This window comes from Lepidothrix coronata, unplaced genomic scaffold (assembly GCF_001604755.1).
Source record: "Lepidothrix coronata isolate B3197 unplaced genomic scaffold, Lepidothrix_coronata-1.0 Scaffold130, whole genome shotgun sequence".
Classification (NCBI taxonomy): Eukaryota; Metazoa; Chordata; class Aves; order Passeriformes; family Pipridae; genus Lepidothrix; species Lepidothrix coronata.
In genome coordinates this window covers 2,154,484-2,218,023 of record NW_016690310.1, presented here as the reverse complement: position 1 = coordinate 2,218,023, position 63,540 = coordinate 2,154,484, and the positions used below count along the sequence as shown (strand labels likewise).

General features: G+C 40.4%; 1 protein-coding gene across 2 annotated transcripts; it reads right to left on the bottom strand.

Annotated features, from left to right (window-relative positions):
- Window positions 1-3,603: 3,603 nt before the first annotated feature.
- On the bottom strand, window positions 3,604-58,720 carry ANO5 (anoctamin 5). 2 transcript variants are annotated; one of them, XM_017826794.1, is made up of 21 exons: window positions 58,591-58,720; window positions 46,069-46,139; window positions 39,464-39,511; window positions 32,762-32,875; window positions 25,831-25,899; window positions 24,563-24,847; window positions 24,095-24,208; window positions 23,271-23,386; window positions 22,401-22,535; window positions 21,080-21,185; window positions 20,930-20,990; window positions 19,323-19,474; window positions 16,432-16,506; window positions 15,817-16,039; window positions 13,292-13,461; window positions 12,583-12,680; window positions 12,054-12,184; window positions 10,248-10,453; window positions 9,286-9,467; window positions 8,138-8,243; window positions 3,604-7,340 (listed from the first exon to the last, which is right to left on the bottom strand). In XM_017826794.1, the coding sequence occupies exons 1-21, from the start codon at window positions 58,649-58,651 to the stop codon at window positions 7,119-7,121; spliced, it is 2,745 nt and encodes a 914-aa protein (XP_017682283.1). In that variant the 5' UTR covers window positions 58,652-58,720; the 3' UTR covers window positions 3,604-7,118. The 2 variants fall into 2 exon arrangements, with proteins under 2 accessions (XP_017682283.1, XP_017682285.1); XM_017826796.1 differs by lacking the exon at window positions 39,464-39,511.
- Between the last annotated feature and the right edge of the window lie 4,820 nt (window positions 58,721-63,540).

Here is a 63,540-nt window from a genome sequence, read left to right as displayed (position 1 = left end):
AAATACTAACAGTTCCTCTGCATGGTCTGGCTTTGAGCCCACCTGGTGCCTCAGTTTCTCTGTTTTCTCCAGTTCATGAGCCCTTACCTCTCTGTTTATTCACCTTTCTCCTTTTGAAGATAAAGTCATTAATAAGGACTTCACAATTCCTTCCTATATTCAGTTCCCTCCACACGTTCAGCATGTAACCCTAGTACTTTGAACTTAAGCAAAAGTATGAAGCAGGGTGTTTTCCTGCTTTGATTTCCTCTCCCCATATCACCTTTCTAACCACAGCACTGACCTCCATTAACTAGTTCATCAACCTTTTACCAATCCCAGCTGATGAAAAAGTTTAATGGCTTGTTGGTATGTGGTGACTTGGTATATTGTGGCATCTTCTAATAAAAACACGAGTCACTGTGATAGGCCAGTTGCAGCCACAGAATCATTTGTTATTTCCACATAAATGCACAGCAACAAAAATACAAAGGAAAAGCACTGAGGAGCTTATTGTTTACCATAAAACACATGGGATCTTGTTGTTCCCTCAAAATATGAGACTTTCCTTCCACACTGTCTCCTGTGCTGCTTCTGGGGAAGCTAAAAAGCTGTCACTGACACAGAGGCAATCCTATGTGAAAGGGGGAAACAGGGAATCCTTCCTGATTGCAATGCACTAGCAGCTTGCTTCAAAGCAGCATGACACCCTAAAATTAACAGATTGTCATTATGTGGTAAGGTGTATAGAAATCTCTTGGCCCAACTATTTCAGCTGTTTGGGGTTTTTTTAGCTGCATTTTTGTTACAGAGACGTTGAAATCTTGGCCACATCTGAAAATAATAGTACAGTTTCCATCAGTGCAGATGGAGCCAGAATTTTATTTGAAGAATAATATATAGATGCCACAACCAGAGAACAGGCTTACCTGTAGCATTACCATTTGTTGACACTCTAGTAATGGGCTAATGTCAGCAGAAATGTTTATGCAAGAGAATCTGACAGGAAAACTGTCTGTTGTGATGAGGTAACATGGCAGGGAACCCAGACTTCCTATCAGTTTTCCCTGCTAAAACCTTCTGTCCGGAGTATTTTTATTCCTCTTTGAAAAACCTATGAAAAGAGCCATCAAGCATGCAGTGCTGGAACATTCCAGCACTATTCCTACTACATTGCACCAAACACTAGCTGAGAAAAATAAGTAAAAGCCAAGGAACTAGAGGTCATCTGAGCTAGAGCTTTTCTGCCATTTCAGCTTTTCATTGCTGAGGATTGCTGGTGTGGGCCAGACAGACTCACAACATCAAGTGTTTCAAACCTACCGTGGTTATGGAAGGGACAACACAACAGTAAGGCTCGTTTATTTAATGTCTCTTGATGACAGAAGCAGTTGCTATGGCCTCTGCATCTTTCAGTACCAAAACCAAAATGCTGAATAGTGTTGGATGCTTAGAACACCCAAGGACAATGGTAGGTCAGTCCATAATTTAAACAAAAGTATTTCTGACAAGCCAACAGCACTGGTTTGTTGAGCAGTTGAAAAAATAACTCAAAAGAATCCTATCCTCGCTAAATGTTTCAGACTGACTCATTTCTGACTGAGAAAGCATAGTCACTAATTATGGCAGGGGAATGTGCGTGTGCACATTCCAAAAATTGAGATGGCTGCTGAATTTCACATCCTACTCATCTCCTGGCAGATTTCTTGGTACAAATACTTACATTTAAAAAAAAAAAAAGCCTTCCTCAGTTGCATCTGAATGATGTAAGTGTTGTGTGGAGACAACTGATTATTTAAAAGCAGACCGAGATTTAATTTAGCTATTCCTTTTTAAGGATGCCAAGCCAAGAGTTGTTGTGACCACCCTTAGCAAGGAAGAAGGCAAGAAATAATAGCTGTGGCTTAATGAGGTTACACAGCAATTCAGGTATTCTGGAAATCATTTTGTTATCCTTCATATGGTAATGATTATCCTTTTTTTTCCCCCTTTACCTCTTTCTATTTAGGGAAGGGAGTACTTTTAAATAAGTCCTTTGTGAGGGCTCCCTTTGCCCTCTCTTGGTACAATCTCTTTGCCACAGCAGATGTCAGGGAACCCCCGAGCCCTCCCTTGTGTCTCTCAGCAGTGGGTCCTAAACATTTAAGACGATGTTTTCAGGGCAAGATTTTATTTATTTCAGATCCTACACATCTCAAACAAATTGCAGACTTCAGAGGCCAGGATACTGTTTCTTCCACATATTGCTGTTCTTTCCCACTGATCCACTAGTGAGTGGGCTACATAGTTTTCTGCTCCTGTAAGACAACGTGTTTTACACCATTTCAGATGCAAATGCTAGAAAAATGGCTTCTATTTCAGTGCTCCCCACCATTTTTTGCACAGAATAAACACGGTCCTATTTTTAGAAAGATCCTTTTAATCTGGGTGGCTGAATTAGATGCCTTACCCATTTTTCTGATTCAAAAAGTACAACCACTGAATTTTGCCGCATCTCTTATTTACTGCACAAGACAAATGAAGAAATTACGACTTTTGATGGGTAGCTACAATTTCCAATCATGGGGAGAGCCAGGTATGTTCTAGAATTTGTGACTGTCTCACAAGCTACCATGCTACTCTTTTTTAATAAAATATAATGGGTTTTGGATGATACTCTACCCCCAATTAAACCTTAAATTACCCATTTACTACAGGCCTCAGTGGTGGCAAGGTTTAACCTCCAAAGAACAAAGCTTGAGTGCACCTGAGAACTCCCAACATGATACATAAATATCCCCTATATCCTGCACAGCAACAGCACTTTCCTTCATCCTTTCTCCCCCCGCCTTTCTCTTTCCTTTGCTATCACCTTCTTCTCCATTTTAATGCTCTAGTTTTCCTTTTGATAGCTAATTAAGTACCTTATCTCACCTCAGTAACAAGCACACCACAATACATAATACCTTGCTTATTTTGGCATTTTCCCCCCTCCTTTTTTAATAGAGAAGATTCTTTTATTCATCTCACACCTTTCTTTAATTTGATTACTGCTCTTGCATGTCTATTAATTTTAATCATTTCAAGGTTGCAAAGGAAATGACCCACCAAGTGTGGCAGGTGACTCTGTTCCCAGAGTTCTGATACTGTGGTACAACAGGAGAGGTGACGTGCTGGGATAAAACCATCTACTGAGAGCAAGTCATAAACTTCAACCCAGATTCCCCGTGGTTTAATCCAAAGCCCTTCACTGGTGCCAGAAATGAGTTTTAAGGAAAATATGTATAGTAAGACTTCACCAGTTGCTTGGGAAAGCTTCAGCTCTGCCATGTCTTCCAGTGTATGTGCTCAAGGCTATTTAAAGTGCATGTATGTGAACCACTTGTGCTGCGTGTGAAAACTGCATGTGGGACTGAGAACTCGAGAAGTCACCTCAGGTCCTGGCACTGCAAGAATAAAAACTGTGCTCAGAGAGTGCAGGCAAAAGCAGCCTGGCTGAAAATGGATCTGTGTTAATGTACCATACATGAGCTGCAGGAATCTGTATAAATACACTTCTCCAAGAGGCTCTCTAGGCATTTTGACTTTCAATAGTTCAGCTCCACTCAGAATTCGTGGAATTTGCACAAACAAGTTGACAGCACATTAAAAATAGACACAGCTTTATTGGCCAGATTTAAATCTTATTAAATGTGCATATTAAATGTTAGCTGAATGCAATGTTTAAAAAATTTATTCCAACATTAGTGTATCATATATATCAGCAACATACTTAGCAGACAAAAATGCCACTCGGATTACACGACAGTACAAGTCAAACAAGCAGTACATGTAAAAAGTCAGCAGTACAGTTAGAAAGTCCACCTATTTTCACTCCATTCTGTTGCCTCAAACTGACAGTATTGCATAAAAAAGTAAAAGCATAATAAGAACATTTTCTATAAAAAAATAGTATAGTGTCTCATAGTAGCACTCTTCTTTTGCAGTCCTTTGCTTAGAACATACCACACTAAATCTTTCCCAGGTAAAAAATGCCAAATTTTAATTGGAAAAAAAAAAAAAAGAAATCCCTGATTGTATTACACCTGGAAGGCAATTTTTGGGTTTCTAACTAATTCTAATGAGGCAATCTATTGTTGCTTAAATTACAGTAGTTCCAACTCAGAACTCTCTTTATTTTGGTTAAAGAACACTTTTAGGTACCGAAACACATCAAAATGAAATATTCCAATAGTAAGAATCAGCACATCTCCAAACTGATCAGGCCATTTTTCTGACTTTTGTCACTTTTTCAAGAGCTTCAGCAAATGTACGTGAACCATTATAAACCTAACCATACTGATATCTTTAGTTAGAATACTGCTTAATGACAGGTAAAGGCAAAGTATTATGTAAAGGCTTTTTTTGTTATGTGATGTTAGCTCTTAATATGACAATGAATTCTCTTTTCAACAGTTTCTGTATATGAAAAACTAATACCATGAAGCATCATGACATATTTTTAAGATATATATATATTTCTTTTTAAATAAGTTGATCCCAGATTTTGTCCACTTTCTATAATATGATACAACATATGCAAAACATCTGTTTGTATTGTATTACATAGCAAATGGTCTGAAAAAGATAAGTTTGAAAGAATCACAGAGTAGGAGTCAAAACATAATTCAGATTCAGGGTCTGCATTGCAGGGCTTCTGCATATCAATGCTGTGTCCCAAGGTATTTCCTTGCTTTCCTCCATCTTGCTTTTAAATAGCATTGCTCATTCACAACACACCTATTTTGCTGACATCTTTTCAAGTGTAGTATATTAGGACACTTTATTACCTGAAGAAACTAATGTTCCATAAGCAGAAACAGTGCATCTAATGCTGAATTTCCAGATTTGTTTGCAGCTTCAATCAGATTGTACGTTTTGCATAGAAACATCCTTTAGCATCTCATCACCTTTCTGTTTGAAGCAACTGTTTGCATTGCTAACAGTAGCAAAACCATGACATCTAAATCAAGCAGTTTAATTAACAGTATATGTGCAGGAAGCAGCACAGTGCTTTCCTTGTGCAAATCGTGGTGTTGGATATGTAATTATGGCGAATGATACTCTTCTTTGGCTTACACACTAAGCAGCAGAGCTAATTTATTTACACATGCATTCCTCTAATAAATCCACTACAAAGATATCTGAATATTCAAGAACATGGGTCAGTTCATGATGAACATGAATTGCCAATGTGCTTGATTGCTCAAGCAAACTTAGAGAACGAAGGTGAATAACTTAGAGGAACGGGAAATGTACATCTGCATCATCTCCTGGACTGGCAGCCAAACCATGGGATGTTTGCTCGAGGTAGGCACTTAATGTTAAACCTTTAACAGCTCCACTCAGGACATTGATTTAAAACTGTTACAACATTAAGGTTACTCACCAAGAACTCCAAGGTTTGCTTAAAACAACATACCTTAAGCTGTGGTGGTAGTAAACAGTACAGGATTCGGCTGACGTGGAATACAAACCTCAATTTTTTGTGTGCATACTTGCAAGGAAGTATAACTTTCAAAGTGCAAATAGAGTAAAATTTTCTTATCTTGTCTAGCTTGAGTACTTCAGCACGAGAGAACTCAGTTACATGTTACTTTAACCAAGCCATCTAGGCCTGAAGTGCTCTCTGGAACAGTTCACATGGCACTGAAGCAGGAGTGTGCCAAGGCAGGTGTGGTTTGGCTAACACTGAACAGCTCTGTCTGCAGGTTCACAGGTGCCTGCAAAGCACACTTTGGAAATAGGCACTGCCCAACAGAGATAATTTTCACACCTTTTGCCAGATGCAAAGAAACAAGGCACTAAGCATGGAAGCGTTGATATGTTTTAAATATACAGCAAAATCATAAAAATGCCTAAAATGCTTCAAATTAGAAAATGAGGGCACATTCATAAACAGCTGGAAGCTACTTTGCACAAGTAGTTATTATACATTTATAAATTCAGTAACTTTGTAGAAAAGCCCCATAACAAAACAGAAAAAAATACCCTTCTTAAAGATTAAAAATAAAAAAAAACAAAACAAAAAGAACAACCCCAAAACCCCAAGCTCCTATGTATAAGGACAATAACAGCATAAGCATTGATTATCCAGCCTGCTTAAAATCCTTTGGCTGCAAGTCCAAGAACAAACCATCCAGCCAGATCAATTAGTGTGGTGGCCCAGCTCCCAGCCCACTGCCCTGTGCAGTCACTCTCCACAGTGGGCACCGAGTACAGACACACAGCTTCAGCCCTTTGCTGGCATTCACAGAGAATCCAAACAAATAAATAAATAAAGGAGCAGCTTTGGCCAAAACTGTCAAACGTAATCTTCCAAAAATGGCAGGTTTTGAGACTGAGAAATAAAATAACTGTACTTCTCCAAACTGGACACATATTTTCAAAAGCCACTGCAATTAGATGATTCCACAATATTGACATTTAAAGAGCAAACTCTTTGGCAAATTATATCTTTATAAAAATAAATTATGGCTTTTTGTTTACTTCACTAGTGTGTATTAACTGAATTCTATGCCTATAAATAATTCCAAGTGGAATTAAGCCAATATAAATTTAAAAAATCAATTCCTTCTACAAAACATATAGAAGTTCAAAGCTGCAAACCAATGTTTCATAAGACATAGTGGATATAATTAAAAAAAGCCCCAAATCCTAACCCTTGTATCAGGAGTGTTCTCCTATTTAAATGGTCACATAACATAATAGTAATTCTCAGCATTTTCCACAGAGCAGTCCTCTATGATATCCCTTTCATTCAGCTGGGATACAGCCTGGAACTTTGCAGTTAGCAACAGAGGGCTTGGTGGTAATGACCTTATCATACCCTGTGAGCCCTTTGTGAGGGTAACAGTCCCTATACCAGGAGTCCAAATTCTAGGATTACAAGATTACAGTTATTAGTCAAAGTCACGGGTAAATAAAAACCAGTGCTGAAGTCAAACAGTTGATTTTCCTAAACCTTGAAAGCTCAGTAAAACTTTTAAAGAAAAGTCTAAAATCTTTGGACTGAAAGTGAAGGATTGAACCCTCCTACAGCTTTCAACGTGACACATACTGAGCAGACCACAGACAAAAAAAGCTAAAATGAGCTAAATCCCAAACAGTTGGTTTCATGGCTACATTGCTCGGGATAACTCCATTCTCCCTTCTGTGGCGATGAACTCTTTCTCTGTGGCTCGTTTATCACCTTGACACAGTCTCTCCTTCAGTTTTTCAAGTTCATACTCATGCAGGATTTTTTGTGTTAAATACTTTTCACGTTTTATCTTGGCTTTCACATCTGCAGGGACATCAGGAATCATCCACGCTACAAAGAATTTGACGATGAATACAACATGCTAAAAAAAAAAAGTAACAACTCATTACCAAATGAAACACCTCTTTTTTTATCTAACACCAAAAAGGTCACTTTCTCTTCACAAAGAGAAAACATTTCATGTGGCTGTCTCTGAACACTACATAATACCAAGCTAACGTGTATCTAAAATGTGCATGAAGATTAAAACACATCCTTTTATGCAGAAATTTTAATTCCCAACCATTAATGGGAAACTAGCAAACCCAAGAGGGAAGTGTCAGGGTCTGAATCTCAGCTCTGGCTTTCTAAGTCCCCTGTGTGGTTTGTTAGTTCACACAGCCATGTTGATAAGGCTCAGCTACTGAGAGCTGATAAAGCACAGCAGGAAAAGGGGTGAGAAGAGCACTTTAACTACTCCCTTTTCCCTTCATAACTTGCTCAACAGTGGCTTAACACTGAAGTGCCAGTTACCCCAACTATTGATTTAGCTATTTTTAGCCAATATACATCACTGCAAAATACTTTGTGAAAGTGAGACAAGTGCTAGTCCTGGTGGTTCACATCTCTTCCACCTGTATAAAGACCTTTTTTATTTTGCTGGTGATTTTGATTAACATTAGCAGTCTCCTCAGGTGTTTTCACTGCTCCTAGTCTGAGGTTAACTTGCTGAAGTTGAAAGGCCCAATAATAGTAATCATTTAGGACATGAGTACTTGGTATTACTTAGAGAAGAAATTGTTTCATACTCCCAGCAATCCTATTTTCTGTAACATTATTAAACTATCTAGAGAATCTATAAGGTACCAATTTCTGAAGGAAATTTTGCAGGCAACTTACCTCCATGATAATTATAAAGGCCAGTTTTGCAGCAAGAATGTGCCAGAACTGCATACTGTGTAAGTATTTCCTCTCATGATCTGGAGGATATCGATAGTCTCTGTACCTGTTGGAATGACAGACATGCAAAGGTGGAATGTCACAGTCAGCCTGGGACAGACTACAAGCTTAGTGACACTTACAAGCAAATACAGCTGTCACTTAAGGAACCTTTTCTTGTTTTAAATGGTCTGTTTCCTTTTGCAGAAAAAGGTTGCCTCTCAATTTGTTTCTATCTTTTGTTTGCCTAAACACCCTCACATCCACAGCAACAGAGCAGAGATGAGGATGTGTGACCTGTGAGACCTGGTACATGGGTTACTTGTTTTTCAGACAATGATCAAATAAAACAGGACAGTGATGGGATGTATCACATGGTAATGGACATGTATAACTGTGACAGGCTGTGGGCTGGACAGAAGCAGGGTTTCACGGAAGGACAGTTCTGAGTAAGTGTTCTACAACGTCACACAAATGTAGCTGCTTCTGAAAGTGCTGAGGTGGTTGGTTTGGGGTTTTTCAATTTGAGATTTTTTATCACCAAGTCAATACTTTTCTTTTACCATGGACTTCTCCAAAGCTCTTTCATGATTATTCTAGAATCTCCAGTGCTTCTCTTAGCGAGAAGGGACCGTTTTTAAAATGAAAGCAGGACAGGTCTGATCATTGGTGTTATCGAGCAAAACAAGGATTGACTTAAAAGACCATATCTTGTTTTCCACTTTGGAATCTAAAGATCTCCTTTATGCTGCTTCCTTGTCCACTGATGCAGCCTGGAAACCTTTGAAAATATAGGCTGAAGTTTGATACCTTAGGGACATAAATCTCCTTCATCACTCAAAAATCAACAGTTTAATTAAGTAAACAAAAAAAAAAGCAGGAAGTACACTAGCAGTGAGACTCTCAGCAGTGATTTTTTTTGAGGTGATTTTTTTTGTTACTGGCTTGAGCTCTTAACACCTCAAGCACTACCTTGTTCATAGCCTAAATATTACCTCTCACACTTTAGAATGATCAGAATGACATAATTTAATTTCTAATGGACTACTCAGATTTGCTCTGATTTTTTTTATGCTGTATTCTAAACAAAGTGATAAAATATCACCAACCTGCAGATGACAAAGTCTTCTGGATTCTCTTTAGGTTTGTTTCTGTCAGGAAAATCTGAGATTAGAAACACTGACAGACTGTTGTTTATGTATCCAGACATAGGTGAGTCTTCATTTTCGTAATAAGCATAGTAGTAAACTAAACGAGGGATCATATCTGATGTGAATGCCACAATAAAAGCCTGAAAAGAAATTGGAAAAAGAAATTAAGAAAGCGGCACAAAAAATTTGTGAGCAGATTCATAAAGGGGTTGTAGTTCTGTCACCCTGGCGTTACCATGAATATTTTAAGGAAGGGTAAGAAGCACGATTAGGGCACTTGGTAAGAGATGCTGAGTGCAGCTTCAGCACATTTTGACTCGAAACTTGAGATACTGAAAGGGCAGAGGGGTCTTGCTACTTAGGCAATACCTGCAAGTGGATTGGTTGCCTAAAACACACTAGAAAGAGGCATTTCTTTTGCTCAGCAGTCTCTTTACAGTATGCTTTAGATGAAACACTGGCATAGCATTTAATTTCCAATTTGTGAAGAGGAGCCACTGCTCCCACAGGGGCATCCAGAAGCACCTGAATGAGCAAAATTCCCACAGAACAGGCCTCATAGTGACCAGGACAAAAATGCATCTCACCCACAGAATTCATCCACCTTTCCTGTCCCCTATAGTCCCCTCTGGGCAATCAGTGTGGTTCATCAGACTAAGTCTCTGACTGGACTATGCCATTCCAAAAGGCTGGAAAACACAGACAACTGAATGAAAGATCATGGTCCAAGGAAATGTGGATTGGGAGCTGCCTGTTGTCCACACAAGGGGAAGCCAAACCACCCAAATGGTTTGATGATATTTCTGTAGGGCAACGTGATAGTGCTGATGAAGGAGAAAAAGCATCTGTTGATTTTTAAGTCTTCACATTTTGAGTACATGGAAGAATCAGCGTTGATGTAGCACAGTTAACATACTTACATTAGTGACAACAGACAGGATGGCCATTCCATTCAGGATTTCCTGCCAGACTCCTATGCTGTGTGCTTTCGCAGCCACAGGTCTCCTGTACTGGGTGGTTAATTTCCAGGAGTCTACTCGAATCTCCAGGATATTGTTCATCAGAGCAAGAAGGGGAGCCAAGGGAAAGGATGCCACGAAGAGAGTAATGAATCCAAACTGAATGACTGCAAGGGAGAAAAGGAAAGTGTCAAAATCTGCCCCTACAAAAGGGGCACCTCACCTCAGGGTGACGAGGGACTGCCACTCACAGACAAATGGCAAACTTCTGCCAGGCTGCACAACAAATGATGTCCAGCCCTGGCCTGAGCCAAGTGACAACCAGCCCCAGCCCCAAGCCTTCTGCAGTCTCTTCAGGCTGCCATTCAGCAGCAGCCACAGGAACAGGCATTTGGGTCCTGTGAAATGCTGCTGCCAGCAGTGCTGGGTACCAATTCTTCCATGGTGCTGCAGTTCTTGCATGAGTGGTGTGTAACTGTTGGGCAACTGGGATGAACCCATACATCAAATTTCTGAATTATGAGAGACCAACAAGGTAGTTTTCTTCTCCTGCAGTTTGTACAGAGCAATCCTGTTCTCCTTTTACTTATTAACTATACTCCTAACTGGAAAAGAAGAAATACTTTTACTTTTATCACAACCTTACCTCCACCTATTGGTACTGATTTAGTCAAAACTTTCATACCAATTCAGTATGCAATAGTTCCACTGGAGAGTCTTTACATTGGTTTAAGAACTGCAAATAAAATACACAAATGATCCTTTCGGATATTACCAAAATTAAATATCTTAGTGCAGAGCCAATAGTGCCACTATATTTCAAAAACGGGAAATAGAATATTTTTTCTGGTTTAGCCAGTGGATAAAAATAAATTCCCATACACCAGCCATCAGCTCTTCCATGATTTCAGTGATGAGTTCTTCACCTTGGACAAGCAACAAAATTCCTATTAGCTTAGCAGCCCCAGGACAACACTGGAGCACACTGGTTCAGTTGATTCTGGAAGAGCAAGGGCATGGCTGACAACACTGACTGTTCTGAGTGTATTAATTTCACAAGATCACAGCCTTGTATGAAATTAATTGTTAAGTGACAATAATAACGCTAAACATCTCTAGAACATTTATTTCTGTAGAAATCAAATAATACAAAGGTCCACTTTTCAACAAAATGTGTCCTCATAATAGACAAATATTAATTTTTTTAAAGTGCCGATTTGGCTTGGCTTCAGTTTTAGTTTTAGTTTCTCAGGTTTAGTAAAGTGACGTTATATGCTGACGTGTTCCCCTCACCTTTGGGAAGCACTGCTCCATCACCCAGGCTCCCTCTGCTGGACTGTAGGGAAGCACTGATCAGTGCAAAGCTAAAGCTGAAGGGATTCTCCCTGAGCCAGTTCACAGATCTCACGTCTGCAGTACCCATCCTTACAGCATATCTGGCACTCATCCCATACTTAAAATTTCCACTGCATCAGCTAAGAGTATGCTTTGGAACAAGAACAGGACACGGAGGCAGCTGGCTGCACTGAGAACAATGTTCCCTGTTCAAATGAGGGAAACAAACAGTCTTTGCAGTGTTTCTGTGAAATTCCCTGCAGTTCAAGATGCAAAGACAGCTTTTTTTTTTAATTAGGCTGACCTATTTAATGATTTCCAGCAGTTAAGCAGATGAATCAACCCATAACAATGAATCGAGAAGCTGTTTTTTTGAAAGTGTCAGTACAAGGTGTCTTGTCCTCAATTCCAAATGTGTAATTTTAAACTTACCCATTTCTAAATATTCATAGAACAGGCCTAAGGCTCCAAATGTCTGCAGATCATGGTCTTGCTCCCAGCGACTGTATAAATTTTCAGGATTATTTCTGGCTTTCCGACGACCCCACCAGTTACAAATCCAGCTGCATATGCAGAGAAAAGTTAACAATGAGTGAGGCAGATCAGATTAGCTCAGTTGGTTAGAGCATGGGGTTAATAACACTGAGTTTGTGGGTTTGATCCCTGTATGGGCCATTCACTCAAGAGCTGGGCATCGATGATCCATGTGGGTCCCTTCCAGCTCAGAATATTCTGTGAAATCTGTGAAGTCTTCCCTTTCTCTAAGCAAGCAATGTGCTTTTACAAGCATAGCTTTCACAGGAATAGGCCAAAAGCCTCTATGAAATTAGTCTACTTGTCAGAATCTGTGTCTGATTTACAGAATTCTTAGTTTCTTCATATGGCAATACTTGTTATCACTCCTTCCAAGAACTTCCTCTGGCTATATAAGATGAGCATCTCAGTGGAAGAGAGAACTTACGGTACAAAGGCCTCTTGGATATTCCCCCAGATCTGTTTGCCAGCCATGACTATGGTGAGCTGTGTCGTCAGTTCTATCAAGCAGCCCGCAGGGTCACACTGGGGGAGACAACCCGGGGGTTAATGGACACCAATAATGGGCATTACCCAGATAAACCATATTCTGCTACTGCATAAATGAATGAAAGGAGTTCTCAAACTTGTTAGGACAACACTTAATTTCCAGCTGGGCTGGCAGCTGAGCTACCCTCCCAGGAAGGCTGTTACAGAAGGGCTTTCAGTGCTCAAAGCGTGTGATAAAACACCCACCAAAACACAACCACCATCTGAAGACAGAGTAATTCAGAGATGCTTCAGCAGCAGGATCTGCATGTGGTCCCCACCCCTCAGCCCCAGCAAGGCAAATCTGTGGCTCTCACTGAGCTCTCAGCACCAGACTTTTTTTTTTAAGAGCTAAGGAGAGAGACCCAGTGATATTTCAGGAGAACTGGGGCCAAGGAAAGCTTTTTGATTTTTCACTCTTGTGACTGACAGATTTTCACAGCTTCTGTTTCCCTGACTAGCAACAAAAGGAAGAGTCCTTGGAAGCCCCACCATCAGCCTCAGGATGGCCAGCTGAGGTCCAGCTCAGTTCAGACCAACCCTGCAGTTGGAAATTTATGATTGCACGGGTTGAAGGGAACAATCCAGCTTAATCAAGGAAGTCTTACCTCTTCATTTCTCCAGCGATTAAACATGTATGTGTAGGCACCTGGGTAACCAACAAACTTCCCTTTGAAGAAGGCCACGTAGAAGCAGGATGAATAGTAGTTGACAAACTGGAACAAAAACATTTTCATAGTGAGCCTGTTCTCATACTCCATATGAGTTCTGGGGATCTCTGTGAAACCAGAAAACAGGAATGTTATTCTCCTTTATTCCCTTTAAAAGGATACAGATTCATAAATATTCATAATGCACCAGTGATGTGAAAGGAAAAAAAAAAAAAAGGAAAAGAAAAACACCTACAAGTATTTCATCAGATGAAGTTCCTGCTCTCAGACACTCTACCCTTAATTTACAATGCAATGTTTGGAGCAAGCAGGTAAAGGAAATTCATTTTTTAAATTTTTATAAGCTTTAATTTCCACTTCTTTGTACTGTCCACTAGCACTTGTCCCTTCCCAAATATTACAATATTTTAGGAGATCCAACATGAATTTCAAACAGTAACGACCAGGGTCTCCTGCAGGATGAGAATTTCACTGTTAGCAACACACATGATTATTTTTTTTCCTTGTGGTAGAGAAGTATGTTACAGTATTTTTTTTTTTTTTTCCAAAATTCTGTATGTAACACTGAAATCAGCAGAAATTGGACGTGCCTCTGAAAGATGAGTCTCATAATGGGGGGAAGAACAGGGAAGGGTACAATCATCTTGATGGTATTGAACATCACCAAGCTTAGGTTTTTACTGCCCCTTGCTGCTCATTGTCCATCACATTTATATTTTTAAAGGTAGCAGTAAGCCCTAAGCACATTGCTGTTAAATGTTCAGTTAAATGATAACATATAACCAATTCAAGTTGGGAAACAGGGGAAGAAAATACACTACAAGCATTCAAATCCCTCTGAATTGGTCAGGACCTGGCAGACATGTTGAACTCACCTGCCTTATGGTAGAGTTATTTTCCATATCTGAATAAACTGATGGTTGCAAGCTTGGTTGCAAGCAAGGTTTGTATGCCATAAGAACATAAGGTACTTCCAGGGAACCTGGCATGGGAGTGTGTGGCAGAGGAGGCAGCACTCAGGGGAGGCAGTGTGCCTAGGCTGCAGCTCCTTAAGATATTTGTATTTTCACTGAGCTGTTCAAATTATTGATGTCAGGCATACAAAACGTTCAGAGCACCAGGGGCAGGTTGTACCTGCATGTCTGAACACCAAATCTGGCCTAACCTTTCCAAGAGTAGCAGAGTGAAGAAGGTCTGCCCAGAGGAGGGCAGCAGCCCCACACAAGTGAACTGCTATTTTCCCCCTGTAACCCAGGACCACGGCTAGTGCTGGCACTCAAGAAACTAATCCTCCACACTTGCAACCAGCAAAATAACACTGCTGAGCCTTCATGCCTATAATTCTTGCACCTCAGGAAAGAAAGATAAAAAAATTATGATTTTCCCTTTGTTTCTGTGTTTGTTATGGGCAATTTTATTTATTACTTGTTCTGTTTCTGCTTGGTCTAATTTGGCCAAGTGAGATAAGCAATACAGATCACAGAGACAAGAGATGGTCCATGATAAATCAAAAGAAACCAAATGAAACATCCCTTTAAGTTTCTACAAGAAACACCTTTCAGTTCTTAACTCCACTTGCAAGACCTCATTAAAAAAAAAATAATCACCCAATTGTTTTTATGACAGCTGTACAAACTACAAGCACCTAGTATTTTCAGCTCTCCCTCCCAGGCTGAATATTCTGCATTTTTTTTCTTTCTATAAAACATCTGCAGGGACTTGTACATCTAAATCATTAAGGAAAAATCAAATAAAATAAAATATGTAACGAGGGCTTCTAGGGAAGGGTATTTCCAGCATGCAAGCAAAAGTCAAATATAAAATCTCCTACAGAAGTAGTTGATCCTTCTGGGCCTGCCTGCCTGCAGGCTCCTCCAGCTCTGCAGGACACGCTACCAATGGCTACAGTCACAATCTTAGGCACAGCTCCTCATCCTGCTCAACCTCTGCCTTCCACTGTGTAACTCCAATTCTGAACAGACAGAGCTAAGGGAAACAGCACTCAGGACAAAATGACAAATGTACTGTCCTATCCTATCCCCCACCCTCCTTTCTTTCCCCCCAAACTAAGAGTCATGATTATTTAGTCTTTTTTCCTTGGAAAGATGGCTGTGATCTGTTTTTAGAAATATATCTACAGGATTTCTAACTGAAATACTGGTAGATCAAGACAGTCTGAGATTGCTTTGGTGACTCTAATATAATACAAGATAATTATGTTCAGATTTGTGATTGTCTCTGTGGACTAGTTTTAATATAAGCAAACATTATACAAAGAGAAACCAGGTTATGAGAACTACTGAGATGGAGGGAAAATGTTCTGTGTGGCTGTGGATACACCCAAGTCATCGCTGCAAGATGCTTCTAGCTACAATGCTCCCACTGTGCCTGAGTTAAGAACAACGACGGGTTCTACCTTCAATGATTCCCTCAGAGTTTTGTCTTCAAGTACCTCTGCTTACCCATGTCAGTAATCCAGATGGCTATTCTCTCATAGAAGAAGTTCAGGATCATGATGATGACAAAATTGAGGCACGAGGCTGTGACTGAGGTCGCCAGCTGAGGGGTCAGCAACCCGCTGATGGGCTGCAAGGTCTGGGTGTTCTCCATGAGGCTGGCGAAGGCCGCGTACACCGCCAGGCGATACACGATCACGGCGATCATGCTGGCTATGATCAGAGACACCTGGGAGAGGGACAGAGAGCTCAGATACACCTGCAGCTTACCACAGCTGTAGGCACAGAACTCTGGGAATAAGATGCACACCATCCCGCTTTACATTTTTCAAATTGTATCCTTTGTGGGTGTGAGTTCAGTGGCGACGAAATGCAAAGTGCACAAGCAAAATCCTTTGTTGTGTTAGGCACGCTAAACCCGGCGAAATTATTTTGTAGGTACATTAAACCCAACGAAATTGTTTTGTCAGCACAGGAAAAGCAGACAAACTAATACTGATATTTGAAAAAAAAAATGCAGAAGAACACGGACTCGTAGAAATGGAGGTGGAAGGGACAAGTTAGATTAAACTGCCAGCAACTCTGACATATGTTAAAGCAACGATTCAAAAAGATGCTCACCCAGAACAACACTGTAGTTCCTGAGATGCAGAACCGCACAGCCTGGCTAGTTAAAGGCAAATAAGGCTCCATCTCCTGAAACAGTCAAGTAGAAAACAGTTCATCTTATTCCAACATCTTATTCCAACATCAAGCAGTACACCAAGAGCTGATCAAGAGCTGATCAAGAGCTCTGATCAGCTGTGTGAAAGTGCCCACATCCAAGGAAAACCACTCAGAACCCCCCTCACTCTCAAAAATGGCAGACAGGACATGATTTTAATGTGCTGGAGTAGGGGGCAAAAAGATTAGGACAGAAGTGGCCATAAAACTGCTAAAAGTAAAGACAGTACCTGGAAAGAATGGTTAAACCTTTGCAAAATCAATCAGCAGCTGAAGGAAAAAGACCAACTTCATGAACTATCACTGTAAGGCTAGGTCAGTCATACAGCTTTGGGTCCAAAACTCGGCTCAAGGTTTCTAAAGTCTTCATGCTGAGGATTCTTAAAATTGTCATTTGTATGTGCCAGTCAGAGAGTGGTTCCCTCCACTCTTTCAATTTTATTGTTTTTTTGGTTGAAGAATTGCCTATGAACGCAGCTGCCAAGCTCTGCTACAGCACCAGGCAACTGGGTCTTACCCATGCCAGTATCCCCATATAACACATGTGTAAAGTTTTTGCTATTCTAATTCCTAAAATATCAAACTACATGTGTTATGAAAGGATCATTTAAGAACTAATGCCAGTGGAAGAAGATTTTAGTAAAAAAATAATCTGAATTTGATAAATCTTTGGGACAAGGCACTGTGGAAAGCTCACACTCCTCTTAAGCAAAGTGGCATCGAGTGTTACAGACAAGCATCATGGTAATAGTTAAAGGCTCCATTAACAGAACTTTAGGAAACAGTTGAAGATAAGACACAAGCATCCATATTGGGTGACTTTACACAGGCTCATAACATTTTATATCTATTTTGTGTTAATAAAAGATACATATATTCTATACTAAGAGCAAATATTTCACATACTCTAGGCTATTCAACAAGTTTTATACTATAGAAATGTAATGTAGGCAGTAAAGTGCAACGACAGAGCCTAAGTTTGAATCGAATGCTTCATTATTTATGTCAATTAGAATTCTCTTGCAATCAGCAAAAACAGATCTTAGCTGTGATCTAGTTAGATAGTTTAGCATCATAAACAAATGAGCTGTTAATCAAAGCCTCCAGATGGGCAATTTTGGTTTCGGTGCACCTAGAACTTTGAATCACGGACAGGACTAATGAGGAAGTAATTTTCTGAGTGAAGCAAAGCCAGCTGTGGGACACAATAAAGTCATTGCCCCATATCCACAAAACCATATCAGTCTGCAGAATCAGCTTGAAAGCACTGCCATTCCATGTGCTCAGTATTGCACATGTTCTAATGAAAGGAAATTACACCACAGAGTGGCAACCTTGTGCAAGCTACCCTGTTACTGGGTACTGATAAGGATCACTGCTAAACCCTGCTGCAAAAAAGCTTCTGAAAAACCAACAAGACAATAAATTGATGTGTCATAGAATAAGACTTGTATAGCCATTGAATTTTTATGGTAATTGTTAATGCATACTTAGAAAGCGCAGAGCAGTATCTCACTCTGAGATCAGAAAAATATACTACAGTCCATTTCTATTTCCTAAATAAAGTTAACCCCACCCACCCCCAACTTTGGGATCTGGATGAATCTAGAAAACCAGCAACTAACACACAACAGGCAGGCACGTGTTTTCAATTAGTAGAACTAATAAAGAATTGATGTACCTGTAGCTGTTTTCCCGAGCATGCAGAAATGAACACCCTCAGCAGAGTTACGCTTAAAATCATGGTGCACAGTTATCAAAGAGCTCTGTGCAATGTGTGCACTGTGCTAGTTACAAGTACAACAGCAGAATTAACGCTGCACATGTGGAAGGGGAAAAACTCTCTCTCACAAGAAATAAGATTAGTGTATGTATTTCCTAATAATTAAGGAGAGAAACCCTGAAAGACAGGGCTATTGTTTATATGACAATGATTCTTCCCGTGTTCTGGTGAAGCTTTGATTTCTTTTCTGAAGACTTTGTTATTTAAGTATACTTAGGACTACTGCCAATAAGCAATTTACATGCAATTCTACAAAAGATGATTTTAAAATACATCGAATTGAGGTGGTAGGTGTCATATTGAAATGCAACCAGCTGATCCCTACATTTGTCAAATACTCCTACCTAAATTAAATATAAATGAAAACAATTACAGAATCACAGAATCAACTAGGTTGGAAAAGCCCTCTGAGGTCATTCAACCTATGACCCAACACCACTTTGTCTACAAGATCATGGCACTCGGTGCCACATCCAGTCTCTTCTTAAATACCTCCAGGGACAGTGACTCCAACACCTCCCTGGGCAGCACATTCCAATGTCTGATCACTCGCTCTGTAAAGAATTTCTTCCTAATGTCCAACCTAAACCTCCCCTGGCACACCTTAAGACTGTGAAGTATTTATATATAAGTTTAATAGTAGTGTGTTAAATAGTGTCATTAATCATATCTCAATTAGATTTCAGAGACAGGAGTTCAGCAATCTTCATCTCTCCAGTGTTCCCCAAACAAAGCTGTTATATATCAGAACCAAAACCACAGCTAACCCACTTATCTGTCTTTAGATCAAGGCAACTGCTTCTTCTTATGTTGTGCAGGGATGAGAAAGAGTGCTTTTAAAGGCAAGAAGATTTCAGAGACTGCTGCCCTGAAACATGAAGGATGCTGCAAAGATGGTGTCAAAGCCATAAACTTTGCCTTTGTTTTCCTGAGTTAACACATCAATTTGCACGTTATGAAACTCTCAGCGTGCAGCTGAACTTGCATGTGTGTCCACACTCCTTACCTGAGTTACAGGATTCCTCTTCTTCTGGGTACACTTTGCCTCGTACTCAGGCCTCAGCTGGAGTTGCTGCTGTTCCTCTTCAAAATCAACCAAATCCCACTCATATTTCAGTCTAGCTTGCCGTCTCTTCCAAAACTCCAAGAAAAGCGTAACTACGATTTGCAAATGTTAAAATATGGTTAAGGAAGAAATTAATAAGTTCATGAACCAAGTTCAACTTACTTCTGCACTGGCTTCTGTTCTGTGGTTTATCATTTATCCTCAGTGCAACCCATGTATTTTTACTGACTGCCTATGAGAGTTCCCAGCTAAGATCATAATACGAATCCAGTGATTTATTAGCTAATTGAATTGCAGAAGTGGATGACAAGGAAGATGCCAAGACATACAGGTACCTCCATGGTTATGAGAGCCATGTTCAATTACAGTTTAACTACTTTTCATATGCAAGAAACGACATGGAACTAACAAAAGAACCTGATGATACAAATAATTGCTTGTGTATAAACCTGCAACACATGAACAACAACTACAAATAAGCAGCATGCCTATTCAAGTTCAAAGATTTCTGTTGTATTTTGATGCTTATTTGATATCATGGTCATTTTAAAGACAGTGAATGTCTGGTGTTTTTCATATGATCAAGAGTTAGGCTGGTTTAAGAATTTTTTAAGACACTAGAGGGAACTGATTCCATATATAAACAACAATAAAGTTTATTATACTATATAACTCTTTAGGAACCCTCTATAAACTACTTTAAAATGTAAACATTTAGTAATCTGATTGTTCTTAGTTGAACTGGGAGGCTTCATGGTTAATACAAACACAGGAAAGCTTATCTTCTGCAGTTCTAAACCCTTTGGCCGGTACTTCCTGAATGACTAATCCATGTCACACAAATGCTAGTGCTTAAAAAACAAGAAAAGTTTAGTACAGCAGCCCTACAACATCATCTTATTAGACTTTTTTTAATAATTCTATATGAAAAAAGTTAGTGGTGAGATCCTTTGATAACAAATAAACAGATTTTCTGCTAGCACAGAGATCTTTGTGAGCTAATGAAATACCTATATTCAAACTGAACATTTAATTTAATTCACACAAACAGTATGAAACAAGAGATATATTTAAGGAAATGACAAAAATAACTATGCTATCCTGTATTTATAAACCTTCACAGAATTTAAAAAAAGAATATATATTTAACACAATATGATCTTAAAAGAAAAGACACAAAAGCTCTCCCACAATGACAGTGATAATTGGTAGGGCTTAGCAGAGAGGACTCTTTCATGGGCTGCATAATGTTGGACCTCTCTGGTTACAAAGGAAAAAAACAAATGTTAGCAGTTAAGAGTACACAATATTTGTAATATCCTTATGATATCCTAGATATCTGCTGGATTTTATTCAGGTTTTTCAATCCCTCTGTGTTTCTCTTAATTCCCCTCTAACTTAAACTTATTTTTAGTCTCTCATCACTTTTGTATCTGAGGCAGGATACTAAAGTGTAGCCATTATTCCCCTTCCTCCCACTTCCAGTGTCCCTCAGCAGCTTGGCCATGATCTTAATGCTTGACATAAAACTTACGAAACGTACTCACCCCATATGCCCATGAAAATGGCAAAAAAAAGAGTTGCCACGTTGTCAAACAAATGGGAATACTGCAACAGAATACCCAGGAACAGGTCAGTACCAAAACAGTTTTCAGGATGAATAAAAATAACAACTGGCTGCAGAACCAGACACAGACCTGTGAGGACTCACAGGTGGTGTTCAGTCTCCAGTAGTCGCACTCCTGGTCACAAAGTGGGCACATGATGATCTCTCCTCCAATTGCAGGGTCACAGATTTCTTTGCTGAGGAGGAAAACATTATAAAGTATCTGTTTCTGTAGCATCTTAAGAGCTGTTACACGAAATTCATTTGAAAATTAAATAAAATAAGAACTCCACTTTTTCAAAGCTCAGAATTTGCAGCTTTACGGCAAAGATGCCACATCTTGTTACATTCACTGGTGTTAACCTGTGGCTGGTCAGGGCAAGCCAAGAAATGAAGCAGCTGCTACAAGAAGTAAAATTAACAGTTCCCTCAGTATGGGCTTTCTGGTTCTATCAGCAAAGAATCAGGAGTGTCAGGAGCTATACGGCACAGGCACTGCTTTTGGGCGAGATATAAACCCTGTTATTTGTCAGCAGGTCAGCAGTGAGATCCAAACACCTTTTCTAAAAGCTGAGAGGTAACTTCAGCTTTGCTATCTGCAGAAAAATTTGCTACTTCAATTTAACTATGACAGTGGGTGAAGTTTACAATCCTGTGATAGTCCTTCAGTATCCAGAGAAATCTGAACACGTATAGCAGTATTCCCAGGTGAATTCTTAACCTAGCTAAAATACAAGTCTCAAAATGACATAATTCGATAGAATAGATGAGAATTTAAACCTCTTATTCATCTTTTATGGTTAAAACTCACAGTTTTCTGGAAGCCTCCTTATAAAAAACAGTAGGCAATGAAATGTCAACCCTCTTTTCCTCTCCCCACCTCCAGTCCCTGAACACAATGTCTTGGGTCCTCTAATGAAACAAATACAATGTTTATTTTAAAAAAAAGCAACCTATGGCTCTGAGACACTGGATCCCTCTTTGATGGGAGAACACTGCTGATCTGTTTTACTCATGCTTTTGGTATGAGTACAAATGATGACTTACACAAAAAGGTCAGACTGCTCTGCAAGATAGATTAAATAGACAAGCTTAAGGCAACAATAAACACTTAATTTTGAGAGATGTAAGTGGTACATAGGACTTCAGGTATTGCAGGTTCTCCAATATGAAAAGCTACTGCCAAATGGCAATAAAATATTGCTTTTCACCTACAAATTGATTCTTACAAATTAACAGTCAAAAGTTCTGCATCAGTGGCCCATCACCTTTTCAATCAATAAAGACAGATGAAGAACAAATTTTTCTAGTCTGACAAGCCTTAAAGCTTGTTATCTCTTGGGAGTTTTTTGCAAGAACTAAATTTTCACGTTGCTTAACTCTGCCCAGGAGAGTTTCAACGTTGCACTCACCTGCTCATATTTTCATCCATTGTAAACAAGCCATAAAGAAAACAGATTAAGCCAACAACTGCTGCAAGGAATAACATCTCAGTGTAAAATCCCAGCCAGGCAAAATAGATTCCAATCTTCTCACCATAGTACTTCCTGAATACCAAAAAAAAAAAAAAAAAAAAAAATGCAATTAACAGGAATAAAAAGCAAAATTTAAAACTGTAATAGAGCAATCTGGCCAGAGTAAAAATGAAACACTTGGCAAAATTCTCTTTTAACATAAGAGTAAATGCATTGCTGTACAGTGGAAAAATGATTTGAAGCTGGCCATGGGAAGTTACTCAAGCTGAATGAACCAGATGACTGAACGTCCCTTTTTTCCTCCTAGCAGAAGCTCCAGCTTTAAAATCACTCTTTCTCTTTCCCACAGGATAATGCAAATGAAGATTTATTTTCTGATTTTTCCTAGGAGTTACACAAATGAAACTGAGTACACCAATCCAGATCATATGCTTAGGAGAAATGGATAATCCACAGAAATACAACCACCTGCGTTACAAATGGAGAACTGTAACCTGTGAACTAAGTAATATTTTGTTGTCTAGGATGGGCTGAAAAAGAGATCTTGGGTGAGATGAGTTTAAATTTAGGCTTACAAACTAAGAGTCAAGCTTCCAAACTGCTTTTATCAGTGTTTTTTCAAGTCTGTGTTGAAATTTCAGTGTTTCAAATTGCTCTTTAAAAATTCCTGTAGGTATCGATTATAAAATCCAAGATATTCTCTGCATGTGTTTCTCTAAATCTGAATTATCTGTAAGCTACAAATGAATATCAGCTGTATTACAGTGAAAACCCAGGGAAACACAACAAACCAAGGCTGCATTTTACCTGATAAGGTCCAAAGGCTGCTCTTTGTAGAAGCGCAGGAAACGGGCCCACTCCATGTAGAGCGTGTACCTCTCGTTGTCACAGTTGGGATCGTTTGCCTTTTTCCAGTACTGGCACTGTGACCAAATCAAAGAAAAAGAAAAACAGGAAAATTAATTTCTAACTAGAAATCAGGAAGTTTAAACAACCTAAAGTCTGCATTTTGAAAATGTTTTATGAGGTTAAATAAGTATTTTCAGACGAAGATTCGTGAGTCTGTCTCACAAGTTTTGGAATTTTTTCACATGATTTTTTAGCATTTAAGCTTGGTTGTAGTTGTATAGGAGAGATTCTTGCTTTTTATTATCTGTGGTTTTGGTAGTCCCAACAGGATAAATTACTTCCCAGCCTAGACTAGTCTTCTACAGCATAGATCCTGATCAACTAAAATTTCCCACTGATAACCTAAGGAATGTCCATTCACTCATTTATTTTTATTTTCTAAGGAAAGAAAAAATATTTGCAAACATTTAAAAATATAAATCTATATAAAGTATCTAAAAATGCCTTATGGTAGAATTCAGAGATATAAGTCTCTAAAGAAATGATGTGACTGACACATGGGTATATCCTAAAAACTCCTCCACAGGAAGAAACATTTCAGCACATAAAAGACAAATAGCAGGGCTGGTAAATATGTTTCGTGTATTATTAAACAGAATCAATGGGACAAATGGAAGGGTTTGAGTACATTTTTGTATCTGCTGGAAACAGCAAATTCACAGCAGGTAAAAGATTGAAAACACTGGGAAATGCTCAGGGAAGTAGAAAGCTAAAATACTTACATCATGAAGAGGATATGCAGCTGTATAGGTGCCATTGTTTAGTAGTCTCTTAATCCCAAATTTCTTCTTCCCTTCTTCTGTTCCATAAGGGCAACGTGTAAGAATATAATTAACCTGGGATTCAAACACAGGAATTTCAGAACTTTCCTATTTTAAGGCCATTTAACAGAACCCTACAATGGTCGTGCACTGTGTGTAATCTGCTGGAACAATATGCAAAAGCAGGAGGTATTTCTTCAGAAGGCCTTACCCCATGTAAAAATACTGAGGGCACAACTGTCTTACAGACACTCAGAAGATCCAACAAGTATCACACCAGATTTCGAAGAAAGACACACAGGCACCCAGGCTTCCCTGTATCTACCACGGACACCAGAGCTTCTATGCTCCCTCCCTCCTTGCAGGAACATTCTGATGGGGTTGTGTAAAACTGCACGTGAACGCGAGCAGCCAAACTGATGTACGTACTATTCTGTTCCTCATGGACGGGGAGAAGAAAGTGCTCTCGTCGTTGATGAGGTACAGCTCCTGCTTGTCCTTGCTGAACGGGGCCGTGAAATAATCCGGCTCAGGGTGCATCACCTTCTCGGGCAGCCTGAGTGGGAAAAGCATGCAATCCAGGGGGTTCTCCACCGTGGAGGGAATGTCATTTTCCCTGATGGGAACTTTGATGTTCAGCACCTCCGCGTACGTGATCAGAACCTCCCACGGCGCGTGGATCTTCACAAAAAAGATCTTGCCATCTTCGGATTCCTGCCCCGGGGAAGTTAAACCAGTTAAATCAGATGTCAGACCAAACTGTGTTTTATTGCAAGATTTACGGGAATAGATTTTATACACAATTTATTCACTTTTACATATTTCTGAAAGGTTTAAAAAAAAAAGAAAGGAGGAGGGAATAGGGGAACTTTTTGTACATATATATATTTAATTGAAAAGCTTATCTGAGTCGTTATCCATTCATAAAAACAATCTTTGCACTACTAAAAGCTCACAAAGGCTTTTCAAACTATATTAATCTCATACACTGAGGCCTGAAAATTGTCATTACACTGAATGCACTGGAAACACAAGGAATATTCTTACCATAAACCTCACCCAACAGTGTACTTTCAGTATTCCTCTGCATACACAGCAGAAAATGGCAATCAGAAGGTACTTTTGACATATCGCTCAATGAATCCCCTATCCATGGATGTTACAAAGTCTGAACTTCACCAAGAGTTGCTTTACCCCACCCAGCCTCTGGCACACTGCCTGCATCAGTCAAAATCCCATGTTCTCCAGTTGTTAAACCAAACAGTAACACTAATCAAACATCCTCAAGTTGTTTCACCCTTTCCTCATAATTACGACATCCATTGGGCATAACTAATCCATTCACCAACCTTCCAAACTTATTACTCATTGTTAGGCAGGATTAAATGTAGCTGTGAGCATACTTCCCATTTAAGTGGATTTAAATCAAATCACAGCTATTTTGGAACGACTTTCATTTTGTTATGAAATCAAAAGCCATCACTTCCTCTTGAATCACAATTATTCTGCTTCCGCAATTCTTATGAATGTATCTAGAAAAAGGACTCAAACATATTAATCTTGTTTCACCTAAGTAAATCACACTCCACTGAAATCCACAAGCATAATTGATAATTTTTCCCAAAGAAACAAAGTGGTTTATTAATTTGCAAGTCTACTTCTCTCGTCCTAATTTTTCCTTTTTTTTTTTTTTTTACCTTCTTGTCTTCTGTTTCTAGTTCCAAACCTGCCTTTTGCAGATTGCTCTCAAATTCTTTTCGTCTTTCCTAGAGAGAAACAAACATACTTTAGTAAGTGACAAAGTTAGCAACTAACTGATCCCTTACTGATGACTCACTGAGTTTCAACTTCTCTCAGCTGCCCTGATGACAACCCCTTAATGCTATGTGACCTTCTCAAAGCAATCAGACAAAAACCAGCTGATGCATACCAGGCCACTTCCGAGTGCAGGTCGGTGTTGTGGTGGCAACACATCGGGAATTGCAACAGGAAACCTACCGGGTAGGAAAAGGCATGTTCTGGTTAATCAGAGAAGGAATTGATGTCTTGTGTTCTGAGCACTTCTGACTCTTCAGGAGGCTGGTATGTGGGGTGTGGAACTGTTCAAGTTCAGCTACATTGCTAAGAGAATGTCAATCAAAACTAGATGGAAGGAAAAATCCTGGAAGCACGTGGAAGACCGATTGCTCACAGTCCCATCTATTTACCTGTTTTACAATTATGCCTGATAGAGATGTTCAAGTACTGATTACAGACAATTCAAACAGTACTTCACAAACATCACTGTAAAACTAGATAAGACCAACAAATCACCACGTGTGATCTTCCATGTGCTTAGCTTGCATAAAGTCAGCGTGGACTTCAGCAGAGTTAAACAAACCTGCCTGTGGCAGTGAGCGGTGGCTGCGTGACCTCTCTGAGCTTGAGATTCTTCTGGAACTCTTTATTTTGCCAAGCAATTCCTAGGTGGTGCCTTTAGGGAAGAACATTTTCTTCCCCTCCTTCTCTGTGTAATTTTTGCTCCTACTGGGAGATTGCATTCATTTCCTTTCAATTATATAAAATTGGCAGAAGAACTGTCAGAATAACCATAAAGTAAGGCAAATATCGAGACCCAGCCTCTTTAAAATGCACAAGATAGACCACAAATTTATTTTTGGCTAAAACCCGCAATGCTGCCTGATGTTTTTTCTATTGAAAGGTCTTAAATGACATTTTTCAAACACACTTAAAAATGCAAAACACCATAGTTGTCAGCCAATTTCCTTTCCTTGCATGTCTGTGAGCAGCAGTCTGCCCTTTTTGCATTTCAGTTTGCATAAACTACTCAGACAAATGAATACAGACTGAAGAATAGCTTTCACAGCCCTCAAATGTACCTTAAGACGTATTGATGTATTTTCTTGTGTTAGCAGCCTTTCATTTTTACTTGTCCCATCTGATTTTGAGAAATATTATTAGATATTAAACTAGACACTTGACTATAGGAGTTGCAAATATGCTAAGTCCTCAATTCCAGCACATGCTGGGGGCAAATGCAATTCCATGCACTATTTTTGAATAATCGATCCCACTAAACTTCTTGCATGCACCTGTATAAACATCAGAGAGCTTGGTCTGCTGACCTGATAATCAAATAGAGAACAATACAACTAAAAGGTGATTTAGGAGTGTATGTTGAAGTGTTATAGAAAATCTGACATCTAAGCCTAGTATCCAAAGCTATGTGCTAGTCTGGATTACATTTTCTCCAAACAAAGCACAGTGGTGTGTGTTCTTTCCCCAGCAAACACTGGAGGAGAGCCAAGTGAGTCAGTTCAGAGGCTCCTCTGCCACCAGACACCAGCCAGCTCCTCTCCAGCTGTGCAGCTCAGGAACAGACAGTGCCAAAGGGTCTGGCCCATCACTTATCTTCCTTATTTTTCCTTACTATACACTTAGTGTGACAAACTACAGTGGTCTAATAGAAATTATGCTCTTTTTAGCACTTTGCTCTCCTCCCATAAGCCCCCTTCTCTGAAACCCATGCCAGGTACTGAACTTTCCAGTCACTGGAAACAACCATTTTTAAAAGGAAATCAGTCTGCTGCTATTGCAAAAACAAAAAACCCAAAATCAACATACCCTTGGACCAGTGCTGGTTGGTTTTAATGTGTACTTAGAATTTTAAGCTTCCTGCCTCAAACCTCAAAAGCTGTACCTGGTGCATGTATTTCTGACTCCGCTAGAGATGCCACTCTGCAGTCACAGAGGGAAGCTCTGTAAGTCATCCCATTAGTGAAGACCAGCCAGAGTAGGCTAATGCCCCTCCTCACATCTTAAGTATAGTTCTTAAGCCTCTCCTAAGCATCTGTAAAGCACTGAAACCACATTTTCTGAGACCACCGTGGCCTAGGTAGGAGAGAGGTCAGTAGAGCATTGACCTCTCCAAACACTGCTGTGGATATCTCACATGGTGGGGGATAAGCACAGAGTAACTTTATCATCTAACACATGCTAGGCTGTAAGGAACCATCCTGATAAGATTAACAAAGCAAGATCCAAAGTTCAGCAGTACTAAAAAGCCCAATGCAGATGTCACACTGCATGATCAGTGGAAGAGAGACAACTACCATAAACCTGTCTGTGGTGGTACGGCCTGTCACAACAGTCAAGGATCAGGAGATTAAAGTAATTTTAAATTTACAACATAATACTCCTTAATCAAACTCCTCTTCCTTGCTTTTCCTCTTCCTTTAGGCAGGAAGCACCAAGCTCACCAAAGCCTTTTATGTATCAGGATTCTTGGGCTTATTCTAACTGCAGTCAGTAGGATACTGGGAAGTAAATATGGCCTTGGGAAACATTTACATGCTACTAGTAAGGTGTACAAGAACCCTGCTCTTAGCTGTATCCTAGAGAACACAGTATGGGATCAGTCTGATCTTGGTCAGGTTGCCCACACAGCTCCCTTGGAAGAAAGTTTCAGATGAGATGGAGCCTGTTTAGGAAAGGCCTCTTGTCATCTCATCCACCCAGAGCCATGAGAGTAGGAGGCCAACAGCACAGATAACTGGCCCTCCTGCAGCCTGCAGGGACTGCCCACATGGCTGGGAGGGTGCTCCGTGTGCCCACCAAAGTGAGGGCAAACCCTCTCTGTTGACCAGTGACAGGACTCGAGGGAATGGCATGAAGCTGTTTCAGGGGAGGTTTAGGTTGGGTATTAGGAAGTAAAAGTTCAAGCAGTATTTGGACAATGCTCTCAGACACATGGTGGGATTATTGGGCTGTCCCGTGCAGGGCCAGAAGTTGGACTTTGATCCTGATAGGTCCTTTCCAACTCAGCATATTTAATGATTCTGCGGTTCTATGAACTCCTGAACTCCAGTGCCCGATCACCCTCGGGGTGAAAAACCTTTAGTTCCTAATACCCAACCTAAACCTCCCCCGACTCAGCTTCATGCCATTTCAACTCAGCTTCATGCCATTTCCTCAAGCCCTATCACAGGTCACAAGAGTGAAGAGATCAGATCAGTATCTGCCCCTCCTCTTCCCCTCATGAGCAAGCTGTAGACTGCAAAGAGGTCTCCCCTCAGTCTCCTCTTCTCCAGGCTGAACGGAACAAGTCCCTCAGCCCCTCCTGATACGTCTTCCCCTCCAGGCCCTTCACCCTTGTGGCCTCCTTTGGACACTCTCTAATAGCTTCATGTCTTTTTTATATTGTGGTGCCCAAAACTGCACACAATATTCCAGGTGAGGCCACCCCAGTGCAGAGCAGAGCGGGACAATCCCCTCCCTCGCCTGGCTGGCAATGCTTTGTCTGACAAACCCCAGGACACAGCTGATCCTCCTGGCTGCCAGGGCACTGCTGACTCATTGGACTTGATGATCCTCAGGATATTCTATGATTCCTTCTGCAAGTACCAGCCAAGCTGCTGTAAAGCAGCAGGGAGAAGTGCCTAGCTTGGATGGAGCCCAGCTTTCAGCTGTGCCTGCAGAGCTGGACATGCAGCTTCTCCCAGCCAGCAGCCTAACAGGGCTGACAGCACCAGCAACAAGCATCTGATACTTGCTGGCCCTGGCTCCCTAACTCTGGGCTATGTGGTGCCTCCAAGAAAGCAAAAGTTTCTGTTTGAGATGATGAAAACCGGAAAAGGGTTCGATAAAATGTCTTTCTGTATCTCCGTGCACCACTGGGGACAGGGGCACTTTGCTTCCAGTCAACACAGGAGCAAGTTACTTTGCACAGAAATCCCTGAGTCCTAATGCTCTGGAGTTCTTGTGAAGAAATATACTTAGGCACAATAAAGATCATGTCCTGGTTATTAATAATTTGTTAGATATTTTATAAATTCTATTTATTTTTTTGATGGTCACATACATCTCATATGTGAGTAAAATATTTCCACTTACGTGCTGGAGATTTTAAGGAAAAATATAAAAGTATTGTCTCACAAAAATATAATCCTAATTTTTGTTTAGAGGAGTTTGTGGTTTGGATTTAGAAGGCAAGTTCAAAAGAGTGTTGAAGATGGAATGTGTCTAGGAACATCAAAGAAGTTAATGCAGGAAACTAAGGGAGAAGATGAACAGACCATCTCTTACATCTGTATTAGGGCTATGTTGAAATACACAAAGAAGTTATTCATCCCATTCTTAGAAATGCAGAATAAAGCTGTTTCCTTGAGACAAGGAAACAAAACCCTTTGTCACAACTGTTATTCTCTTTGTATGAACATTCCTATTCTTAGCTGTTCCATTTCGCCGTATCACTGTGCCACAGCAAAAGAAATTCACATTTCTGTGATGACTGTACAATATCAAGTACAGTATATGTCAGATGAATTCCAGATGCTGCAGTGCACCAATCTTGCTCCCACAGAGACAACAGTAATTGTATGCTAAGAAGTCTGCACCAATTTACAGGCATACTAATTGCATAAAGGTCTATGCTGAACACAAATATAGGGCAAATGCAGATTCGCCAGGAACTGTGTAAAAACATTGATATCTCCATGCCTGCTTGTCCAGTGACTGCAGAGCTAATCTACAGGGCCACTGACCAAACCTCTTCCTCCATGGGGCCACAAACTCTTTTCCAATTAACAGACATACACAAGAATTAAACCTCACAAAACTTAACAGGGATGTTTTGGCCTTTTGCAAGACAGAGATGTTTCTTCCTAGCAAGTGCATTTTTACCTCAGAGAGGAAACACAGCATTAGCTACAAACTCTTGGGCTCCTCCTCACATGGATCCTTCAGTCAATAATGACACTCATGTTCATGGCCTCTGGTCTGGCAAAGATTCCTGCTACCCCCTAATGATCCATAAAGCAATGAGGAGGAAACTGCTGCACACAATATGAACAAGGGACTGAACATCTGGCTTATTTTCCTTCCCACTTGAAACATTACCTAAATAGTCTCAATTTCTTTCCTCATCTTAAATAATTTGAGTATGACTAATGGAAAAGTATATTTTAAGAGCTGCTTTGACAAATTCTTTTTTCTCTCTACACTGATTGGCCTCCTCTTCCTCCTTTTTTAAATGCATTTTGCTTTATAGGAGAAGAAGGAATGCAACTAGGATTACAGCCTGACAGAGGGTTTGAGTTTGAAACAGTTTTTTATGTCTGTATATAAACCTATGGTACCACAGCTATAAAATAACCCTGGTCTCCCAAGAAAATCTCTGAAATTGTGGCTAGCTGAGCAGAGCTGACTGAGGGTGCTTCACCTGGGAAAAGCGTCAAACAGAGACGATGATAGAAATTCCCGGACTTTTTAAGGTAACGAGTAAGATGAGGGGCTGTGCTCTACACTGGATCATATCTGGATGCAAGTTCAGGCAGCATAAATCCTTAATGAAAACAGTATTTCCTTCATAAAGGAATGAAAGCAATAGGCCATTTTTTTAACAGCTCAATCTTGCAGTTTTTGTTCAAAGGAAATCAGGATTTTTAATTATGAAAGAAATATGAAAAGATATAGATGAAAACTGTCCTTTACTTCACAGACCTTTAGTTTTGATCATGATTTTGTCATAAGCATTGGTATAATTAGTTTTTTTCAGATACCCTTATCTTTCAGAATAATATGATTGCATAAGAATGAAGTTTTTTGGTGTCTCTCTCTTTTCAATTTTTTTAAATCATGAATAAACTTTGGAGTTACATATCAGAGAGACCAGTTGGTAAATGTAACCTCTCCTGACTCGGAAAGAAGGCAGGAAATACAGAGGAAAAAAACCCCTTAGAATCCCTCTCTTTTTTTTTTTTTTTAAATATTGTGCTTTATGTGAAGTTTGTTGTTTGTCTTGACTGCATCTCATAGTATAGTTTTTTTTTTATATAGCTTGAATTTACATGTTTAGCCAAGTTAGGCCACAAGTGTCAGTGTGAGCATGGAACAAATAGATGTCATTCAGGCAACTGAAAGCTGGGAAGTTCAGGGATAGTCACTGGCATTTTAGAAAAAGCTTGTACTTTGTGCTCTGTTACATAAGAGAGCTCTTATCAAAGCCACTTTAAATATTCTTCTAGAACAATGAATACACATATGTAGAGAGTAAGTCAAACATAGGGAAAAGCTCAAAGAGGACATGCTGTGTTTGTGCTACTCAGAGTATATATTACAAAAAGAGTCTCAAAGGTATTAAAGGAAAATTGCATTGATTCTTGGATCTAAGAATCTATTTCTGCTCTAACTGCAGTCAGTGAATGGAAAAAAATAGTTATTGTTAAATCTTGTTTGAATGATGCTTTGCTTATATAGAAGAAACCTGCATTTAAAAGTATTTGAAGACAAAACTATTTACAGATATTTCTCCAAAGTCTCAGCTAGACTGTCAATGAAGAAGCAAAATAATTTGGGTTACTTTGCTCAACTATATTATATATTGCCCAGCCTAAACAATGGAGAGTGATCAATTCAATAAACACAGTCCCAAAAATCTAATAAAATTGGGTCCTGGCACACAACAGTAAATTACACAGAAATTTCTCTACATGGAATGGATTTTCACATAGCTATAAAATTTTTAGCTAAGCCCTATTCCAGTTGAATGTAGTGATCTGAAAGAATTAGTAACTGATATTCAGGTTATTGGAGATAAAAATTAAGAGAATTTCAAAAAGACAAACTTACCAATTTTTTTTCCAATTCCTTACTAAAATCATCCACATAAGAGAGAACAAAATCGATTCTCCTGACACCATCCCTGAAGAAAATAGAATCTTTGCTTTCATGTCTTTTATCAATCTGTAGAAGATAAAGGCATATGAATAAAAAAACAAGTATTGCTGTTTCTCTAAAATACAACAGAAGACAAAGAAGTTTCCCCACATTGTCACAACTCTTCAGTTTCTTCATAGTTGAAGACATACTTGGGCAAGATTTAACAGGGCTATATCCAGTTAAAATAATTTCAAAATTAACTGCATATGTCCACAAGCACTACATGTAAATAACTGGTGCAGGAAGAATAAATACATGTTAGTGTAGCAATACTTGTGAATACTTGAAGCAGGTGGCAAAATGTAAATTCCATGCATTTTCCTCTACATAACAAGACTCACTAAATCAACCACCACAGAGACATATGTCCCAGCAATGACTACATATAAAAATGGCACACAAACAACACAGGAATGACATTTCAAAACTGAGTATTTACTTTCACGGGGAAAAAAAAATACATCTAATAAAAGGTATCAATGCAACTGGGTAATTAGTATTCCAATTGATCTGTTAAAGGTCATATTTTAATTTATCAGCGGGCCAGAGTGTCACAGTAACAACATTTATCTTTTTCATCAATTAGGCCACAGTAATTAATGTTAGGCAAATAAAAGACTACAACCCCACTCTGCTAAGGAAGTTAATTCATTTAGGTAATATTATTTGCAATATTAGGTAACATTATTTGTTATCATATCAATATTCAGCTTTACCAAATTGTGTACAAGACATACAGCAAAGTGCTCTCCAGAAGCTAAACGCTGAGGAATTCCAGAGAGGAAATCTGGCCTCTCTGCTGAGGAAGGCTGGTGTTTTTAAACCACACCCATCAACAAAAGTATATTTTTATGGGGCTGAATTGGGTTTTCATTTTATTAGAGTAGGAACAAAACAGAATAATTCAGAGGGCTATGTCTCTGTTATCTCCGTCTCACATCATGCAAGGATACATGTGAAAAAGTTCCCTGAGAAAGCACAGGATATTTATTTATAACTGTGAACCTTTTTCCCAGTTAACAAAAGGCATCACACAGTGAAGCATGTTATTACTGCAGCCATCCAAGCCACTTGCAATACCATTCATCACTGGTTTACCCTGAGACGTCGTTTCAGGAACAGATTGTATCTCCTTCCACTCTGCTGGAATAACCAACAAGTAGTTAGCAGGCCCACTGCTTCCCTCCAAGGACCTAACCACCTGCTTGGAGCACACACACCCCAACTACAGTGAGCAAGAAATCCGTGCCCCTTAAAGCTGGGAAAAGTCCCCAACCATCAGAACAAGCACCCACAAATAATATGACTATCATGTCCTTTCTATTAAAGGCGAAGCTGTGCTGGAATCCATTCTGACAGCAAGTATATGTTTTAAAAGAATGACTCCTACAGTGCTAGTTGCCATCATTTGGATACTTAAGCAGATTTAGAAAAGAACATTAAGAAAGTGGGTCTGAGTGTAGTGCAAGGGTAATACAACAGGCACACGTTTCTGTTACACTCGTAACAGGCTGGACCCGCTGGGACACAAAAACACAAACGGTAACCATGTAATTCCAGAGCTGACAAAATTACAAGCAATAATATCCACATAGTCCAGGACACATGTTTATCTTCAGGTAGGCTGAAATGAAATACAAATAATTGAAAATTCCTATTGTTCCACGGTGTTGTACAACTTTATGCACCTCCATTAGACACACTGGTAACTGCTGGAACCAGACAGCAGCCTACCTGGAGCATCCACGCACTACAGAGAATTCCTGTGTTCCCTATCCTAGCCTTTGGGGAGCTCAAGACACTGTGCTGCAAAAGGTAAAAGAAATTATTTCCTGAAAATGCTGCCATCCTTTCTTTGCCTTCCCTCTTCAGCAATTTTGAGAGGGTTTTCTGAGGTTTTTCTTCTTGAGAAATATTTACAGCAGATTAATTGAAGTAGACTACTTTGTATGACTGAAATCTGCTACCTCAGAAAATACTTTTGCTTTCAAATGCAGTACATAATCTTGCATGATTAAGAGGCTCAGGAAAACCATGGAATCCAACAGATGAAAAGAAAAAGCATTTTTCTATCCTATTTTGAACTTACAGGTTTGGGTTTTTCTTTGTAAATGTAACCGTGACTACGTGCAAACTGCAACAGTTTAGATGTTGATTTAATCAAGTTAACATAGTGCACAGAACCACACTCACATCTGTAGAGAATCAACAGTAATGTAATTATTCAGCCTTACAGTAAGGGAACCCCAAAGTGCATTCTAACAACTTACAGTGCTGGGGAATTGCCCTAAAAAAGGCCACCCCAACCACTGGCTTACACTGTGTAAGCCACAGAATCATATACACAAAGAAGAAATAAATCAATACACAATATTTACTTCAAAAAATGCTCCTGCCAAAGGAGTATCCCAAATTGTCTGGGTTGCACAGCTATAATTAGATTATTCAATACAATTGAAGTAATACTTTATCTTTAGTGCCATCAACGTTCGCTCATTTTTTAAGATGCGTCAGAATCCTCAGTCATTAAAGGCCTGACTATCAATTTAAGAAGATGCAGTAGTCATTGCTGGATCTGCTTTGAGAAGGGGAATACTTATCACTTCCCTCTCCTTCTGTACATAGGATTATTTATCACGGATAGTGACAGGCCTGCTTATTAAACACATAAATTATTCCTTTCCATTTTGCTGCATTTGGATTTCACAAGGAGAACAAGATCAGTCTTGCATACTTATGCAGGTTTGTGCATACATGTGCACCTACAGGTTTAATATATATAAAAAGTTCGTAATTTGCATTGGTGCTATCAGTGAATCACTAAACATTACGGATTACTAGCAGCTCTTTCCAGAACTGTATTCAAATTAATTATCCTGGACAACCTGCAGTTATTAAATGAAGCTACACCTCATCACAGTAGATGCTTTATAATGTGCTTCTTCTGCAATACAAGTACCAAATTAAAACTTCCCAACACAGCACAGAAAGTGAGCTGAAGCTTTCAAATAATTAAATTATACCCAGTGAGGAATTACAGAAGAGATGGAGCCCCAGGCCATACAGTGAAGACTCCAGAAGTAACAGCCACAAGTCGCAACAAGAGAAATTTCTACTGGATGTGAGGGTGTGGTGGAGTGGGAATGGGTACAAAAGGTTACCCAGAGGGACTGCATAATCTCCATCCCCAAAAACCACATAGCCTGATCAAGCTAGGCCAGGACTGCACAACCTGACCCAAGTTTGAAGCCAGCCTTGCCTTGGGTAGGAGGCTGGCCAAGGAGACCCCCAGAGTCCAATTCAAGTTCACTGCAGGAGTCTATGAAATGGTGTTACTGCAAACATTCAGCATTTACCAACGCTTTCAAAAAGCTGAATAAATCCATCGGCTGCAAAGCAAGTTTACAAAAACCACCTGTTCAAATACTGCCCTCCTGTAGTAACTTTCCAGTCTCAATAGTCTAATTATCTAAGAACTAAGTGACCTCACAAGTTGCAGACAGATGTGCTAATTGAATGCTCTAATGATCTATCGCAAAGAGAGAAATTTTCTTTTCACATGGCTACAGAAGTGCAAACTTACAGGATTCATACAGAATTATATTAATATTTCCAATTACCCCATATTCGATAACTTTTGTCTAGACACCCAGCAGAGGTTGGGGCATTGGACCATGTCCAACCAACCAACCTTCCAAGTACCTACACTTGCAATCCTCACCTCAGACACGATCTAAAGCCCTGCAGTAGGAAACCCTGACTCAAAGAGGACAGGAGACAGGACAGACCAAGTTGTCAGTACGGAAACAAGCACAGCTCAAGATGAAGTAAGGCTGTAAGAGCCCATGGCCCTCTCTGCCCAGACTGGTTTGGGTACAGTGTGTAAATGCTGGCTGGTGGTCCCACACTCCATCCAGAACCACACAGACTCTCCAGCACTGCTGAACGCTCACTGAGGAGCCCTTGGCTGCCTCGCTCTGCAGGGACCTCAGAGACACTTCTGCAGGGCCAAGGCAAACAGTCAGACACGGTGAGCTGGAGAGGGGAAACCCAGCTGCTGGAAGTGGCACCAACCACTAACACTGGCACAGAAAGTGCTTCAGAGAAATGACTTTGGTTTGAAGCTGAGGGACGGGGACTGCGGTAAATGTCCCTGTGGCCCAACAGCCTCAGGCAGTGTGGGCAGCTCCCTCTCAGTGGTTTAAGGGAATCACAGTACCCAAAAAGCAAATATGTTTTGCAGGTTATACCTGAATGATTTAATCTCATGTTTTTACAGGACGCTGAGGGATTTCTGTTTCTGGTCATGCACCTAACAGGAATTTTAGGTCCTTACAGGTCACTTAGCACAGCTCACTCCTTATAGGCACGGAGCTTCCTCCAAATACACCCTGCTGCTAAATATCCCAGGCCTCTCCATGCCCATGCTTCAAAGACAGGGGAACGTCTCTTAAAGCAATACTTTTCAGATTGTTACTCAGTCAGAAGAGTGTAAGTTCCTTAAGGGCCTACATTCAGAAACACCCATCCCAAATTCAATGGCCTGGACTTCAAGGTTTCCCAAGAGTCCAAACCCACGGACATGGGACTGCACGTTCAGACCTCAGCACTGTTCCCCTTCTGCTTTTTGCATCTTGCACCTTTTTTGTGAGAAGGTGGTTTAGAGCAGCACTTACAGTAACAAAGCAGTAACCAACACTAATCTGGGGTGGAGGAAACCATTAGCTTCATTAGAGTTACAGCACAGGGAAGCACCTCTGGCTATGAGGTTACATTAATAACATGGAATGGTTGTTTGTATGATCCCCATCAGCACATCAAAGAGTTATACTGTCATAGTCCTATATTTCCAGGCAAAAAACCTGCCTGAAATTACAAAATGAAATTGGTTTGTAACATTTGCTTGCTTACAAGATAGTCTACAAACCAAATATTTATTTTATTGACTGCATATCTTTGATAATCACACAGGTATGTTAGATCTAAAATGGACAGGGTAAAAAAACCAAAAGAACTGCATTAAAAAGTAATCAGGTAATTTATAAATTTCCACTGCAGAAAAACTTTCAGAATAGAGAAATGGACAAAACCATAAGTGTTTAAAAGCTGAACCAAAATACAAGAGAAGCTTCCATAACTGAAGGGGTAGGAAACATTCATTCAATGGCTTAAAAACAAAGTTAACACCTTCACTCAGATCCCCAGTTTGCAAGGAATATTTATATATTCCTCCTGTTCACTGAATTAAACACACAGTTACAGGAAAAACATGCGGATCTAAGTGCTGCTGTGTCAAATACAACTTTATAAATATAAATATATATATTTATCTATATTTATATATATATAAATAAGTTTAGACATAATTTTATAAACACACATATATATATAATATAAACGTATTTCCAAAAGCAAAAAGTTCCTGTGAATGCATTTCCAGAACGTATGCAAATATACAGGCACTCTCATGAAAATCAAAAAGGCAAATTTCTGGTTTATGCACCATAAACTCAGTTCCCATTTTACCAGAGAACCCCTTTCCATGAAGTTCTCTTCATTATTCTTCCTTGGAGGAATCCATGCAACTGAAGAGTTACTCATTTTAAAGAAGTGTATTAACAACACTCTTAACACCACACATCCCAGTTTCCAGTTAGACTTCATGCAGGTTACAAGGTTGCATAAAAAAACATAATCTTTCCCATCCAAAGAAACACAAAAATCCCATGTATTTCTTGCAAGCTGCTTTTTTCACTCTCACTTGTGTTTCATTTCTGAACCACATTAAAATCTGAAAGCTTGAGAACATGCACTTCAAAGCCGTTTAAGACACCAAGATATTTGCACTGAAATTTAAACGCACATAAAAAGCCTCTCTGGATAAACAAGAACAGAACAAAGAAAAATAAAAAGTATGCTAAGAGAGCGTAGGTGTTAATGGAAGACACCAGAGCCCAATGTAAGCGAGCAGACAGGTTTAATACACCTCAGCATGTACTTCTTCAGTTATCTTAAGTGAATTTTTGTACTTTTTCTCCATAAAACAATAATTATTATTTTAAGTTTTCTGATATATTTGAGAATTTATACAGTTATCTTTTCTGTGAATTTCAGTAAGTGGCTACTTTGAGCCTTTCCTTATTATTTGCTACAATGAAAAAAAAAGAGGCAACATGTTTCAAATTACATCAGTGTTTGTTTCTTGCTCTTTAAAACTTTTTAAAGTATCATGCTGACTCACACAGCCCTCAGGCTATCATGGTAACAAGGGATCCCACATTTGTTAATAACACCAGAGTCAGAATGTACCCTATAGCCCATCAAACCAAAACAATGATAAAAAAAGCAAACTTTCCAGTTTTCTCCACCAATCTTAACTTTCCAATTTTGTCTATTATCTTTTTTATTTGCTTGAATTTTTTTTTAAATCATCACCAGGAAAAAAAAATGCAAACACCACATTCATAATTTATAAGCTAGAAAAGATTCTTTTTTGGAAGGATGGCATCCTTGAAACTGGAAAATTTTCTGGTGAGGGATGTTTTGGCATACTGTAATAGAAGACGCCACACAAATTCATGCAAGGAAGCATGAATATTGCTTACTGCTTACCACTTGATGTTCAGGGATGAGTAAAGTAGTCTCAGTGCTGCTTAGGCCCTGCCAGTGGCATCACGGGAAAAACATAATGTTGTTAGCGATGATGCAAAGGATGCTTTAAAAATAAAAGGCTAATTCAGAAGAAACAGCGAAGTTTCTGGCTTAAGTTGATAAAAGCTCTTCTGAGTAGATGGATTTTCAGTCTAGATAGTCAAAGTTTAAAGCAATCTCCCTCAGGCAAGCTTGGTCTCTAGCCTACGCCACCAACTTTTACATGGCCCCTATAAATTTTAAGTATTAACAATTACCATTTTTGGTAAGACCCATACAGTATTCCTCAGCATTTCCCTTAGAAAAAAAATAAAGTCTAAACAAGTTTGCAGGGATTACCGTTTACAAGCTGATGAAGGACAACTTTTAACAGTACTCTAATTTATTTTGATACCAAAGACAGAAAGTGTACATAGCATAGACGGCTGTGCTTGCATTCAGAACAGTGCAATGCCCCTTAAATGGCTATTTCTTGAAATACAAACTGAAATTATACAACGTGCACTGAACAGAAACAAATGCAAGGAAAGAAATCCTCAATCTCCCAGTGTAGACAAGGTAAATTGGTACCAGTAGTTGCAGTTGTTATTCTTAATGAGACTAGTGAGGGCATTCCAGCTTCCAGTTCTGATCCACAGCCAGTGAGGCTCTACCCTGATTTTAATTGTACAAGACCTGGTGCTATTTTCCTGTATGTGGGCCTGGGGGCTGCTGCAACATCCTCAGGCCAGACTACACAGAGGTGACAGGAACACCAAGAACAGAGAGCTCTGCAGAGCACAGCCATCCTACAACATAGCCATCCCCACTGTGGGATTGCAGCAGCGATGGATTTTGAGATCAGACTTTGCCATTGGAAAGAACAATGGTTTGCAATACCTCAGCTGTTCTGCGATATCTAATTCTGATAGCCAATAACATCACACTTTTCTTTTGTTTTGCTTCTGTACACAAACCACAGACAGGTTTAAACAGTGCAACTGAACAGTGCAAGGGCATTATGAAAATATAACAGTTCTCTATGGAATTCAATTAACTTTCAGTAGAAGCAGAATACTAACAGCATTTCGTTATTGGACCATCATTTATTGCTTTAGAATTGTAATATTTCAAAAGGTTTATTACCCTAAAACCAATTTTCATAAAGTACTGTTTATTATTTTTTAAATTAGAAAACAATATTTTTCACTTTTATTACCATTTTTCTTGAGAGAAACCACTGAATTTCATTCCTGTAATTTTGTGAAACAAACGTGTTGGTTTTGTCCTATTGACACGTCAAGTAATACATAAACACATTTTTTCATTCTTTTTATGATGTTATCTCTGGGTATTTGCTTATCTAAGTAAGACAAAAACGTCCCTTTCAGAACACAGTCAAATAAACACAGAAAGATCGATCCGGATTTTGGCAAGGAATCCACATGAGAACCAGTGCAAATATAAATAGCTGCACTATGCTCTTCCTGTGAGATACTCTGACCTGGGTTTAGAACTCTAATCCTCATGTCACTGATGCTACAGGAAAAACCTGCTCTGTTAGTAGAGAACGAAGGGCTGAGACGATTAAGCAGAGAGTTTTTCTCCAGTTATACACTGCAAGTACCTGCCATGTAAAGTACTGTACAAACTGAACCTCCATGAAAGCACAGCCTTGCTGTCAGTGCTGCCCCACAGCTCCTGATCTCTCCACTGCACACTGCCCTCCCCATCCATGCTGGGATTCTTCCATCTACTTTCATCCAGCCTCTCCATCCCACACATTCCTCCATGGCTGGATGGAAGTCCAGGTTTTAGCCACCCACTGGTGCTCACTGCCCACAGAGACAGAATTTTAATACATTTAGTGAAACACTCAGCTGTGAGGTGAAGATGCACAGTTGGCAGAGGCCTCTGTACATTCCTCTGCATTCTGTGAAATGCTTTCCTGTTAATCTAGGGAACCTACCCTACTCTCAGGACAACTGTCTGCAATTAATTAGCAATTAATTAGCTCGGGTCATTGGGGTTAACTATTGTAAAACTGGTGCTCCAACCCTCTCCTGCACATTTTAAGTACTCTTGTAGAAACGCACCACTTTTCCATTGTAGGCCAAAATCCATGTACAGCACAAAGGGGGTCCAATCTTGGTAACACATGACCCCCAAAACAGGACCCAACTCAAACAGTCCAACTCTGTTGAGAGGAAAACCAAGAAGGTTGGCAGTGGTGGCAGCAGTGGTGGGTTGGTCCTTCTTATTCTGGAATCCACTCTCATAAGCCTTTAATGTACTCTGGCTCTCCCCAAAATAGCCCTCAGATTGTGTTTTTGTTAGACTTGGAAGAAGTATTTTTGTGCTTCCATTTAGACTTTGAATCCAATTTGGTCTGCCTTCACAATACTGATAATTGTATTATATTTTTCTCTCTACTTGAAAATCCACCTTGTCTGAATTGAAAAATTAACAAGCATAAAAAGTAATGTATATTATGATGGTGTTTCTTCAGGAAAAAAAACCCAAACAATTAATTTGGAACACCTGCAGCTCTGAAAAAAATAATAATCTATGCGTCATACCCCTAATTTTGGTAAAATGCATTGCTTTAATAAATTTGATGGAGTTCTGTCAATTTACTTCTTACCTGGTTTAAATAAAGACAACTTGTTCTCAGATTTTCTCATGATCAAGTTCCATTATGGAAAATCCCAATTAACAATGAGTTAGTGAGCATTTTACTGGTGTGGAATTAACAGAAAAGTGAAAATTTCATGTATAACCATGCAAAAATAATTTTTAACTCCTCAGGGCTAGATTAGGGCACAATCCTGCAGCCTTCCTCAGAGTAGTGCAGTCACCTGCATACCAAGGGGTGCGCATGCATACCAAGTAAACATTTTAAAATACTTTGTACTTCTTAATTGGAACAGCAGAGGACAAATAGTCCTCTGTGTACACATCTTACAGATGCTGATGTACTAAAACCCAGGGATTCAATTTTGGACAAAATCTGTACTAATTTTACATTTATCCCTTCTGAATGGCCTGAACTTTTACTATTAGGGAATTTCATACAAATTCAAATTTTTAACCTTTCTTCCAGTCTTGAATTAATTGAGTAACCTTCTTTCCTCCTAAGTACAGGAACTCTATTTTGTCAGTGGGTTTCGTCCTCATTTACTCTGTAACTTGAACAACTAATTACAACCCCTGAACAGACTCACCACCACATACTTTTCTAGCACTCTCTCTGCGTAAAGCACAGAGGAAAAATGAATTCTCAGGTTTCACTGCATTCATTTTCCAATTTGCTTGAAAGGACTTTCAGAGGCATTTATGTATTTCTTGGAACAGGAACTCCATAAAGACTGATTCGGGTAGATTCTATGTAGAGATTCACTCAGGGCAGTTGCCCATCCCTAACAGAAGCAGCTGTCTGTGTATTAGTGATTTAACAAGGACATAATTGGAAGCAGTTCCCATTGCAGCACTTATTTGAAAATATCCTCATATCCTTTTTTTCCCCCTTCTCCCATCTCCTGTTTGCTGATAACGTCTCCTCGCTTCCCTGCATGACATCTAGAGATGATTTACTCTATAAGGGTTGGAATATGAAAAGCTGCAGAACTCCAAGTGATCTTATTTTTATTTTGTTCTTGTGGGAGATTAAATAATAAGAAAAATACAGAGGCTGAAGAAGAAGATTAAAAAAAAAAACAAAACAAAAAAAACCCCAGGGTGAAATAGGCAAAATCACAAAGGACCAAACGCACCACAGATTGGAGACTCAAATGTTCTTTGAGTCCTGGACTTCATCCAACTTTTGTATATATGTTGGCAGGCTTCACTACAGACTGTTTTTCACCTTTGCCTTTGTTTTACTTGCATCACCCCTTATGTCCAAATCACATATTCCTTTACAGATTACAAAAGAAAGAAAGAAAGAAAGAAAGAAAGAAAGAAAGAAAGAAAGAAAGAAACAATCACTGAATTATGGACAGGTAATGTTTCCTGCTCTCCATATTAAATCTAGATTTATTTTTTCCCTCCTCTAATCAATGGTAAGGCCTCAGCTTTTCTCTGAATAGAATTTCTCTGCACAGAATTTCTGCTGAGCAGAAACATATTGTTACTGTACGTTATGTTTTTTCTCTTCCAAAAGACAGCCCGAGCCTAATGAAGTTGTGACCTGCGTGTAAGTTCATTTAACTCTTTCCAATGTTTTATTTAATTCCGTTCCTGTTTCAAAATTACTTGCCTTCAATTGGTTTAAGACTTCCAAATGTTCATATTTTTCAACTGCAGAAACATTGTTAAGTGACAAGAAAATTACCAACCTACCACAGGAGTAAAATCATTAAATAGAGAAATGTGCTACTTGTCGAGACAAGAACAAAGCATATTGACCCCAGCTCAGAAGGGCTTGGTGAAAAGAGGAGAAACCACAGCTTGTCTTTCATGCTGGGATAGAAGACCCTGCTCAATTCCTACAGGAATGCATCAAGGATGTCAAAGGCAGCCTAGCAAAGAACTCAGGGAAAAGAAATTCTTCCAGTTTATACAGAAGACACCTGAAGTTGTGACAACACATGAAGACAAAAGATTAACATTTTATGAAAAAAATCCCATAAATATTAGGGGCTATCTTACTACTGGAATGAATTCATAGAAAAACTAAGTACAGACCTAACCTGAATATCTAGGACATTATTAATCAAGAACTAAGCCTGTCATGAGTGATAAGAGTGTGAAACCGGGCACGAAGATTAAGAATAACTCTCTAGCTTTATGTCTGGCTAATGCACAGAAAGCAAAAATCAGATAAAAGACAATGTATTACGGGACATGGTGTAGGATAAGGCAAAGCACAGAAAAGTAGTAATTTTAATGTAAGCAAATATCAGATGACCAGCTGATCTGCAGAAACAAACTATCTAAAGTCAACAAGTCCTCTCAGAGGGAGCAAGGAAAACAACAAAACAAAAAACCCAAGTTATCAAGTCAACTCAGACTGATATTGCTAATATGAAAATATTTTGAGATACTTAAGAACAAATTAAGAGGAAAAATACTTATGTAAGGAAACACAAGAAGAAACAAGCGACAAGGCTGCATAAAGTTATCAAGGAGAGATTTTTGAGAGGATAACCAGATATATTTTTCCCAGACAAGAGTGTGCTGAAGATCAGAGTGTCCTTTCTCATCCCATAATGAATCTTTCACCCTTCAAAAAAGGTTCAAATCCCATGTCTCTACATATATGACATATGCATTGCACTCCTTCTCCCATGTTCCCTGTCTTTTCATACATCCTAAGGCATGAAGTGAATTCTTTCAAGCTTTGGTGAAATAGGTCATCTCCATCCACTCAGAGACTCACAAGTAACTCAGAATCAGCTTATCATGGTATGATGATTCATACACTATAATTGGAGATCATGTCTGCCCATTGCTCATTGAACTATTTGATATAGCTGTTCACTGAAAATTTTCCTGGTGAAAAAGATGATTACAACTCATACAACAGATTCAGAAAGTGGCAGGGTGAACATACGAACAAGTTTTAAGATGGAACTGGTACATTTATAAAAACATTTGGATGATATGGTTGCATGCTCTAGGAAGATAAAGAACTGTGTAATTTAGGAAGCTCTTCTGAGTTCTGTCTTCATGTGATCATCTCCAGAATTGACCCTCAGAGGTAGGTGAGGACATGTTTTACTTTTAAGAAGTTCAGCAGAACAGTTGCAGTTTTTCAACACTCAACAGACATCACTTCTGATGAGTGCTCATTGCCAGTGTAAGACTCTACTTCGACAGAACAGTTGCTTCTTTTCCTATCTGAAACTCTTCCTATCTTCCTCTAAGCCTATACCAACAATAAAGAAATCAGACTATAGGAATGAAAATAAATAAAATACCGATTTCAAGAACGTGTATTTTCAATATTCTTTTTGTTTCTTAACTGAATACTAACCACACACTGCTACCACACGACATTGTGTACTGCACATATTAAGCAATGAAGTGCTGTGAAAAGACAAATAGCTGATGATGCTTTTCATATTGCACGTGTTGCAAGGAAGAGGTATTTTAGTAACTCAAACCGTCATTTGCTTTCTCGCGCGTCTTGCAGCGCTGTCACAACATTCCTAGAGCAGCAGAACACTCACATGCCTCCATCTCCCCAGCAGGCCAGCCATGGAATACCCAGCTTAAAACAAAGCATTTTCTTTGTGCAGAAACATTATGTTTTTCCAGTTGTCCAAACACTTAATGATTGTGTGATTCTAATTTCAAGACTAATACTGGAAACACCATTAAGTTCATACTGTTTTCTACCCCTACTGTTTTGTAGCACTGACATTGTTAAGTCTCTTACAAGACTCAGTGAGTATCAGTGTTACATCCACAGTTTTGCTCTTTCAAAACAACACAGGAAGGAAATGTTTACATGGATGAAAAGGAGGTAGAAGACAATCCAAAAGAAATATTAGTTTTAAAACTAACTGTGCAATTCACAGCAACCACTCTTCTTTCTTCCCACCAGCAGTACATTAGCTAACACCATCCATACTGTACCTTACCTCAGAGCTGCTTGGGATTTCTGATCCTGCAGTTGAAATGGTTTCACTTAAGGGTCCATTGCATTCTTCCCCTAAGGAACATTGAAAGAGAGATTCACATCAATACATTCCTTATTTTAAAATATTACTGTCTCTGAAAATGACATGGACCTTGAAGGCATTGAACTATGAACAAGGAAAAGGTGGAAAATAATCCTCAGTCAATCTCCAAGAACAGTTATTTAAAGGGGAAAAAACGCTGCAAGACAATACACTCAGTCTGTCCTACCTTGGTGTAACTCTGCACTCACAGAAACATATTTTTAACTGTGACAAGCAAAAATCTGTTGCCATCATGTATCCTTCTTGTTTCAAATACCTGCTAGGTTGCTGTATAAGAGGGTCTCACACCCAGAGCTTTGCTGCCTCTGTTATGAAAAGTCAATTACCCACGGGATTGCTTGCTAGACACTGAATTAGGGTGTGGTTTTTTGCTAAGGGGTTAATGATGCATAACCTCAAGATTACAGATGCCCACCTAATGGAGACATGACAACAGATCAAGAATAGTAATATGAACCTAACTAAGCTTCTTGCTGTTTAAAAAACAAAAACAACCCCAAAACAAGAACAACAACCCAAACCAAAAGAAACTACCTTCATTTTAACAGCAGTGAACTCCAACGTGACTTTCCCACAAATACAGTCACTTCACCAAGGACACTGTTACTTAAATGTTAATGTTAGGGAGGAAAACCATATTCAGTACCTTCAGAACCCTAAACCAGACATCAGCTGGTTTTGTGCTTCTGAACTTACTCTGTCATTGGTTTCCTCTGGGGAACAACTCTGAGCCATCAGCTATAGGCTCCTGCTCCAAGAAGTTTTGGTAAACAACCATCTCTCCGGTGATTAGACTGACACATCAGTCTCCTAAATCAGGCATCTCAATAACTTCCACCACCAATGGAAAAGGATAAGCTGTTTTGAAAACAGCTCATCAAAATCTAGAGCAGGCATCTAATAATGGTGTCTCTTTCTTTCAAAAATGAGAATTCATCCTACTCCTCTCTCCATCAAGGAGGTATTGCTGAGTACAGCTTAGACTGGACAGACTGACTAACTGGTCCATCTTAGACTGGACCACTGTCAAGACAACTACAATTAGATTATTCCTACCAGAAACCCAACTTTTTTTTCTTTTTTTTTAACCTGCAAATATTTGATGCCAAAATTGTATCCAGGCAGGATATAAACTGGTTCTTTGAAAATAAATAATAAGCTACTTAAGTAGAGCTTGGGAGTATTTTGTTTCTTACCATTTTTTTCTTTCTCTAAGTTCACTTACAGAAAATGGTCTCTAATTTATAAGCTTACATACAATATAATGAGAAACTGGGCAATGGTACATAATGGTATGTAAAATATAATGAATAAGTTTCTGAATGCCACGACATTTAAAGCTGTTGCATGCTATTCTGCTAAGGCAAACTACACCTGCAAAATCTGTACTAATAGCTACAATCTGAACACTTGGGTTTTATTTGTGCACTTGTAGAAAAGTGTCTCTGTGTGCTGATATGTGTGTGGAGACAAGTGTTAAGTCACCTCTAAAGAGTTAGTCTGAAAGTAAACAATGTGGGATCATTCTTTCTACCCAAATATATCCCAAATGCTACAGGGACTATGCTGTAAGACAGAACATCAAACACAGAAAAGCTCTGCAGCACAGAACTGAACTCAGTTCACCTCCCAACACAGCAAAAACGTCCAACATATGCAGGAGAAACAAATGTGACATTTTGTCACACAACCCTCCAGTCCCAGGCCACAAGCAGCCTGGGCACCTCGTCCCTGCAGCAGGAACATTCAATTTGCTGATGCTGCCGAGGGGACTTGAACTGATTCCACGGCCTATAACAGCCTTTGTATTTTTTTCTGGATTTTATCCTTTCTGTAGTTGTGAAAGTCTGACCTCAGGAAGAATTATAATTCAGAGTTCCACTTTTTAAATGCTTTCCCAATACTGTGGTTGATTACTTAGGCAACTTGTGCAAGGAAATTCTCTCTGACCCTGTATTAGAGAGGGGTCCGAGACATACTGAAACTTGAAACCATCATCATCATGGCCGGGCTTCGTGAACGAAGATTTGGGAAGGCTCTATCCACATTTGTTACAGGCATGCTGGTGGCTTATGAGGCCAATACGTGACAGACAAATCCGATTGCAAAAGGCACAGTAGAAAGATTCCTTAGATGGTGTATTCTGCAATACACGGTTCTTTCTGCGTTGCCTTTTCTCCTCGAGAGTGATCCTGCGTGTGTTCTCGAAGGAGACAGCTGCGTTATAGATGGTGTGTCTCCAGGCCTCCCGATTTGAGGCCAGAGTAGACCAGTTATGGTGATCAATATGGCCAAGGCTGAGATGTTGTTTCAGGGAGTCCTTGTATCTTTTCTTGAAACCATGACACCGTTAAAAGCTTAACAAAACCCAATATTTATTACCAGGAGGTGGCCAACAAAACAAACAAACCCAAAAGGGAGGAAGGAGGAGAGAAATAAGCCCCCAGCATGACACCCTCCCTCCCCCAGCTACCCAGCTGTTGCTCATGAAGTTATCCTACCGACCTAGCAGGCCTGTAATTACCCATAGCAGAAGCTGCATCCTTGGAGAGTCGGTAAGTTCACAATCTGGCAGGCGTCCCCGCCAAAAGGCAAAGTTGTCCTTGGTGTGAAGTTAACTCGCCCCAAGAAAGCACTATCTGCTTTTTATACAATTAACTGAGTGGCCACAGCCTCCCAGGTGTGGCCAGCACCGCCCAGCCCGAGGCCCTCAGTCCCACCCCCCGTTATGTCAGTGCACCTCTTCTGTGCACGTGAGAACTTGGGAAATCCCCTCACACACACGCAGAATGTTTTGGGGGTCTTTCTTAATTGAGTCTGGGGCCAAGCCTTCCTCATCCTCCTCCTCAATCTCTCCTTCAAGCGACCTTGGAGGACAACTGGCCAATCACAGAATACCAATTAAAGCAGTTTATACAAGAAGCTCTCTTCAAGGACAACTTTCCCATTTATCAGTGCTTCTTTTCCCATAACTTGGCAAGGAAAGAGCAAAGCTTTCACAGGTGGCAGGGCCAAACACAGACCAAAAGTATCAGCATAAATTCACCCTGGTACAAACCCACGTGAATAAACCTGAATAACCCTAGAGCAGCACAAAAGAAGGTAAAAAGAAAATGCAAAACATACATTAACTGAGAAGTACAACATATATAATATGTTCGCTCCTTGAAAAATACATGAACAGATTCCTGAACAAGAGCAGCACAAGCAATGTATGTCCAAGTCATGTAGGAAGGTGTAAAGGAGCCACATCCCAGAACCACAACAAGCACCAGGAACAACGGAAATGCCCAGTTAGTTCTTAACCAGGAGAGCTGCCCACCGATAGCCAACAATTGACTTGCAAATCACACTGCAAAAGGCCTGGCCCATAGGGGATATCAATGACTCATATTAACTGAAGTCTGATTTCCAAGAGGCTCCCAGCAGAAAACAAAAGGGACAGAGGACACAGACACAAGGGAGGAAGGTGTAACATGGGTTAGTACAATACCTTCTGACTGTGATGGCTTGAACTTGGTGAGAATCGCAATGTCATCTTGAAAAGGAAAAAACACTCCAGTAAGAACCAGAAGTAAAATTCACTTTTAATATGAACCCATTTCATAATTCTCCTCTATTCTTTACAACAGCCACTATATTCAACAAAAGAATAAGCCCTAGCTGAAAGAAATGCCTCTTTCCCAATGTAACTGTTGTCTTCCGCAGCCTTACAGTTCTTCACTCAGCTATTTGCAACTTCCTAAAGACGTGTGCCTTGGGAGTTTGCACGTTACTGGAAATAAGCAAGCTTCACATGGCCTGTAATTCTGCAGTATTAACATATGCTGTCCCAAACTACACCCAGCCACAGGGCAAACCTACTTAGAAACTTCTGGCGTGCCACCCCTAAGAATTACAGACCATTTTCACTTCAATTACAGACCTGAAAGAGCAGAACAACAGTAATTCAAAACAGAAATCAACATTCAGCACTGAAGACTGAAGAATATAATCAAGACTGATTTCACCTCTTAAAACATAAGGAGTTTACCCACCAAAAAAAGGTACTTTTATCAGTGCAATCTCGCGATTTCTGCAACAAGCATGAAAAATGGCTTTTTGTGCAATGAAATGATTAGTCATTCTACAGTAGCTTAAATTTGTTTAAAGTGTCAGGTTGACTTTGTTTTTCTACAGGGCAAAACTGATAATTTAGGAAAGGACAAAAGTGCATGTGTTCAATGCTGTTGCAAAAAAGTAACAACGCCATTGTAAAACAATGCCTCTCATAGCCCCCTATTTTTCTGATAGCTGCAGCAAGGTGAGGGGCACCAAAAAATGAGCTGCACATTCTGCAGGAGAAATGCAGCCTGTCACAGGCCACGTCCTGGTCACAACAGTGGTGCCTCAACCAGGCAAGCAAAAGGCCCTGGACCACGGGACTTCTCACGCAACCTTTAGTGGACTTTTTGAGGAACGGTTTCAGCTTCTGAGACTCTCCCAGATGGAGCAGAAACACACTCTGGAGGACACTACAGGCCAGATTCTGGTCTCCAAAACAGCAAGAAGTCCACCCTGCTATGGGAAGAAGAGATTTTAGCAATACAGGCGTGGCTGGACTGTGCTACTTGTCCTTGAAAGCCAATAAAAAAGTCCTTGGCTTTTTAATTACTAGGAAAGTCGTAGCCACAGATGTTGTAGCCCCTTAACTGTACCTAATCAGCAATCTCCCTGGAAGATGACAATCCTTGTTACTTCAGCATCCCTCAGGAAGTCGGGGTCTGCTGGGTGATGGCAAATTCAAAAGCTTGGCTGATGATGCTGCACTGGAGGTACAGCCAGGCCCACTGCAGCTGGCGTGTAGATACTGCAGCATGGCACAGCTCAGACTGTGCCTCGGGAAAAAAGAGCAAGAGAAGACTCTTAAGTTTTCCTTTCCTCCAACTTCTATCACCCTGATTCATCTGCACCAAGCAGAGCTCTCGACAGATGTGCTCCTACCAGTAAAGACGTTTACAGATTAGATGCGTCTAAAACCAAGTGGCAGCTGAATAGATATTTTTAAGGATCAAAATTTTCCTTTTGCTACTAAAACTAGAAAATCATCTGCATTTGCACACGTAAGACCTCTGATAGAGCTACTCCAAAGGCAAAGTCAGAGACAGGATTCTCAGGTAGGCGTTCATAAACTGCATTGTTCAGCAGCAATAAGACAGTATTACTGGTGTCCTGCTCCTACTTTCAGTATTGTTTCCAAAATACTGCTTTCATTTATTTCCACTATTTTTCTTAGCCACAATAACAGCATCCTTTTCAGCCAACAAAACCAAGGAGGTCAAAAGAGCTTTCAGAGCTTTGACACTGTTCTGCACATGTCTGACACCTGTGGCATATTAGTTTATAAGCAAACATATCCCTAGAGCAAAATGTTGACGGTCCAGGTAAAATGAAAAACAAACAGATAAACCAACCAAAACCCTAACAAATCCTGAAACTTACATTGCAGCTGTTATGAGGTAGCTACTCCGTACTATGAAGAAAATTCCCAATACTCATCCTTAACAAGCAATTAAAAATAATTTTATTCCTAGATGTCTTGAAGTCACCATCTGAATAAACCCCTGCCATTATTCAATCACCTGGCCTCACTGACAGAAAGGAAAAATCAATTTAAAACATGCTTATTTATCACTAAGTCAATGTGCTATTTATAGTACTGTGTCCTTTGCTCCCAAACAATCATCATGGGATTACTGCTGTAGTGGGATCTACTCCATCTCATTTCCATCCTTGATAAGGGTCTGATTCAGCATTGCATCACTAATAAAAACATGTACTGAACAAAGACTTCTCCAGAAAAAGGTCACTCATTCCAAGCAAGCACCATAATAAGTACTGCCAAGTGCTTCCATATCTACAAAGAACACCTTCAAAATGACTTATTAACTAAACTTATGTTGCATAGTGATCATATCCTCCCAGAGCTGGATGGCTGAGTTGCCATGGGGAACTGGAGACCCACCTTGTTGGCTCCTGAGCAAGCAAAATAGGGTTTACTTCACGTGACATTGCCTGAAGAGTAATAACTTCACTGCTGAGCCAGAAGTTCAATGTCAAAATGATGTCTGAAGTGGTGGTTTATGCACGTGCAGAAATGCTACTAAAAATTCAAAACTATTTCTTGACAATGAAAACATTCTCAGTGAATCCAAGAAACTTTACTGCGAACATTTTAAAAGAATTTTATTAGTCCCTTAAAAAAAAAGAAGACTGCATTCAAGCATAGGCTGCATCATGGACATATAAATTTTCTGCACGTGCTTTATTATTAAACAACCACTTTCCAGAAAACAGGCATTTATCAATGCATCAGAAGAAAAAGAAAAAGAAGTCTTTTATATAGGGGAAATCTGTTCCTATCAATAAGAAAATCTCATTTAGCACTTGGAAAAGACACGAAGTCTTAGTCCTAGTCTCTAGTATAGTAATTGGGTATTTTAAATCAGAACTCCATGTTTACCCTTGGCTGCCTCTCTTTTAAAGAACCACAAAAAACCACCCCCCCTTCTGATTGAAAGGCAGCAGGATAACAAAAAGGGGGAAAAAAAAAAAAGAAGTTGAGTAAAGCTGGTTTTTGCAAAAAAAAAACAAGCACAGTGTTGTAACACAGATCTTGAATGGCATTTACTGCAGCTAAAGCAACAACCATTACCATATTTTATGCATTAGCATAGAAAAGACTTAAAATACCTAGACCTTTAAGGTCATTCTGCAGAATGACACATGTAAACTGATTAACAGGTTCAAATGCAGTTAATAAAAGAAAGCCCAGACTAGAGATAGCTGGATAAAGCCAGGTATTTTTAAACTCTGCAGCATTTATATGCATGCAAATAAGGGGGACTAGGATGACAAACAAACCTCAGCAGAGCAGGGTGGTAAAACACCAGACAGTATTCCTGTTATCCAGACATTTAGCTTCAGATGGCCAATTTAATCTCCAAATTTTTGTTCCTTCTGGTCCTTATGCTCTACCTCATTCCATACTCTTGATTATGCTTCTAATGAAATGCATCATTGAGAATTTTGCTAGTATATCCACCATGTATCTCATTTTCTCATAATAAACAACATAAAAATACACCAGCATAGGAAGACCTTTTATAAACAAATGCAAGAATTGGAAGAATTAGTGTTTTTGTCCAAATTACTTTAAAGACAATGGAGTAACTCTGGAATTCCTAAACTGATCCCAGAGAGGAACAGTTCCTATCAGTCAAGAAAATGAGCAGGGCAATGGACCAGGGCTTCCATCACTTGGAGTTTTTTATGTGAGCACCAGTCAATTAACAGAACTGAAGTAGGCAAAGGCATCCAACCACCAGTGGCCTCAAACCCACATCTGCTAGCCATTACTTGTTAGCATGGTATATTCTAGCATACTATAAATTGCAGAAACACAGGCTTTCTGATTTCCTACCCAACAGTTAGGAAAACTTTGAATAACAAACCACAGGACCCTCTCTAATTTAGGGCTAGTACAGAAAATGAAAGGCCAACCATGTGCATCACAAGCCGTGCCCACATGGCCTGCTGGGGTTCTGCTACTTTGCCAAAGGCCTTAAATTTCATATTTACCCTTGGGAGCTGGGTAAAGAAGAGAATCACTTGGGATTTCCAGTTATAAGACTGTACTTCACACAAAGATATACTCACTTCCTAAAAAATGTGTTTGGAACTTCACTACCCCATTGAGAATGGAGACAAGAACACCACAGCTTTAACAGGCACAGGTTTCAATGAAAAACACACATCTCTATAGTATAATCCAAGTAGCCAAGTCCCAAACTACAGTCAGCTCCTCCCAAACATGTTTAATGTAACACAAAATGTACTAATTGTTCCAACAAATACACAATGTTACATGGTGTGCCATCACACAATGTTTAACCTATAAATAATTCCTGACATGCTATTCAGCTTTGGTACACAGCAAACACCTCAAAATCCTTCCACAATTATGTTATAATTGCAAGAACTATCCCTAGATCTTCCTTGCCCTCCGTGCACTTACACACACGCGCACGTGAAAAGCTATCACCAAATATAATGAAATAACTGCTAGATAACAAAACACAACCCAGTAATCATACTGCTCTTTGCTTCCATCCCCAGAACACAATAATAAACCTGTGGAAAAGTTCACTGCATTATTACCCTGCCTGTTAACATCTGACCGCATTTTTACATCACCTTCCTAATTACATGTTTATGTCGGATGACTGTAAATCTCCTCCACCTGCACATGCAACTCATTAGTTTACAAATACTAAACATGAAGACAACGGTACTGGGTTTAATGGGTTGGTTGTTTGAGATTTTTTTTTTTACAAATTATCTGCCAACAGCTCTCAGCATAATTTTAAAAGCACCTTTTCAGTAGTGCCCTGATATCTTATCCTAGTGATTGCTTTTATCACAGTAATTATTAAGCCTTTGTACACAGAGGTTAAAGTGCACATCCTTTTTTATAGTAGTTATTTTCATTTGTGTAGGGAACGCCTCAGAGTAGCACAGTACACCAGGCAGTACCTTAATTGCAAACTGATGGAGAGGGAAACACTGAGAGAACATCACTTTGCCTTACACCAGAAGGGATTTTGGTGGCTTTCTTGGCATTCATTTGGCATTCACAGCCCAGAATGTCTGGCCCCAGCTGGAACCAAGCATTCCTCCAGGAACTGTTATGAGGGAGAGACAGGTACAGATGATTTTTCTCTTGTTTTCTGAGCAAGAAGTTGAAGTTGTGGACCCCTTATTACATAGAGGCTAAAACACTTTCACCTGTGATGGCAGGACCATCACTCAGTTCTGCACCCAAGGGATCTTAGAGGTCTTTTCCAACCTTAATTATTCTATGAATCCAGCTGTATTTCCCAGCTTCCCAAAGTGTGGCCTAAACAACCCACAGAATTGCTACTGGGTTTAGATGGCATGTGGGGGACTTAATCCCTCCTTTCCTGCTCACCAGGCTACAGGGAGTGAGTTTAAGCTCATATGCAGGGTTCTCACCTAAAATAAGTGTTTTCCAAGAGCAATTTTTCTTTTTTTTTTTTTTAAACTAACACAATCTTTGGAGAAAAGTCCATACTTAACAGCTGCAGTGGAATGGGCTTGATGTTCTCATTTCCTCATTAAAAGCATCATACAATGACACGATGCAAGCTGTTGGGATCAGTTCCCAAAAGCAAGTTTTCCTACTACAGACAGGAGTTTTCTGCTACAAGGAGGTTTACCTTCCAATAACCAACCTGTATTTACGCTGTGCCCCCGCGGTGACTCATAGCAGCCAGCAAAGAAATTCCACTCAGAAACTACACATTGGTTGGTCTAAGAGTATTTTCTCCCCTGCCTTTTATATTCTGAACTATGTATAAATTTCTTGGAGCTTTTATTTCCTTACCTAGGAATAATCTTTCCAACAGCTTTCCCATTACCAAACCCCTTGGTTTAGCCCTGTGGGAACACGATATCCCGTTCAGCGTTTCCACAAATAGATCAGAAATTACTCCATACATTGCGCCAGTAATTAGAGACAGGTGTAGTTTTGAACACAGGCCTGTATTTTATGTTATTAGTATGAATCATAATAATTCTGATCAAATAAGTGAAGTATCATCATCTATTAAATGACAGCAGTATTTGGCCCTGAATGTTGAGGCATTACAAGATGCCAAAACACTGGCACAAGCGCTGTTTGCAAGTCATACCATTGGCTTTTCCTGATGTTTTTCCACCTTTCTCAGAGGAAACACAAGCAAGATGACAACCAAACTAAGTGAGCATTTGAATTTATACGGCTTAGAGTGTTTCAAGTTCAAACCAGACTCCTGGAAGTTTCTGAAGAGGAGCCATGTGTATAAAGGCAGCATATTTCAAATCATGGCATGGAGCCAACTGCAAGTTTCCAGAAGATCCACAGTCTTGGGATATATCCCACAACACAGTTACCGTAGCATTAAAGTGCTGGGGGAAAAAAAACACTGAGAGGCAACAAAGACATAAATATTCCTAGCAACATAATGTGGTCTTCTTCCTCTGATATTTACATTCCAATTTCACAAGTTCAGTTTTCTTAGAGTTTAATATTTGAGGTAAATGACACACATCTTCCAACAGAATGCAAAATCACACACACAGAAGTGGAAGTTGTTACTTCACGCAGATTTAATTCAGCAGGAAGCCAGAAAACTTCCTTCCAGGTAGGAGTTGTGGCACACAGGCTCTGAACACAGACTCTGCAAGTTAAACTGTGTACCAGCAGCAGAAAGTTTTTCATCCCCACAACCTGTCTACCAGCATTCAAGTTTAATGAAAAGCAGTAGTAAACCAGAATTAAATACACACACACACTATCCAAATACAAACATGGAAAGGAAAATAAGTAGCAGATGTCTTCTCTTCTGCCTTATTCCTACTGACTCACATGGGCCCTCTTATGCACATTAGACATATACAGCCTTAGGAGGCTTTTTCTTAAAGGCACAAAACAGATGTTTAGATCTACAAGAAGTTCTGCTGGCAGTACATGCATACTGTTAAGTTTTCTGAGACATAATTTAAGGAAGATTTTATTTTTTTTAACCTTGAGAGATTTTTGGGCAACGAATTTAAATAAACTTTAAAAAGACTACTCATATTCAATTTGTTTCTGTTTTAGAAAAGTGGTTAGTTAAAAAAAAATTAATTGAACTGTTACAAGATTTTGTCTTGGATAGTTATGTGCTACTGTATGGTAAATCCTCCTTAACCATCCTTGTTCACTGAAACTCCTCAAATCTCCTTATATTCAATATTCATGACTAGAAAAAACCCACAAGGCACTCACGGGAAAACTGAATACTGCGTTTACAAACCTGACTTCATAGAATCATTCCCTAAATGGGAATATTTTGTGTGCTCTGTAAATATTTTTTAGTCTCAAGCCACTTCAGAAGAACAAGCCCTGGTTAGAGCAGTTCAGTTCTAGCACTTTTCACTGCTCACAGGCAGCGGGATGGGCAGTGACTCAGGCCTCCCCACATCCCCTTTGGAATAGCATTGCTGGCCAAGAGGCTGTAACACCCATCTGCTCCAGTTCCTAAGAAGCCTGCCAGCTCCACCAGGCTTTCCCAGAGAGGGCCAACCTTCGTCTGACACTTGCTGTGGACGCCTGCCTCCCCGCAGCTGGACACCGCTCCTTGCTGGCACTGCTAAGAGCTTCTTCTGGGTCATTTTCACAGTCAATGCCTGCCACCGTATCTCTCTGAAACAAGACTGTCAAATATTTAAAAAAATCACGATTTGACACTAGTGCTGGGGGGTATTAACATATATTATGGCATTATAGGTTTTGCTAAAACAGACAGCATAATTGAGCTTTGAGGGAGAACACATGACCCAAGAAACCAATGCAGGAACTTAGTGGTTCCTTCCCGCTTTAAGATCTTCACTTCTAGGACAGATGGCAAAGCATTATTCCCCAAAAGAGAAATTTTTCCAGCTCAGCATTTTTATTTTGTTTTTAAATAACCACAGTCCCATGCTGAAAGCATCAACATGCTCTCTTACATCTCACTGTTGATTCACGTTGCCAGGTGAGGTGCTGATAAATACACACTTGCGTCATGTTATTTTACAAAATCATTAATATGACCACATTTATTATAAGTAATGACATACCATACCGACATGAAGTGGAAACTGTAACCTGGCTATTGCAAAAGAAGTCAGGTCCTGACACAAACCCCACTGCCCAGCTGCCACTGCTGCAGGGGCCTCATTCAAAGCTATGGGGCACCAGCACATCTGGGATGGGGTGGCAGGGGAGAGGGGCTGCTCCCCCCTTCCAAGAGAGGGGTGACTCAGCCTGCTCTGAACCTTCTTGTACTGGCCACCTCAGCTCCTGGGAGCCGGCACCTGATCCCAGCTGGTGCCTCGGGGGAGGATAAAAGTTTGCCATCAGGCAGAGGGACTTGTGCATTTGCAGCTTGCTTTAGGATGAAAATCAAGGGTTTTCTCATCTGGGGAGGATGATGATGTAAGAACCTTCGTTTTCAAGGTTTACCTGGGGTTTACAAAGATCTAATCATACTTCGCTCAGGCTCATGGAAAAGTGGCTCTGCTGTGCTCAGTGGAAGCCGGAGGATCAAAACCCGAGGCAGGAGGGGCCCGGAATCCCCCGGGATCAGCCCCATCTCACAGACGCCGGCCTGCAGACCCCGGGGAGGAACCAGAGCGCCCCAAATCCCCCACGCCCCGCTCGCCCCCGCCGCCTCCCACCCGCGACGCCTCCGCGGGCCCCGAGTCACCCCCGGGCAGGAAGCTCAGCCCAGCCCTGCCCTGCCCCGGGGGCAGAGGCGGAACCGAGCAGCGACCCCCTCGCTCCCCCCCGCTCACCGTCCGCCGACAGCGACATCTCGATGAGGGTCTCATTGCCTCTCTTGCCCAAGCGGTTCATGGTGGCCGCCTTTCCTGCCCTCGCCGGGAGCGGCCGAGGAGCGGAGGGGGTGACTCAGGGCCGGGCCGCCTCAATACATGCGCACTGCCCGCGGGGGCGGAGCGGGGCCGGGCGGGAACGGGGGGAGCAGCCCCGGCCGGGCGGCTCCGAGAGGGGCCGGGCCTCGCAGGAGGGTCGGCGAGACCAGGGAGGTGCTGGCCCCGCACGGAACAAAGCCCCAAAAATCAGACCATGTGCCTGAGGGCGGTGTTTATATACGTGGTGTGGGCCCGGCTCGTGTCCCTCCCCAGCGTCTTGTGCGCCCCCCGCCAGGAGCAGAACAGGCGCGCTGTGCTCGTCAATATCTAAAGTATCCCTCTGTTATCAACAGCGTTATCATCACAAAGGCAAAACACAGCCCCATAAAAGCTACCAGGAAGAAATTTAACCCTTGAGGCTCTGTTGACAGCTGCTCCTGCAGCTGTACCATTCATAGAATCATAGAATCAGCCGGGTTGGAAGGGACCTCTGAGATCAAGTCCAACCCTTGATCCAACACCGCCGTGGTTCCCAGACCATGGCACTAAGTGCCACATCCAGTCTCATCTTAAAAACCTGCAGGGAAGGAGAATCCACCCCTTCCCTGGGCAGCCCATTCCAATGCCTGATTACCCCCTCTGTAAAGAATTTCTTCCTAATATGTAACCTAACCTCCCCTGGCACAGCTTAAGATGTTGACCTCTTGTCTTACTGATCGATGCCTGGGAGAAGAGACCAACCCCCACCTGGCTACAACCTCCTGTCAGGGAGTTGTAGAGAGTGAGGAGCTCTCCCCTGAGCCTCCTCTTCTCCAGGCTCAACAACCCCAGCTCCCTCAGCCTCTCCTCACAGCATTTGTGCTCAAGTCCCTTCACCAGCCTCATTGCTCTTCTCTGGACGTGCTCCAGCCCCTCAATATCCTTCCTGAACTGAGAGGCCCAGAACTGGACACAGCACTCAAGGTGTGGCCTCACCAGTGCTGAGTACAGGGCAAGAATCACCTCCCTGGTCCTGCTGCCACACTGTTCCTGATCCAGGCCAGGATGCCATTGGCCTTCTCGGCCACCTGGGCACACTCTGGCTCATGTTCAGCTTTCTGTCAATCAGCACCCCCAGGTCCCTTCCTGCCTGGCTGCTCTCCAGCCACTCTGTCCCCAGCCTGTAGCCCTGCATGGGATTGTTGTGGCCAAAGTGCAGGACTTGCACTTGGCCTGGTTGAATCTCATCCCTTTGGAATCAGCCCAACTCTCCAGCCTGTCCAGGTCCCCCTGCAGAGCCCTCCTGCCTTCCAGTTGATTGACACTCCCCCCCAACTTAGTGTCATCTGCAAGTTTGCTGATGGTGGACTCAATCCCTCATCTAAATCATTGACAAACAGCCCTGGCTCCTCATTGCTTCCTTCAATCGTCAGAGACAGTTCCCAACACTCTCTATATTCAGTACATGTATTTAGTATATTTTTGTATACTAATATAATCTCAGGCCTTTCAGATTAACTTTTTTGTACATTCATCTTTTATTACCCAAGTTAACCATTCCATGCACCAAACTGGTGGGGAGTTTTGTTACTTGGGCAACTGTAACACAACAGCAGCTTCATTACAGGAATTCTTAATAAGAAGTTACTCAAGTAAATTAGTTGAGTTCGTGGGCATGTTTTCATACTAAGCCTTTATTTGTGGAGCATTACTGCTTCAAGAAGTGTATTTTTAGTCAAGAGCAAGACCTAAAAATGTGTCTGGTTGCTTTCCAAAGCCTAAAATATTTAGTTTGGGTTTAATATCATGATGCAGGATAGTGGGGACAAAGAGGAAGGGCTTGGTGTACCAAAGCATGCCTTCAAACAGCTTGTGACTGCGTACAGTGCACCAGGTCACAACGTTCAGTTTAAAAGCTGCACTTTCTAAGCCTTTAATTTCCTCATAGCGCTAGATATCTTGGATAAATGCTTTTATGCCCACAGAATATGCAATTAGAGTTGCAATGCAATTGGATTTGCTATTCAACAAGAGCCAGAAACAGCAAGAACCAGAGAGGTCTTTGCTCAGTTTTGCCTCCTAATTACACGCTCCCTCTGCCCAGCTCCACCCAGCAGCAAACCCAACAATACCTAAAACTGTGTAAGTACCTCAGCCAGAATGCCAAAGAAGATTTTACAGACCTCTGTAATTGTACAGGCTGATGGTATGTCGACTTTGTGCAAATTACACAGTGGCCTGTGGTAGGGTTGGGACGATGCTCTCCCAGAATGATCTGTGGAGGAGCACAGGAGCTCCATGCAATACCCAGCACCAAATTTTCTTATGCATTCAGAGTTTAAGCAGCCATTGTCTGACTCGGTGGCTTCACAGTTTGCCCAGGTGATCTAGGACCACACTTCTTTCAAAGGGCACACACCTTTTTCCCTCCTACTTTCCAGTGTCATGGCTGATCAATCATAAGGTGATGCATGACTTATGTCAACCTGTTAAACTGCCTGACCTTTTTTAGTTTCTTTTTTTTATTATTCCTGGGTTTTCAGTTCCATGAATCACTGCAAACAACAGGTACTGCCAAAATAAAGGAGAAGATTGGGAACCACACAATGGCAGGACCATTTTATTCCTGAAATATTAATAAAGTAACTATAGTATTTCTGTATTTAGTGGTCTGGAGTTCCAACACTGTTTCTAATACAGTGTAAACATAAACCAAAAAATAATAAAAATACCTAGAAGACTGTGGGTAAAGGCAGCAAACACCACCAAAAATTGGTAGCAATGAATAAATGTACATATTCGTGAATAAAGGTATATTCAGCAGCAAAGCATAATCCTTTGTGTGTGCTAAAGGAGAGTGGGTAGTTTGTAACCCTTATAAAATCTTCCTTTCCATTGATGGGCCCTTTCGAAAGCATGGAACTGATTTACAGGCCTTCATATTTAAAAAAAACCAAATTGCTATTTAAACACAAAATTAGTAGGATTGAAGGAGAAGATTTCAAAGATATCTCTATGCCTATTGTTGTCTCAGGTAGGTACCCCAAAGCTGTTCAAAAGAACTCCTAACATACAACCTGAGATCCCAACTTTCAAAAGTCAACTTAAAAGACTGTCTAAACCTTTTGGCATTAAAGCACCTTTAAAAAGATAACCCCGAGTCTTAAATCATGTGGAAAATGGGAGTCTTTTGTATCTATCAGTTAGATGCTCTGAAAAAAAATTCATTCTCTTATCAGTCCTCTGGGAGAGAATCTAACATATACAGCTTTTGCATTTACCACCTGGGGACCTACCCAAGTTGTTCAAATAACACATCCTTTCAGAATTCCTTCTGCTATGCGTGTCATATATCCACATCACAGTCTCAGAAGGTGCACCAGGTTTCTGCTATTGAAGTGTGTTGCATACACTTATCTTGTTTAAAAAGGGTTTTTTTTAATATATATATATTAATATATATATATATATCTCCAGAGTTTTAGTAAATTTTCAAATCAGACTGTGAACACAAGTCAGAAATAATGAAACACAAGTTTGAAATAGAGACAGGAGCGAAAGGGAAGCCTTTCCTTCCCAGCCTCCTCAGCCTCCTCCTGCTCCTCTGATGGCTCAACTACCCCATGGATGTTTGCTGTGTTGTGAGATTTCAGCACATGTGGGCTGTGTCCCGGAAATTAGTGTTGCTGCCTCCCATATTTTCAGGAGTGTGCTTTTGTCAACTGATTTAAAGGCTGTTGGAACTTTTTGGTCAAAGAGCTAATGTATTTCCCCGTCTTTCAATTAGCCCTTTAGAATATAAGTAATAGTGTAATTTGGAAAGAAGTTAATTGTTTAGACACTGGTAGGGCCTGATACCAAACAGCCTGAGAAAGGTAAAGTGGGACTTAGATGGAAGTTAAGTACCCAAATCCAGCATTATGGTACCAAGAAGTACCAACCAGTTATCACAAGCTTTTTTTATTATTATTTTTAATGCACCAGAGCATAGTTTCTGTATCCCAGGCAAAAACATCTGTTAAAGTTTCAACACATATGTGAGGTGTGGGAGATCACAGGACAGCTACTGTGAGTGAAGGGGGGTCTGCCCACATCAGGCTGCCACACCAGGCTGTGCTGGGGTAGGAGAGCGGAGGAGTGATAAACGAGGCAGGAGACAGGGATGGATGGTGTACCGTGTGCTCTCCTGTGAAGGCTGCCACTGTAAAGAAAAGAATGTAATAGCCACTGTCGAAAGAGAAAGCCCAGGGGAGATCGCAGCTCGTCTGAGTTTCAGTCTGTGCTCCATAAACTCTTTCCGCACATATTCCGGAGGCTGAGATCTGACTCCTCCCACTACACACAGTTCCGAAGGGAAACCCAGCTGCTTGAATAGCGGGATCAGGAGCGAAGAAATACAGTAAGGCTTGCTGATGGGAATGGGCAGTGAATTTGTGTATGGAGACAGCTGATTATTTGTGCCTGCTACCGCAAAGCCCTAAAACCATCAGGAAATGGAAAGAGAGTGCCATAAAGAGATGTGCTGCAAGGCGGCAGAGTGCCAACGCTTCTCAAAGGAAGTAAAAAGTTTTACAAAGTATGCAAAAGTTCATCATTACTCACTGCAATTTTTTCCTACTTCATCACTTTCCAGTCAGCTGTTTGCGGAAAGCACCGCAGGCGGCTGTAACACCTATGGTGTCTAAACAAACAGATGACTTTACAGACTACAATCTACGTTTTTCTTGGCCGGAGTTACTACGCGTTGACAATAGCAGAACTAACACCAAGTCCCCGGCGTGCGCTCTCCCCGGGGCAAGGAAACCGCACGGGCGCGGTCCCAGCTAAGCCGAGCCGCTTAGGTCCGACCGCGGGGAAGGACCGAGCCGGGGACGCGGCTCTGTGAGCCCGGCG

Coding starts and splice junctions, on each gene's coding strand:
- ANO5 (XM_017826794.1), bottom strand. CDS start 58,651: ATGAACCGCTTGGGCAAGAGAGGCAATGAGACCCTCATCGAGATGTCG. Junction 32,876..39,463: donor TCATCCCTGAACATCAAGTG/GTAAGCAGTAAG, acceptor TATCTTCTACAG/ATTGATAAAAGACATGAAAG. Junction 12,681..13,291: donor ATCGCTGGAGAAATGAAGAG/GTAAGACTTCCT, acceptor TGTCTCCCCCAG/TGTGACCCTGCGGGCTGCTT.